Source organism: Oncorhynchus kisutch, linkage group LG30 (assembly GCF_002021735.2).
Source record: "Oncorhynchus kisutch isolate 150728-3 linkage group LG30, Okis_V2, whole genome shotgun sequence".
Taxonomy (NCBI): Eukaryota; Metazoa; Chordata; class Actinopteri; order Salmoniformes; family Salmonidae; genus Oncorhynchus; species Oncorhynchus kisutch.
The window spans coordinates 11,187,215-11,259,303 of NC_034203.2; the positions used below are offsets into that span (position 1 = coordinate 11,187,215).

The window sequence follows — 72,089 nt, forward strand, 5'->3', positions numbered from 1 at the left end:
CGTTTATATTTTTGTTCAGTATAGTAAACAATGCATACATATGCCTTTTATACACAACATATAAAACATTTGAATTTAGGTGAACACTAAATTATATTCATCAATGCTGGAAACCTGGGACATTAAATAACTATCTGAGAGTGCAAAGGTTCTTCTGCTTTTCCATTTGAGTAGTTAGACCAGCACAAATAGTACAACGTAAAACAGCACATTGTGTTTTTGGTGGGCGAGTTACAAATGGAAAACCTGGATGCGTACGGTCGGTTTTACATGAAATACTAGATCAACTCCAGCAGAATGAGAAACCCACTTACCAGACTCAAAACAGGAAGCCATGCCTAAACACAGCTATATATACCATTCCTGTCAATGTAAAAGGTCCATGTTGCTGCTGCAATTGTGAGCAGCACATTTACCACTGCATTCGGTCTGAACCCCAACAATAAGCAGGAGGGCAGCATTACACAGGTGAAAAAAGGTAGCAAAAACAGTACACTTTTAAACATGTTACTCAGTCTAGATGTTATCAAATCAGGAGAAGAAACAGTGTAGGAAGCAGCATAGAGAAAATGGGTGAAGGTAGGGTGGGTTTATAGAGTTAAGATGGATAGATCCAAAGTGTCCGAAGTTGAGGCAGAAAAGGCATAGATGTGGAATAAGGGGTAGCTAGAGGTTGGTTGGCCATGGAATAAACATAAAATGGTGTGCTGGTGTGCTTTTGCACCCCTTTTAGGTCGTTGTCACAAATGTCTGTCCAGTCATACTTGGGGTCTCAGCGTGTGTCCCTCAACGTCATTCCTTAGTGATCACAGCATTTCAAAAAACTGAGCCATAGACAATACAACTTAAGCATTGAGGACAACATTTTGTTGACCACGTTTACACCAGGTCTACTGTGTGTGAATGATGGAATAATCTCACCCCAGCTGTAGGTCCATTGTGTATGGTCACTTAGGCCTGTACATCAACTCTTACTGGGACAATTGGAGACTTGAATGTATTAAGTTAATCTGTGGCTTAGATTGAATTCAAAGTTGAAACAAATGATAAACTAAGCAATATGATGCAACAAACTACTACACACATGAAAGACTGTACCACACGGGCCAGTACAAAAACCTACAGATGGGTGGACTGCTCCAGATCTGATTGCCTGGACTGTGTATAAGCTTTTGTTCCAGCCCAGCTCATACACGATTATAAACCATAGCCTGAAAAAAAACTGTTGGTCGCTAAATCCAGCAAAATAAAAGACTGTGTAAAAACAGCTAGCTGGAGCCGTCTGAGCGGTTGGCTGTTGATGCCCTCACCCACTAGTGCCTTAAATGCTGACTCCACATTGGTCTGGCGGTCCGACAAGAACCAGGCAGATGTGTCCATTTCCAGAGTTTCATTCTCTAGTTAGCCACCCCCACATTAACACACAAAGAAGTGAACATTGTGGTTTCTAAAGGCAAGGAACATGTACACACATGTCAACAGTGGTAATGGGGCTATGCAATTGGATCTGTACATAGCATAGCATTACATGTACATCAAATCAAATTTATTTATATAGCCCTTCGTACATCAGCTAATATCTCAAAGTGCTGTACAGAAACCCAGCCTAAAACCCCAAACAGCAAGCAATGCAGGTGTAGAAGCACACATAACTACTACAAAGAAGATGTCAGGATCTTAACAGAGAGAGAGAGGCTAATTAGAGCTGCCAGTCCCGATTATCTTATCTCCATTATTTTACTCCATGTGTAACTCTGTGTCGTTTTATCTGTCGAACTGCTTTGCTTTATCTTGGCCAGGTCGCAATTGTAAATGAGAACTTGTTCTCAACTTGCCTACCTGGTTAAATAAAGGTAAAATAAATAAATAAATAAATAAATAAATATCTAATCGGCCACAAACCAAATGCACATGCGGGGGTGCGCCAGGCCTGAAAGAAAGGGCCTTTAAAAAACAAATATGTAAACATAGCCTATCGCCTTGATTCGGTATGTTGATTATTTAAGTCACACAGTGACTTCACACAGTCCTGCTCTTCAGGACTTCCTGCAATGACTTAATCAGACCAAAGCAGGAGAATAGTGTTCCAGGTTGAAACAGCTTACCTAATTGAGAGGTGATAAGCCTCAGGCACACCCACTGGTTCTGGAATAGGGAAAGTGTAAAACACAAAACAAGGCTTGCAATTTTAGCATCAATAACATGACAATAATTCTACCTCAAAAACAAACGTGTGAATACCAATTAATTTAAAACCCACCGTAACAGGTAGGACTAAATAAGGTGACATAACCTTGCCTACTAGGTTGGCAATACTAATGATCATCTGTCCAGAGGGTAACAGCAAACATTTCAATGGTTTCCAGCAGTAAAGTAACCACACTGTTGACTCAACAGATGATGCAAATCAGTCCATCTCTGAAACCTCTCAAAAAGCCAGACTAAAATAATACAGTTAGTTGGGGTAGCTACAAGTCATGTAGTACTTGAAGTAGGATACCCACCCCTTACCCACAGACAAACATTATCAAGTATGCCTAGCCCTAGCTTCACCATCTAAGTTAGCTAGCAAGCTAGATTGTTGGTTTATAAAAGCCAAAGAAAGTTAAACTTGTTTTTATGAATTTCTCATCTATTTAAATGGCTAGTCAAATAGATGGCTAATGTAGCCATTTAGCCAGGCTATCTAGTTGCTAACTATGAGCTAGCTAGATAGCAGGCATTTTTTCAATTTAAAACTTAACCAAGAAAGTTCACAGAATTGTCCATTTAAACAACTTTAGACAATTTATGAATGACTAAATGTTTATTAAAAGCCCGGGAGATTCTTACCTTAGCCTTGATTTGGCAGTCTCATCCAGATGACCATGACCCTTGGTGAGGGATGTGAAGCTTGAGACAGGCATTTGTAGTTCTCTATGATAGCAGTTAAATGTCATTTCATTTTGGGGGGTGAATACAGGCAAATATATTAATAAAAGTCACCTTGTCTGGGAGAGATTAACACGGTTATCAAAACGCCAGGCCAGGGTAAGCCTACACAAAACACAGCCTTTATTTGAATATTTTCTAAAACCCACAATGGACATGCAAATATTATCTTTGAATAATCTTAGGAACTCATGGCAGTGTGAATCATGTTATACAGGACATCACAGGCATTATTCAACCAGATCCATGTAATTTCCTCCTAGGTATTGTTCCTGTGGAGACACTCCAATCCTCTCCACTTAAATTGATAGATTATCTTTTAGCAGCAGCAAGGAAATGCCTCCTCCAGAAATAAAGCTTGTCCCAAGTGGGTGTGACACCTGCTCCCACTGCACTGCTGCTTGGATTCCACCTGGCGATCTGTTCACCGTCTGCCCTGGCTTATCTCCCCCTGTCTGGTACATGTACCCCTACCACACTCCCCCCTCCCTACCAAGCTTTCACTTGCCTTCAGCACACAGGTACTGTGTGTGTACATTTTGCCTCATGACTCCTGCATGCTTTGTTGACTATGAACATTCTTGTTTACTCTAAAGTGGGACAGTGACTGTTCCCACACTTGGGACTCTGACTCTATTAGTTACACTGACTTTTGGCCCCCCATCCTATTCTAACCACATCTCGCTGGCTTTGTATTCATGTTACCTGACGAAATTGCTGTACAATATGATCCTGTTGCCATCTAATGCACATTCAAATATCATAAATCAACACTGCAGAACTCTCCCTGTCCTCTGCCGTGCCTCGATTGTAATACTGTTGATGATATCTGGAAATGTGCATGTATACCCTGGCCCATCTACTGTCGCTAGCCCCAATTGACTTGTGCTCTGATATGTTTAATTGATTTCTGCTCTCGTAAAAGCCCGGGTTTTCTGCACATTAACACTGGAAATGTATTACCTAAAATGGATTAATTGAAAGTGTGGGTTCCCAGCTCCAATCCAGATGTGTTTGTCATTACTAAGATGTGGTTCAGAAAGACTTTTTCCGGCAAGACAGATCTTCCAAAGGTGGGGGAGTGGCAATCTTTACCAAGGATCACCTTCAGTGCTTGGTTGTCGCCACCAAGTCTGTCCCCAAACTATTTAAGCATTAAACTTTCAATTTGCTCCTCGTTGACTGTTGCGGGGTGTTATCGTCCTCCATCAGCACCGTCCTGTACCCTACCTGCCCTAAACGCTCTTCTGGACCCTTACAATAAGTCTGAATTTGTCTTGCTAGGTGACCTAAACTGGAACATGCTTAAACCACCTGACCAAGTCCTAAAGCAATGGGGCTCCCTAAATCTTTCTCAGATTATTACCAATTATATAAGGTATGACTCCAAACACCCAGAAAAGGCGACTCTTCTCGAAGTTATCCTCACCAGTCTATTGTTTTCTGTAATGCCCTTAGTGATCACTGTTTTACAGCCTGTGTTCGTAATGGCTGCTCAGTGAAACATCCTGTCCTGATTTGTCATAGATGCTTGCTAACAAACTTTAATGAGCAAGCCTTCCTTCATGACCTGGCCTCTGTAAATTGGTATAGAATCAGCTTGATCCCTTCTGTCGAAGAAGCTTGGACCTTCTTTTTTGATATCTTCAGTGATATTGTTAACAAACACTCCCCATAAAGAAAATGAGAATTAAAAACAGGTTCAGCTCCTGGTTCGACCATGATTTGCAGAGTTACTCCACCTCAATAATCCCTGCCCTGCTACAAAGTTTCTCCCTGCAGGCGGTCACTGAGTCCGAGGTGCTAAAGGAGCTCCTTAAACTTGACCCCAAGAAACCATCTCAGTCTGATGGTTTAGACCCATTCTTTAAGGTTGCTGCCCCTATAATCGCCAAGCCTTTCTCTCCTATGGGGATGTTCCCATTGCTTGGAAGGCAGCCACGGTTGGTTCTTTATTTAAAGGGGGAGATCAAGCTGATCCTAACTGTTATAGGCATATTTCTATTTTGCCATGTTTATCAAAAGTGTTGGAAAAACTGACTGGCTTTCTTGACGTCTATAGTATTCTCTCTGGTATGCAATCTGGTTTCCGCTCAGGTTGTGCATGTGTCACTGCAACCTTAAAGGTTCTCGAATGATGTCACCATTGCCCTTGATTCTAAGAAATGTAGTGCTGCTATTTTTATTGACTTGGCCAAAGCTTTTGATATAGTAGACCTTTCCATTCTTGTGGGCCGGCTAAGGAGTATTGGTGTCTCTGATGGGTCTTTGGCCTGGTTTGCTAACTACCTCTCTCAAAGAGTGTAGTGTATAAAGTCAGAACATCTGCTGTCTCAGCTACTGCCTGTCACCAAGGGTGTACCCCAAGGCTTGATCCTAGGCCCCATGCTCTTCTCAATTTACATCAACAACATAGCTCAGGCAGTAGGAAGCTCTCTCATCCATTTATATGCAGATGATACAGTCTTATACTCAACTGGCCCCTCCCCAGATTTTGTGTTAAACGTTCAAGAACAAAGCTTTCTTAGTGTCCAACAAGCTTTCTTTGAACACCTCCAAAACAAAGGTCATGTGGTTTGGTAAGAAGAATGCCCCTCTCCCCACAGGTGTGATTACTACCTCTGAGGGTTTAGAGTTTGAGGTACTCCCCTCCTACAAGTACTTGGGAGTATGGCTAGATGGTACACTGTCCTTCTCTCAGCACATATCAAAGCTGCAGGCTAAAGTTAAATCTAGACTTGTTTTCCTCTATTGTAATCACTCCTCTTTCACTCCAGCTGCCAAACTAACCCTGATTCAGATGACCATCCTACCCATGCTAGATTATGTAGACGTAATTTATAGATCAGCAGGTAAGGGTGCTCTCGAGTGGCTAGATGTTCTTTACCATTAGGCCATCAGATTTTCCATCAATGCTCCTTATAGGACACATCACTGCACTCTATACTCCTCTGTAAACTGGTCATCTCTGTATACTTGTCACAAGACCCACTGGTTGTTGCTTATTTATAAAACCCTCTTACTTACCCCCTCACTTCCCCCTATCTGAGATATCTATTGCAGCCCTCATCCTCCACATAACACCCGTTCTGCCAGTCACATCCTGTTAAAGGTCCCCAGAGCATATGTAGTAGAGTTAAAAGGGTTATTCCATCAAACTTCAAATTATTAGAATAGTACACAACGCAGAACAGAACAACCAGGTTGAGGGTCATTGGCCAAAGCCCGAGAACAGGAATATTCCAAGTTCAGACAGAAGGGGGGAGTCAGATCGCTATGATTGCCAGGAACTTCACTTTTGGTGTCTATTTTTAATTGTTGCGCTACTGGTGCTGCCTGTTGATGTTAGGTAGGCAGCTAGTAGCTGAATGATGTTAACATCTTCGGGTTTTGTTTCATTAAATATATTTTATTTCATCTGGGTGCTTGTGTCACCTACTAACACCCTGGTACTACCTGTAGCTCCCGTTCTCCTCAGTCGAGAAAACACAGAGAGAAAGGTATGTGTTGCAGATTACTCCTTTGTAGAAGTCCATAACGTGAAATAAATTAAACATCCCAAGGTTAATGCTGTAGATATTGTTATAAGGGAGTGTGATACTATTGAAACATGTAACTTTCAGAGTTTTGTTATTAATATAGTTTACAGAGTGCTAAATGTGCTGCTGTTGCTAGCTAGCATGCCTTTCTGTGATGTAGACGGTTAGCTGAGCTGCCGACCGGTGCTGGCGTTGCATTATGGGAGATGTAGTTTGGTCCTCTACGGTCTGAATGGAATATAGAGGCGATTTCACGTTGTAACTTGTTTGTTGCAGTGTTTTTGTACATGAGTTGTTGTATTTTGGTGCTGAAAGCACCTAGCAATGTATTGGGGATGTGAGACAGGATATGTGTTTTACCTTTCTTCATGCTCCTGTGTAGAACAACTTGTCAGATGGTGCATTGGAGACTGATGTGTTCCTGTCCTGTCTTTTCACAATACTATTGCAGATCAACATAAAATCCTAAAAGACAGCCGTGGTGTCGCTCTTCATTTCTTGGTTCTCCTGTGGTACATAAGAAACCCACTACACATACACATCACTGTGTCGCTCGTCTTTTCAGTTCAGTCTCTAAATTCAAAGACTCAATCATGGACACTCTTACTGACAGTTGTGGCTGCTTTGCGTGATGTATTGTTGTCTCTACCTTCTTGCCCTTTGTGCTGTTGTCTGTGCCCAACAACGTTTGTACCCTGTTTTGTGCTGCTACCATGCTGTGTTGTCATGTGCTGCTGACATATGTTGTCGTCTTAGGTCTTTCTTTATGTAGTGTCTCTTGTCGTGATGTGTGTTTTGTCCTATATATATTTTTTAAACATTTTTAATCCCATCCCACGCAGGAGTCCTTTTGCCTTTTGGTAGGCCGTCACTGTAAATAAGAATTTGTTCTTAACTGATTTAGTTAAATAAATAGAAATAATAATAATGTAACAAAATGCTGTAAAAATTAACATGCACTCTCAAAAGATATTTGGTTAGGTCTATGCAGTGAACTTGCTGACTTGGAGAGGATTGCATCAATTTTACAACATTGACAGCATAGGTACGAATGTTTGTTATTTCTCTTTGGCTATAACCAATTTTATTCTTATTCAGACTCTTTAAATATTTTCTCTATACAGGCAAAATGTACCCTTGAAATAAAACGAGCTCCGATTGGGAAAATTTGATTTCAACGGTCATCTAACTCTTTCTAGCGCTCCGACTTTATGACCTGAAGACCACTGACCGAATGATTCAACCTCGTTTCCCCCCTGAGTTCCCAGTTGCCTTCATGGTGCGTTCAAGACAACTGGGAATTCGGAAAAATACAAGGTAAAGTATTGACGTCAGTGATCTTCAGGTTGGAGCTCCAGAAAGGAGGCTGGAGTTGGATTCCCCCAAAATTATAATCCCCCCCCCCGTTGTCTTGAAAGCACTGAAGTTGTCAGTCTGAGTTTTGAAGCGCCATATAGCCCCAGCACAAATAGAAATATTGGTTGGCATCTCCAGTCACCACCAAATATGGTGATGAGGAAGCCCGGTGTCCAGCAGTGGGGGAAGCTGGAGAAAGAGGAATTTTGGTAGACATTCTGCAAATGTTCTCATCAATTAAACATTAGATCTCAATACAGTTCTGTTTTTAAAAAACTAGAACATGTTACAGAGTGGACTAATGTGTAGACTTTACACGTTTTTAAAAAAATACGTTGTTTAGGAGTGCATAGCCACAGGAAGTAGGGGTGCAGCACCCCCTTAAAAATCGACTCTTGTGGGAGGCCAGGCGCAATGCACAAGTTTCATAATGGGCTTGTTCAACATTGCAGGCGACTGCCGACTGACTGATCTACAAAGAACCTTGTATCATAAATAACTATTCATTAATTGTTTGTAGAGCAGTCAGTCACAATTTATCCATGATGCATTGCGGTTTTGAGACGGCCAGTACCTTAGCTAGACCAAAGATGATCTATTATATTGAGAAGATAGTCGAGTGACCGCTCTAACAATGGAAAGATCAGGCGGGACCATTCTAGCCAATGAGAGGGCAGATGCTTGCATGAACAACAGGCACAACAAAGTCGTTTTTCTCAAAGTCGCCGCAACATTTGTAACTAAATGTATATTCTATCAAATATGCTTCACGTAATTCAACTCGCTCTCATAGACCTCCATACAAAAAGAGGGCTTATCTCACACGGACAGACTTTGGGCGGAGTAAATCCTCTCGCTTCGCCTCTTCCTCTCTGGCTACACACACACCTGGGTGGAAGGCACCAACAATGTTTTCAATCAAATTGGCTTACAATAGCCTACAGACCCTGGTTCGATTCCAGGCTGTATCACAACAGATTGGGAGTCCAATAGAGTAGCGCACAATTGGCCCAGCATCGTTAGGGTTTGGCCGTCATTGTAAATAAGAGTTTGTTCTTAACGGACTTGCCTAATTAAATAAAAAAACAAAAATACCAGGAGAATAAGGTTCTTTCCAGTGACACCTGGGAAACTCCCAACACTGTAGATATGAGATAAATGACTAAATGCAGTCTTTCTACAAAAAGTTGATATAAGACCTGAATGTGACTTTCAGTAACAATTTCAATATATCTTACTGTGTGTGAACGTTTTACAGCTTCTATACATTATATTCTATATATGTCCAGCAGATGGAGACATTGTACAACAATGAAACAACATTCAATGGGTCAGTCACATTGATATGCTTTGATTTTTATTTAATGTCATTTCATTTACAAATAGTAATGCAAAGATACTAAGACAGAAGCCTTCACACAAGAAAAATACATTAGGTACGATTTGAGTAGAAGCTTAACATCCGTTATTTAGCACATAATATAGCCAACTTGGATTTTTTTTGGCCTGCTTTCTCCCTTTTATATAAAAGCACAATTTAGAGAACAAGAGTTGATCCATTCATTTTAAAAGGGCCAGCTCAACAAAAGTACAGGATTGCCAAACTGCTGCTGAATGCTAGGATTTGCATATTTGATGAGCATAACTGTGTCCTGTTGCTGCGAGTACAGAAGGTGTCGTATCCAGACATTGCAGTCAAATGCATGTGCAACGTTCAAGTAAATCGTACTCTAAAGGAAAATACATTATATTACAATTTAGCTGCCGTTGTATGAAGAAAGGACCACTCGAGTGGGTCATCACCCATTAAATGCACATGTCTTTTTGTGGGAACTATTGAATGATCAAACAATTATGGTCTGTCTGATTCGTTTACCCTTTCAACATGTATTGCCTCTAACCAATTAAACATTTATATTCTGATATTGAGATCTGCATTTCATCCTACTGGAGATGAAGGAGAAAGGAAACCACACACTGCTCTTGATAGTATCACTGATCTTTAATAAGCTTTAGGTATCAGCCTCACGGCCTTCGTCAGAGCTTACGGGAGATGCTTTGGGTGAGCAGGTCTTAGTCACATGGTTAAATTTATTTATATATATATATTACCATGGAGAAAGAGTTTAAGTGCTTCTGCGAGGATTATTTTCAGCAGCGGTGGCAACATTATCGGGGGAGGTGGGTGGGTATGTTTTTTAAGGCCCTCTACTTGGCCACAGAGTTAAAATTGCCACTTTAAAGCGAATTTCCTGCAATTCTACACATTTTGTCATGGTGCTGTGAGAAGAAAAATGCCGTTTTAAAAGCTAATTTACTGCAATTCTACACATTTTACCATGACTTATGCCATGTTCTTATAATGTTTGAGTCACTCAGATAGTATAACAAAATTAATGGGGGCCCCATGCCATTTTTGGAATTTTAGATTCTCCCTGACTGTCTAGTTTTTATTTTGGTGTTAGTTTTCAAAGATGATCTCATTTAAAAATATATAGCCTCATGACCTTTTCTATGTACTTTATATCTGGTTTTGGTCATTTAAGTTTACACTGAAAACATTACCATCCCGAAAAGCAAAAATGTTTGCCTTGGCGTCAACGATTTAGCAGCAGCGGCCCGCCACCGTTAAATGAATGTAGGTTAAACACTGAGAGTTACCTCAAGGTATCAAGCAGGAAAAGTCAGTCACATGTCAATCTTTACGCGGTAGGTTATGCAGCAAGAAACAAACTGTTAAGATAAAGCAGATTGTGGTTTCCTCATAAATATTCTCATTTTCTAAATGTAAACAATTCATAGACAAGTGCACTGTTATAAATGGATGTAATTCTCAAATCTAACAAAACTAAAACTTGGAGATAGTGGGAAAGTGGAGTATTTAACTCTAAACCTTTGACAGAAACACATTTTAGTAAATGACAGAAAAAGTGCTCTAAACAACTGCATTACTTGAACATTAAACGAGTTAAAGGGATGATTTATGAACTTCGGTTTCCTTAATGGTTCACCCGGTGCATGTAAAAAACCAACAATAGTATGATAATTCCCCTGTGTTGTCAGATGAGTTAAGGTAAAATAGCAACTCGCACATAGCCATCACTTACACACTCACTCTCTGTAAAAGGGAACATACAAATCACATTTCTAAATATTTATATTATTGGAAGTATATACAACTTTATATATCTTCTAAAAACTGGTAAATACAGTTGTTATTTTCCCTATCCTTTGCAACTATTTAGCCTGGATCTCTGTCAGTTTCAGAATTGGACAGCTCCATTGTCACAGCCATGACTTAAGGGAAGCTGTCAATTGCCAGGCAGTTAACTTTGAGATGGCCATGTTTGGCTATGTAATACCTGTCTGGTGTCAAAAGGGAAGCTAATGGGTTTACAGTAGGGTGGGTGGCAAGGGTCCAGTTTATATTCCCCAAATTCCTCCTTATTTATATCAATTACATGAACCTACACACACAAAAAACATCAAAACTTGCTCCATTCTTTGTAAACGGTTGCTTCTGTAAACGTTTGAGTGTAAACCATTAGAATAGCTGAATATTAGTGCAAAAATGGTGGCAGTAATAATAGACGTATCAAATCAGTCAGATTTACTACATAAACACAGAAAACATTGTTTTAAAGAAAAGACAACAACTGATTGTAAAAACACGGAGCAATTTGGAGTTTGGATCAGTCTGAAAAACTTTACATTAACCGATACTTCTAAGTCAGAAAGACAGAACAGAAGAACAGAGCCACAATGACATAGTGCAGCACATTACTCTCAGTGCATATAACAACAATTTTCACTTTTGACATATCAGAAAAACATACCGAAAAGCAATATAAACAGCCAGTCTACGCACTCAACAAAAATAATACACTTCAGTGGGCATCATCTCTAGCTCATAAGCACATATAAGATCAAGTACATACCAACAAATTGCATCTACATGTGCATAAAAGGCTGATAAAAATCTGTTGCTTTTGGATTGACAATCCAGTTTGTGTGTGAGGCCTTGCCACTGTTCGAATCAAAAACAAAGACAATTTACCAAACAAGGAAAACATAACATTAAACCACATTTAAACAAAGGTCTATTCCACGTTTCTTCCTTAGTCTACAGTTAATATTTTGATCAATCAAGCTAAACTAGAAAAGTATATTTCCTGAAGAAAATGTGTGCATTTTATTTGATGCAATTGTATATAGTTAGTTAAACTAAGTTCCTAAAGAATTGGAATATATACACATTTGCATAAAATAAATCACCAACAGTAACTCTTCAACCATAAATCACGTGAACATGTGAAAGTTATTTTAGTACCTCTAGCTTTAATGGTTTAAGAGTTACTGTTGGCAATTTATTTTATGAAAATGTGTGCAAATGTATTTAATTCAGGTATAAATAATATCACAAATATTTTCAAAAGCAATATAAGTTGGGGCAGTCTTCACATTTGGAAATTGGTTTCGCATTAATAGCTTAAGTTGTTTAAGTACTAGAGCGAGTGGAAGAAAACAAATAAGTATGTAAAAGTAAAGTGTCACAAAAACGGAACAAAACAAAAGTAAAAACCAAGTGCTAAACATCAGAAGACGACATTGAATTCAAAACAGTTCTCATTTTCAGATCTATAACCGATAATGTTTTGCATGCTTGACCAGCTGACACTGAACCAACAGATCATTTAAGGAACTCCCTTGTATCTATGGTAAATGGTGATGCTGCATGTATTAACTGTGAACATAGTGAATCCTCTTGTTCCATCATATTTCACTAACATATGAGACAAGCAATTAGTTAACTTTCAAATAACGAACTCCAACATAGCACAAAGGCACCATAATTTGTGTGCACTCACAATGCATTATGCTACTGTATGAGCTGCACATTAAAGATGCGTTATAAAAGTTTAGTATAATTTCAGCCAGTAGTTTAGAAAGTAGTGCTCACAAGCCAAAACGGGTCACTGAAAATTGTGCACAATGATATGCTACGTCCTGCAAAAATAAAATAAAACCAAAACCAGGCTTTGAAAGGATTCCCTCATTTCTCCACAGGTGACCCCATTTTGACATAATCGTACCACTAGTGGTATTTCTTTCAGGTGAATTTACACACCTGGTTCTGTGGCTAGCAAATTACACAGTTAAATAGTGTATATTCTATGATAATAATGGGGGTTGTTTGTATACTCTTTGCACAACAAGATGACTGTTCTTACTCCTGTCCATGACAAATTGTAATATTAAAGTGTGATTTACCACAGCACCCCTTGATGCATCAATGGTGGTACATCCAATGGCTTCCCTATTTCATGCTTACTTCTCCCTGCATGAATTATACTCAAAGCTATGTCCAAAAATACAAAGTTTATAAAAATCACCTCTTATATAGACAATACACATATGCTTTTCAAAAATACGTTTTTTTTTTTTTTAACAAGAAGGCAAGTTTGACCGAATACAGGGGAAAACAAGTCCAGTGCACATAACAGTCGCTCAGAGGGGGGTGAAACAAATACCAGGGTTCAATGCTCTAAAGTTGTAAGTAAAGTGCAAAAAAAACAAAAAACAATTCTGGATAATGTCATGGCTACCTACATCCAAGGGAATTACTCACAAGAAAAGCTCACTTGACATTGACTACTAACAGGTAAACTGTATAGCCGACATCTACAACATCACTGAAATTCTGACACTATACATCCAGAAAAGCTGGTGGGCAAACTGATGGACTTTTCCAATGACAATGAGTGGGAAACGATTGACAAGTACACACACACACACACACACACAAATATTCAATATGAGAGAGACATTAACAGTACTGAACCAAACTCCAAATCGCATGCCACGTCCCTTGGATTTTGAAGTGAAACACCTAGAGTATGATGTAAGGGTGTCATCAAAAACAATGTGGTCGATGCTGAGGGTCATATGAAGATGTTGAGATTATGATAGTATTCTATGGCGATGTGATGAAATACATTCTGGTGGCAGAAATGCTGTTCTAATAGAGGCAGTTGAATCATGAAATCATCAACTTTCAGCAGTAAAAATAAATCAACCTCAGACACATCCATGGGAGTCACATATAGGGGTTAATGTTCTTATATATGCAGCATAATCCTCAAGTTTCTCTTTTGTCATGCTTTTTTACCGTTTCTGCCAAAGCCAACGTGCAGAATATATAATTTGCATTCTCATCTGTGAAGTGGAAGACCCAAACTAAAATGTTCAACAAAAAGTAGCGAATGAAACGTCAAAATGCTTATTTTCTTTGCTGAAAAAGCTATAAAAATGGTACCGTACAAATAAGCATGGTAGGTACTTAGTTTAGGTACTTGCTTATGTCTATTAGATTGAAGACAGAGTTATTAGCAATCAATTAATTTGTTCTGCATAGATACCATAAGCAAAATCAAATTTTAAAAAAGACAACTAATTTAAACAAAACATCAATTACCAGGGAGCGAAATGTAAGGTTACTTAGCGTAATCACGGTTCTAGGATAATGATGAGTGAGGTCACTCCGTATGTATGGGTATGTCTCCATTGGTCGTAGTCAATAAGGAACTCCTATCACACAACATCTGTCGTAGACAAACAGGAGCGACAGCCAATAGACTCCACTCCATTATAAGGCGCTGACGCCCCCTCCTGCGTTACTTGTACAAGTATACGTTCTTCCATACGCAGATTGTGTGAAGGGCAACGAGCTAAGTGACCTCAGTCATTATCATAAAACCAGGGTTAAGTAACGTCACATTCTATTTCAAATAATCGTTTGATCACTCAGTATGGGATTTAGCCAACTCCTGTAGGGCTCGTACACTCTCCAGGTAGTCTAGACAGAATCAACTCTCAGATGTGCTGACTCGAAGCACACGTGCCGGTGAGATCGGTAAAATTTATGGAGGAATAATATCCCAGAAATATCTCTGAACAGAGATACCTTCTTAAACCATGCCCGTGACGCAGCCACACCTCTGGTGGAATGAGCTCTGATGCCCTCCAGAGGTAGTCACCCCTTGCTATTATATGCCTTATAATAGCCTCCACTTATCCAAAGGATAAATGCCTGGTCGAGAAATGGGTCTCCCTACATTAGGGAAGTCCTTTCAGGGCTCTCATCCTGTCCACGTAGAAGCACAAAATATGTGGAGCACAAGCAGTGGAAACAATATTCCTCCATGGAGAAATAAGTGGTGGGTGAAAAGCCAACGGCTCTAAAGAGAGGTGATAGAAGCCCTACTAATCTTTAAGCACAAAAAAATGATTTATGTTGAAATAACCGTGGATAACCCCAGGGCAAGGGACAAGCACTAGTGGTGAAACTGACAGTGTGTGCAGCTCACTCACCCGCTTTGTGGATACAAATGGCCAAGTAAAGCGGTATTAAATGAGAGAAACTAATTTCCACGCTTTCCAGCGGCTGTGAAAATTACTCTCAAGCACCCTAGATGTTCCAGGGTGGGACTATCTGCTTGGTCACTGGTCGTAGGCGAAGTCCGCCTGCCTGCGTCTGCTGTACTGGAACCCAAGTGAGAACGGCAGGGCCCAAAACAGGGCCATAGGGCTGGAGATGTTGGTGCGTGTATCACAATCCCTCCTTAGCGCGCACTGCTAGAGCTTCCCTCGTCATATTGCTCCAGCACCCAGCCAGGCCTACCAACAGTGTGGAGGCTAGACGTCTGAATCAGTCTCGGTTTTAAGAGTGCAATACAGAGGAACAGAGCAGGGCGATCTGCCACCGAGGCATAAGCTTAGGAAACACACACATGTTGTGTTCAAATGGTGCCTTGGTCACCATCCCATATCTAGCGCCAATGTAACGAACAGCAGGACATGGAGGCTAGCCCGGGTCCGTGGTGTAGGATGTGCATGATGCACAACGGTGCTATGGCTTTAGCTAGCAGCAATGGTGAAGCGTGCCTGCTGTCTAACAGTCTGGGAACCAGTCTGCCAGATGAAAATGGCAAACGTGCCCTAGCAGTTGCGAGTCGTCAATGCAGTAAAATCCTTCTATAGTAGGATAGGATAGAAATTACGTTGAAGGACAGTTAACTAAGTGGATGGAGAACTTTAGTGACCAGCCCAAGGGATTTGTACCTGCCTACTATAACCCGTCCCCTCTCTCTCCATCGCTCGCTAGCCCTCTATGAAAGGTGTTTGTGTTCTCGGAAGTACAGCAACTAATCAGTCTCAGTCTCCTCCTTTCCAGAAATTACTGAATCGAATCTCGACACTCAGAAATGGGAGTCGACACTCAAGGAGTCATAGAATCAACCATTCTAGAGTCGACTCTCCACCACTACATCATCGTCACCATCAACAGTTGGAAAAATGTCAGAGAAAGACAAGCGACAGCAACCAAGTCCTTTATGGCAATACCTTGAGAAGATAAATGAGAAGGAAATTCAAAATTTGGGAGGAGGAATTGAGGTACAGCAATGTATTGAGGTACAGCAATGTTAGTAGAGGTGCAATGCTTAACCATCTGAAAGGGACGCACCTTGAGACCCAAACCATTGCGCAGCTGCATTGTGAATACACATGGAATGTATGCATTTTTCTTAGTTTTTTAACAGACTATCACAAAAAAATTGGCATTTAAACTGTATGATTTTTTCCCCCCTCCAATTTGTCACATCCCTAATCTGAGCAGCCCCTCTGCTGCACCCTCCTTATTGCTTGTTTTCCTATGAAGGAGAACAAAGCAGGTAGTAGCCCAAATGCAAAGTACAAGGAAGAGGCAGAATAGCACTGCAGGCTTAAAGGATAGCTGTCCGGGGCCTAGCCCGACAACACCTGCTCCCCTCCTCCTTTTTCAAGAACCAAGAAGCAAATACACCATGTTCCCTGGCTCTAATAAAAGGATGTGGCAATAGAGACGAATTCCCGAAAGCCACCGAAAAGCGAAGACATCCGTTCCTAAGCAACTCTGTAATCACCCGGGGGAGACTGTGCATGTGCAACAATCTTTCCCAGCCAGTAGGGGTGCATGCTATAGGTGCCGAGACCCTCATTCGCCTGAGGCAAGGATGCCCTCTAGCAGCGCAAACGAGGTGTCAACTCTTTCATTGTAATAAATTAGCTCTGTGCTGTTAGCGAGGGGCCTGGATGTAACAGAAAAAGGTTATAAAAGAGGGATCGTGCACGGGGATGGCGCTTGATGGCCTACCGTCCTGCTCCTTTCTGACCTAAGCAGTATGGAGGGAGAGCGAACACATCGTCTTCTGGCCCTTGCTGGAACAACAGTCAGTGGGGAGAGCTATGAATGGGGCAGCACTCGGGGGGCGAGGTGCAGATCTCACTGTTAACGAGGCCAAAGATAAGTTCCTGTGTAGTAGATGGGTAGAACAAACGTAGTAGCATTTCTCTCATACCACAGGGTGGGGACATAAGTCTACACTGAACTGGAGAGAGGGTAGGGCAGGGAGCTTCTAGTGTGTCTACATGGGTTTGAACAAAATAGAGTCACTGGCCATCCTGGCCACCAGGGGGCTTTAGGAGGGTGGAATGTTGCTGTGACTGCATCGAAGGATTGTTAACCTCCAGGCTTGCTCTGGTTCTGGGGCTTCGCCTGTGTATGGACAGTTGGCTGCGTAGCCAGGGACCTGAGTTCCTTATGGCTTATCCGTTGTCCCCTTCTAAACATTCCCACGTGGCTTTTTGATGCAGGACCCAGCGGGCTGCCACGTGGGCCGAGTTGGCGGGGGTTACAGGAGTTCGGGGGCCCTCCTTCCTACGGGTACTGCATGTTGAGTAATGAGTGGGCCCCCTCCCTCCTCGTGGGTACGAAACGATGGGTTGCTGCATAGAGGATAGGGCACTAGAAAAGCAGAGGCACCCCTCCTTCGTTATGCAGGAAATCATCTTCTGCCAAATGGGGGCAGGGCCGGACATATGTGAGCTGTGCCGTTTTTCTCTGCTGCTGGCCTCTAGGCCGTCCCCACTGGCAGCGTTAAAGAGCGTCACTCTAAGGATCATAATCACCTTAGACCCACCACAATTTGCATACCACCCCAACAGATCCACGAACGACACAATCGCCATTGCACACCGCCCTATCCCACCTGAACAAGAGGAATACGCAGGTAAGAATGCTGGTCACTGACTACAGCTCAACCTTCCACAGCATAGTGCCCTCTATGCTCATCACTAGACAGCTGAGACAGCACGCCCCCATCCACATCAACGGGGTCGCAGTGGAGAGTGAATATGATTGAGTGTAGTCTGGCCCAGGAGTGGGAAGGTGAACGGAAAGGCTCTGGAGCAACGAACCGCCCTTGCTGTCTCTGCCTGGCCCGGTTCCCCTCTTTCCACTGTGATTCTCTGCCTCTAACCCTATTACAGGGGCTGAGTCACTGGCTTACTGGGGCTCTCTCATGCCGTCCCTGGAAGGGGTGCGTCACCTGAGTGGGTTGATTCACTGATGTGGTCATCCTGTCTGGGTTGGCGCCCCCCCTTGGGTTGTGCCATGGCGGAGATCTTTGTGGGCTATACTCGGCCCTGTCTCAGGATGGTAAGTTGGTGGTTGAAGATATCCCTCTAGTGGTGTGGGGGCTGTGCTTTGGCAAAGTGGGTGGGGTTATATCCTTCCTGTTTGGCCCTGTCCGGGGGTGTCCTCGGATGGGGCCACAGTGTCTCCTGACCCCTCCTGTCTCAGCCTCCAGTATTTATGCTGCAGTAGTTTGTGTCCTATTCGGTGTCCTGTGTGAGTTCTCTAATTCTCTCCTTCTCTTTTTCTTTCTCTCTCTCGGAGGACATGAGCCCTAGGACCATGCCCCAGGATTACCTGACATGACTCCTTGCTGTCCCCAGTCCACCTGGCCGTGCTGTTGCTCCAGTTTCAACTGACCTGAACCCTAGGACCATGCCCCAGGACTACCTGACATGATGACTCCTTGCTGTCCCCAGTCCACCTGGCCGTGCTGTTGCTCCAGTTTCAACTGACCTGAACCCTAGGACCATGCCCCAGGACTACCTGACATGATGACTCCTTGCTGTCCCCAGTCCATCTGACCGTGCTGCTGCTCCAGTTTCAACTGTTCTGCCTTATTATTATACGACCATGCTGGTCATTTATGAACATTTGAACATCTTGGCCATGTTCTGTTATAATCTCCACCCGGCACAGCCAGAAGAAGACTGGCCACCCCACATAGCCTGGTTCCTCTCTAGGTTTCTTCCTAGGTTTTGGCCTTTCTAGGGAGTTTTTCCTAGCCACCGTGCTTCTACACCTGCATTGCTTGCTGTTTGGGGTTTTAGGCTGGGTTTCTGTACAGCACTTTGAGATATCAGCTGATGTACGAAGGGCTATATAAATAAATACATTTGATTTGAGAGGGTCAAAAGCTTCAAGTTCCTCTGTGTGCACATCATTGAGGAACTAAAATGGTCCCTTAACACTGACAGCATGGTGAAGAAGACGCAACAGAGCCTCTCCAACCTCAGGAGGCGGAATAAATTTGGCTTGGCCCCTGATACCCTCAAACTTCTACAGATGCACCATTGAGCGCATTCTGTCGGGCTGTATCACCCCATGGTACAACTACACCACCCGCAGTTGAAGGACTCTCCAGAGGGTGGTACGGTCATCCCAACGCTTCACCAGGGGCACACTGCCTGCCCTCCAGGACATCTACAGCACACTGTCACAGGAAGGCCAAGATCATCAAGGACCTCAGCCACCATCATCAAGGACCTCAGCCACAGTCCCAGCATCAAAGCTGGGACAGGCCATCTGACTGTTAAAACAGTCATCACTAGCCGGCTACCACCCGCTACTCTACCCGGCACCTTAGAGACCGCTGCTCTATGTACATAGAGTTATTGAACACTATTTTACCACTGTATATGTATCTACTGTATTTGTTACGAATGACCTGCCGGTGACTTATCAGCACCACACAACCCTAAACTGCACACTCCAATCCCCCGACGACCGGAGCCTGAGAGTCTAGGGGTACCATAAACCTGCCTCTCTAACCTGTGTGACCTTTGCCCTCATAGGTTGCTAGGGAGGTTACTAGGGGGCCGGATATATGCCTATCCTCTTGACTGCAGGTCACACAATACTTGCAGTCTCCCTCAAGTGGCAGAGAGAAACAGTCTGTCTCTGCCCATCAACAACTGGACTCACTCATATCTCTGGACATGTGGGATTTTGTGCGTGCCCAAAGTGAGTTGTGTGACATCTATATATTGTTCTTAATAGTTAGTTGTTACTATTGTTGTATGCCGTCTTTGTGTATAACTGTATCGTCATATGTGCAGGTAGCATATACATTTTCATCCTTCCCTTTAATAGTCTTGTTGCTCTACTTGTGCTATCAGTTAAAGTATTGTGTACAGTGTATTCATTACCTCTGTCTCTCAACCACTACCATTCCACTACCTTTCATCCCCATGTCCATTCCTATCTTCCTGTGAATGATTATTTATATTCTGAACTTTGACATTGCTCGTTCTGATAATGCTGTTGTCTTAATTTCTTTTAACTTTTGGATTATGTGTGCATTGTTATTGTATTGCTAGATATTTCTGCATTGTTGGAGCTAGAAACATTAGCATTTCGCTGCACCTGCGATAGCATTGCAAAAGAGTGTGTGCGCGACCAACTTTGATTTGATTTTGATTTATAGAAAAAAAACAGGCTCTGTGGCACTTTGGCAAGTGGGACAAAGAGCAATATATTTCTGGAGGTGAGGTGCTGTAAGCGTCGGGTGGGGACAGTGCTTGTTGGTGACTGAATTCTACCCGCCCAGCCTCAGCTTGAACCTGAACCTGGGTGCTAGACTAACTATGTATGAGGGTTAGGCTAGTAATATCCAGGCGGTAGTTAGCTAGCTAGTTGGTGTTTGTCGGGATGGCTGGTAGGATAGCTTAAGCTAGCATTGACCGGTTCTCGGTTCATGCCATACAATACTTGCAGTAATCAGGGTGGTCGAGAGCTGCCTGGGCATGTTACCCGGGTTAATAGTTTGCTAGACGACGTTAAGCCATGAGGTTCTCATAATTGGTATTAGCTAGCCAGTGTTCACCCAGTGCCTTACTCTTCTGGCTATAGCTAGCACCATGCTAGCTGAGAAGAGCTGTGTTACTCAATAACTAGCAATAACTAGCTAGTAATTCCAGGAATTTGAGTGCATGGCTTAGTTCGCCCAGCACAAGAAAATACAGTAGCCATAACTCCAGAATAAATGGTTTTGTCAGCCGGGTTATACATGTTACTCAAAGCCTGCCTGACCATGGAGTACTTACAGTTCAGCTAGCTAGTAGTAGCCCGGTGGGCTAAATGCCTAGCTGTAGTTAGCACTCTGTTAGCTTGAGAGGTTGACTCTCTACAGGCTGAAAATATCCCACGACTGCAGTACCGAGAGGCAAGACCGGTCAGCGTATCCAGCGAGGGGAAATAATGCTACCCAGTGTAGGTAGCAAGAGCTTGCAGAGGGAGCTAGCTCTGAGCGTGTACTGGCCGACGTTAGCTATGGAGCTAGTCCTGGCTTTAGCTAGCTAGCGTTCGACAGGAAAACCCTGGGCTGTGTGTGTGCTGCTGATGCTTAGCTGTGCAGCTAGAAGTCCTGTCGGTAGCTAGCTGGAGTTCACCTTGTGGGTTAGTTGCCTAGCTATTGCCAGTGTTGGAGTGAGCTACAAGCCTAGGGTGGCACGCTGAGCGTTGCTCTATAGGCTAGAGAATCTCCCAAGACCGCAGTACCTATAGGCAAGATCGGTCAACCTGGTCAGCAAGGCTGCTGGAAAGTTAGGCAGGAGGAAGGGATGCTACCTACGCCAAGAGAGAGCTCTAGTCGTGTGCTCGCCGACGCTTAGCTGTGTAGCTAGCTAGTCCTGGCATAGGAATCTGGTTTTCACCCAAAGGGTTAGTAACCTAGCTGGTGCTAGCACACTGCTAGCTGAAGAGAAGGTGCATTCTTTGTGAGCTAGCTGTGTTAAAATTCACCTGAAGCAGGACCAAGCCAAGTTTCTTCCTTCCTCCACATCATTGGGAATAAGCAGCAGGAAGTGGTAGCTAGGTGCGCTGGTAGGGTAGAACTAGCTGTGTGACGCTAGCTAGCCAGAGACAGAGGAAATGTTACTTTCGGGTAAAAAGCTAAACACTCGACAAAAAGCTAGATTCCTACACTCAACAGTGAACCACACGGGTTCACCTATCAACAGTTCAGCAGGAAACAGTAGTCCAAGTCAATGCTGAGGAGAGTATATTAGCAGTATTACGACATCGTAAGGAAGAATGAAAAGTGAGGCAGGAGGGAGTGACAGCGCCTTATAAAGGAGAGGGGTTCCCCCGTATTGGCGGTCGCTGCAGTCTATGACAGACGTTGTGTGATAGGAGTTCCTTGTTGACTACACCCAACGGAGATGTACCCATACTGAGTGATCAAGCAATTATTTGAAATAAAACATCTAATGCACAAGTAGCAACTGCATCAGAAATGTGATACCTCGGCTCTTTCTGTCCATTTCTATTTGGCTGACAAGTGAAATACAGTACCACCTCAAATATGAAAAGCAAAATGGTAACAAGTGAAAAGCAGTGGATAACAACGTAAGTTGTGATAAACCTCCCCTAATTGTGCTCAACTTGGTCCTCTTCTCACACTAGTGCCAATTTGATTCAGGCCATCAGAAAAGAAACGGTGATGCTTGATAAAAGTTTACACTTCACTACTTAAGAGTCTAAACAAGTTGCACAACAACCTGCATTTTTTAAAAGGAGAGTTGAGATGATAGTCTTCCATATCATGTACTCTTATATCATGTACTCTTATAAGGCAGAATCTTATCACTCACAGTGATTCGTTCACTGAAAACCAGCTACCATTGGTGGCATATTACAGCTGAAATGTCATTTCATGGATAAATTGCCAAAGTGACGCTAGGCTGACATCCTTTTTTTTTTTATATCTACAAACAGGATTCTGAGCGATTTTTCAAGGTTTGTTAAACTGGAATTTAGGTTTTACTTCAGCTGCCCTGGAAAATCATACGCTAAAGGGGAGGGTTATAACTCCTAGTTGTTCAACTAAGTAAACCGCTTAGATGATGACCAGCACTAAAACATGTACAAAATTGATGGATTGAAATTAAAATGACAAGTTCGGAAGGGAACCTAAAGTAAAATACTGGTCAACTTCGGGGCAAAAATCAGAGCACCAATAAATACAACTAGTGTGAGTTAGACAGCGAGGTTAAGGGCATTGACGGAAATGTGACTGGCAAGATTTACCATGAGAGGGCGGTTCTGAAAAGCAGATGAGTGATTATATGAGCTAAGACATGCTAATGGCAGGTGAGAGAAAGATAAACAGTTTCCCCTGCAGACATGATTTGAATCAGTTAATGTCTTCAAATGGGAGGCAAGACCAATGTAGTGTTGTAGCCCCTACTGTTTTCCTTCTTTACAAAAACCAAAGCATCCAACAGAAAGGCCAGCAGGATGCATGTGTAAAAAAATGAAAAAGTTAAGGGATGAAGAATGGTAAGTACAAACTAGTCACAGCAGGACCATAAGCTCAATATCCACCAGACATGACAATGTTGCCATCAATCTTTCCCATTCTGAAGAGAGAAAGCAAACTGTGTCGACCATTTCTTGACAAACTAATTTCCCTACTACCACACTATCCCATAGCTCTTAGAAAGGGGCTGCTGGTGAAGTGAGGTGGGATGAACACACTTCACAGCTGGGGCCTCGCCTTGGGCTCCCACACCCCAAAAGTAGCCCTCTCCCCTCAGACACAAGCCCTCAACACCTCAGGCCGGGTTTCACCGACATGGTCGGTGACTTTGGCAGCAGCTCTACAGCCGGTCAATCCGAAAGGCGTCTTCAGTGGCAGGGTCAGTGAGGATCATGTCAGGGTCATTGAGCATGTGCAGCCCGTCCAGGGTCAGCGGGTCGATCTTCAGCTCGTCTAGGGGAAACTGAGAGTCCGCATCGAAGCTGATGTCAGCTGACAGAGAGCTAGAAGACAACCCCTTGGACAATCTGGGTGGAGACTCTCCTGTGGCTAAAACAGACATGGGTAGAGAGACGAGGAGAGGTCAGAGTCTTCCAGTTGCATTTACTCCACATAAAGAACATGATCTCATTAAATATTTCAAGGAATAGCCAATAACAACAGGTGAGTGACAAGCAAAATCAAATCCAAATAAATGCAGAAAACCTCTACTTTTAATGACCTTAGCAAAGTTAGGAATGAAGGTACAGTCATGACTGCAATTATTTGCCTCCTTGATAAAGATGAGCAAAAAAATTATACAAATACTGAGCTATATTCTATGCTCCGGATTTTTTTTTAGTTTAAAAATAAAAAAATTCTCAAAAAGATAGGGGTGATAATTATTGGCACCCCTGTTTTCAATACTCCGGCACCCTCCCCTTCAGAGGATAAGAGCACAGAGCCTTTTTCAAAAATGTTTTGTGAGATTGGAGAACACATTGGGAGGGATCTTAGACCATTCCTTCATACAGAATCTTTCTAGATTCTTGATATTATTTTTCTGTGATTATGGACTGCCCTCTTCAATTCAAACCACAGGTTTTCAATGTGGTTAAAGTCCAGAGAGAGATGTTGATTTTGTGGTCAATTAACCATTTCTTTGTTGATTTTGATGTGTGCTTGGGATTATTGTCTTGCTGGAAGATCCACATGCGGCTAAGTTTCAGCCTCATGGCAGAGGAAACCAGGTTTTCGTCTAAAATGTTGGTACTGAGGAATGTTCATGATGCCGTTGACCTTAAAGGCCCAAGGAAGCAAAATAGCCACATAAAAAAAATCTAAGATTCTGTATTTTCCAGTAGGTATGGGGTTCTTTCATCATTCTTTCGACGACTGGTGTACGTCACCAAAGAGCTCTATTTCCATGTCATCCAACAAATGTAAAAGCTTATAGTTTGCTAAACAGCATTGGCACTTGGATGGAACTGCTAACGGGTGAGTTCAACAAGGCTCCCGCTTGCGGCGAACATGTTACTTAGTAACAATTTCTGTTGAACAATTTAAATGAACAACAAATCTTACGGTGAAGCCACAAACGGCTACTTTTTGTGTGGATTACTGTGGCTTTTTAACACCAATATTCAAACGGCCAATTACTTTGCTATTCTTACTACATGTAATAGAAACCATACGTCAGAATTATTATTTGTAGAGGCAGTTTAGACTTGAAACAGACATGTTCTCCACACACTACCTTCTCATACTGTTAGCTAACGTTGCCAACAAACAGAAAACAAATGGAATGCATTAGCTAATGATTGCAAACGTTCGCAAACTATTTCACTTGTTGAATGCACCTCAGATTACAGGTTTTTCTGCGATTGAAATCCTCAGGCAGTATAAACAAACGGAAATACATTTTCTGGATGGAAAAACACTTCCATTGTAAACATAAACAACTAAAACCGGATCGTGCCTTCAACAAGTATTCAGACCCCTTGACCTCCACATTTTGTTACGTTACAGCCTTACCTCTAAAATGTATGAAATTTAAAAAAAAATCCTCAGCAATCTACACACAATACCCCATAATGACAAAGCAAAAACAGGTTTAGACTTTTTTGCAAATTCATTACAAATAAAAAACAGAAATACCTTATGTAGATAAATATTCAGACCCTTTGCTAGGAGACTCGAAATTGAGCTCAGGTGCATCCTCTTTCCATTGATCATCCTTGAAATGTTTCTACAACTTGATTGGAGTCCACCTGTGGTATTCAATTGATTGGACATGATTTGGAAAGGCACACACCTGTCTGTATAAAGGTCCCACAGTTGACAGTGCATCATAGCAAAAACCAAGCCATGAGGTCGGAGAAATTGTCCATAGAGCTCTGAGAAAGGATTGTGTCGAGGCACAGACCTGCGGAAATGTACCAAAACATGTCTGCAGCATTGAAGGTCCCCAAGAACACAGTGGCCTCCATTCTTAAATGGAAGAAGTTTGGAACCACCAAGACCCGTCTTAGAGCTGGCCGCCCGGCCAAACTGAGCAATCGGAGGAGAAGGGCCTTGGTCCGGGGTGTAACCAAGAACCCGATGACCACTCTGACAGAGCTCTAGAGTTCCTCTATGGTGACAGGAGAACCTTCTAGACGGACAACCATCTCTGCAGCACTCCACCAATCAGGCCTTTATGGTAGAGTGGCCAGACGGAAGCCACTCCTCAGTCGAAGGCACATGACATTGAGCTTGGAGTTTGCCAAAAGGCACCTAAAAACTCAGACAATGAGAAACAAGATTCTCTGGTCTGAGGAAACCAAGATTGAACTCTTTGGCCTGAATGGCAAGCGTCACATCTGGAGGAAACCTGGCACCATCCCTATGGTGAAACATGGTGGTGGCAGCATCATGCTGTGGGGATGTTTTTCAGCGGCAGGGACTGGGAGAGTAGTCAGGATAGAGGGAAAGATGAACGGAGCAAAGTACAGAGAAATCCTTGTTGAAAACTTGCTCCAGAGCATTCAGGACCTCAGACTGGGGCGAATGTTCCCCTTCCAACAGGACAACGACCCTAAGCGCACAGCCAAGATAACGCAGGAGTGGCTTCGGGACAAGCCCTACGATTGTCCTTGAGTGGCCCAGCCAGAGCCCGGACTTGAACCCGATCGAACATCTCTGGACAGACCTAAAAATAGCTGTGAAGCAACGCTCCCCATCCAACCTGACAGAGCTTGAGAGGATCTGCAGAGAAGAATGGGAGAAACTCCCCAAATACAGGTGTGCCAAGCTTGTAGAGCAATAACCAAGAAGACTCGATGCTGTAATTGCGGCCAAAGGTGCATCAACAAAGTACTGAGTAAAGGGTCTGAAAACTTGTGTAAAATATGATTTTTCCATTTTTATTTTTAATAAATGGCATATTGTGTGTAGATTGAGGGGGGAAAAAAACAATTTAATCCATTTTAGAATAAGGGTGTAACGTAACAAAATGTGGAAAATGTCAAGGGGTCTGAATACTTTCCGGAGGCACCGTATAAAGTATGAAGAAAAGATAATGAAACTATATATTTATTTTAAATTACAATCTTTGAGAACTAACAATCACCAAAATAAAAGCTAGACAGAAATGTAGAATTTAAAATTCCAAAAACAATTAATTTAGCAGTCTAGATTTTGTTATCATGTTTGAGCAAAATAACACAGCATTAGCCATGGCAAAATGCGTAGAAGCGCAGGAGATTAGCTTTAGAACTGCACAAATGTGTCTCAGAATTTTTTTAATTACAGGAAATTTGCTTAAAAATGCAAACATTTCTCTACCACACAAAGGTGGGGGTCTGAATTATTATTATTTTTATTCAGCCGGGTCGATGGGCCTACCACGCCCCCTGACATGCCCCATACTCAACCCACCACCTTATTTGCCCCAGAAAAAAATCCAACAAATGACCTGAAAGTACAGCTCTTTGGCACACAAATACGTGCAAGTGATCAGCAGGTGATCAGTGAGAAGAGAGTTGCCATGGATTGAGTAGCCTGGCGAGGTCATTTGTTTGATAATTTTTTGTTTAGGCGTGCCTTTTTATATTTGTCCCCACAAGAACAAATGGGTTGGGCTGGCCGACTTAAACAGAGCTCGCCCTGGTAAGTACTTTTTCTTCCTAGGTAGATACACTGACAACATCAGTCCGCTTAAACATTCAGACATGTTATGGAACAGTTAGGCATACCTTGGACCTGTAGACATAAGAGTTAGAGCCTTGTATGGAGAGAATGTTTACATTGACTGAACTCTATTCCACTACTGAGGCTTGAGTGAGCCACCCGGTGAGTCAGAGTAGTACCTGTGAGAATGATGTTGGGGATGTTGCCATGGCTACTGTAGCCCAGCTGCTGGGAGTCTTGCAGGTTGCCGTGGCTTCCTGTCAAACCCATCATCGCTGCTTGGGAGTAGCTGAGGGTTGAGCCCTGGCCGTACAGACTATTGCTGTCGATCATGTTGAACTGCTCCAGCTGTTTGAGTTACAGAGAAAACAGCAAATCAACATACCAGGAGGTTAGCCAACACTCAACAACAAGGGTTCATTTCTGTACACAAATGGTCAATATAAAGATATAGTACAATGGGGGAAAAACTGGAGGCATATTATTCTATTGCGCTTTGTTTCCCAATATTGTCAGAATGGATCAATAGATAGATCAAAAGTGTCTTATCCAATAATAAAGATCCAGTTCAAAGAAAAAACTGGAGACCTGTTATGTTGTGAGGCAAACATATTGGAAACTATTGCCATATAAACAAGTATCTAATATTAACTTGCATAATTAGTCCTGAGGCAGACTGTTAAACTTAACTTACCTGTTGGGAGAGAGCACTGGTCTGTCTGGATGCGAGTTGCTGGTCATAGAAGTCTGCAAATACACTGCCCAATATGGAGTTGTGCTAGAACACAAGTATATCCCCTCTTTTTGTTAAAAACATCACCAGGATATTAATTCACAAGTTAAAGAAATACGGGAGAAGAAGAGCAGACACAGAGAGCATTTGAATCACACCACAACTCTGTAAATTAATAATTTCACAATTCAAAAGACATTCATATCAAACGATTGGGTTTTGCTTTCCATTGAGCTCCAGGCAACACAGAAAAAACTGCACACATCTGCAATCCTGCAAACAAACCATAAAGTACTGTAGCCCGGTCTAGATTAAGCATGATACAGTACAAGCACAGCAGGATTCATGTTTCACAAGCCCATCAATTAATTCACTGTGCATTCAACCTCAATCTCCTCCATTAGTTGATTAAGTCATCACAGTAACCGGCTTCACATCTATGCCCATCTCATCTTTCAAGATGACTCTACAGATCAATTGCATCTACCTGTTGTTTTTCTGATGTTCATGTAAGTGCCCCAACCAGCCAATATGTCAACATGCACTGAATACTAGGACCTACTTGAAAGCACTTAATAAATGTTATCAACCCACAACCAATAATGTTGTAGGGAGTCTTTCAAAAGGGTTGCGGTTACCATGTAAGCATTAGTACTGAGAATTCTGATGAACTTTAAATAAATAAACACAATGATATGAAATCATATGGAAATCCCTTTTCTGAGTAAAGCTAGAATTGATAAAACATTCAATCGTCCAGTAATGCTCTTCAAGTTTTAATTGCATATCCTTATTAAACCCGAAAAGAGTATCGTCTTTCATCGTCCGCCTTAATGTATAAATAATAGGAGCATTTTCACAGGCAGACTCAGTAAGACAGACTTCGCCATGCCCCTTTAAGTTCAGAACCACATCTGTGCCCTGCCAAAAGAACAGCAGGGAAGAACATGATAATAGCACATGGACTGTCAGCTACACTGCAGGTTAGCCATCTAGATGAGAGAAAGAATTCATGGGCAAAGCCAACAGAAGCACAAACGAATGAACAAATACAACAAATGTAGCTACTCAATGAAAGATTTCCCCTAACAAGAGATGACTTAGTTATTCAATGCTGTAAGTTTAGGTCTATATAATACATTTACATTGAACTTACAATGTACATCTAGCCTACAGGCCCTCGTAGAGGGACACTGCTCCTTCTTGATTTTTCACAATAAACAAGTGATTCAACTCTAGCAAGGATAAAAGGTGGCTAAGTGTTAACTACTAAGTACATTTTCCTTACTCACTAAAGTGTATCAATTTAGTGACTACGCTACGAGGCCACTTAGGATGCAGACACAGAGAAGCAGCAAAGGGGACGGGGTCAGTGATATTGCGAGACACCACGATGGGGGTGGCAGGGGGTTGAAGACACAAGAGCAGCCAGTAGGGGCAGCCAAGAGGCCCAGCTGACGACGAAAACAGAACTACGATGGAGGAACAGTGTAAACAGTCAGCAGGTTTTGGTCACACGCCCTTACTTGAGGCGAGCCTCCAGGTGAGAAGCCTTGATTGGAGACTGGAGAGGTTGGAGACTGATTGGCTGAAGACCCAGCCCTACTGCGGTACTGTTGGGGGAAAGAACCCTAATACAGGACATTTTAGTTAGACTGACTGACTGACTGTCCCTTCTGAGAAGGTATGCTGTGTGTGTCCCAGCCTGCCTATGAGGACACATACACACAGAGGATGGGGCTCATGTCTTTCCTACATTTTTGCTAAACATGCCCTGTATTAGTTGACTTGTACCATCATCATGGCCTTGATTTAACCTAACTGTATAAAGAGACCAGAATTAGGCTAACAATCAAACGTTTTAATGGAATCCCTCAGACTCTGTGGCTTCAATGATCAAAAATAATGTTATGTAAGGGTTTGTTCCTCCTTTAGGGTGTGTACTGTGCAAATAGCTGACTCACTAGCTAGCCATTTGGGGTCATTCTTCAACAAGATAACCGAGTAATCAACTGGCATTTACAGTAGTAGCTCTATCCTCTCGGTTTGTCTTCTGCAATCGACTTCCACAGGATCCAGCACATCACCAGTACAATGGTCAAATTCCATGTTCACGCATTAGAAGGTTAGTTGACTGTTTATGTTTACTCAAACAAAAGCTGAGTTGACACATGATCACCCAATGTGAGGTGATGAATCACGTCAGTATTGACAGACACTCATATTTTATCTCCCAGTTCACTACTGAGGTATACAGTATGTGGGTCTTTCTATAAATAAATGGTGCCAATGTGTGACATTGGGATAAACAATTTAAAATGGTTTGAAACAAAAATATGCTATCCATTCATGTTTTTGTATTTTCTTATATCTGAGAATTAACCAATGATATCAGGCCACACCCGGCCATGGTTACAGACACCTGTGTGTTCTTTGACACGTTATGAACTAGTGACCCGCAGTGTTTGTCATTATACCCTGATGAAGACAGCTTGTCTGTCGAAACGTTGGTGATTAAATTATTGCATCTGAGCTCCTAGAGTGTGCGGCTCTCCTTTTCTTTTCCAAGTGTTCTACCCCGCTAGCCAGCACCTCACCTAAACAGGTGTGCGTTTCTTTCGCCACTAGATTGAAACAAAAATAAAACGGATTTTCATGCAGTTCCACATACTTCGAGGAATAATTCATCCATTACTCCACCTATACAACAGGCCTAGGACTATACATAATTTAAGCAGGGTTCATACAAACATTGGCAAGTCAAATTCAGGGACTTTTCCCAAGCACTTAAATGTAATTGTCAAGGACCTCAATGTTATACAATCGTATAATTTATATTATGAACTGGGTAGTTCGAGCCCTGAATACTGATTGGCTGCATGTTTTGTTTTACACAGGTATGACAAAACATTTATTTTCACTGTTCTAATTATGTTGGTAGAAAATTTATAATAGCAATAGCTCCGTATCGTGTCGTTACAAGAACAGCCCCCCGTTAGCAGTGGTATATTGACCACAGCCCCTCGTACCTTATTGCTTAATTATACCATGACATTGTTGAATACTCGTTTCTGATTGGCTTGAAGGGCATTCTAGAGTGTGCATTATGTAAGGGACAATCAACGAGGGGCTATGCTTTCTATGGAAAATGGTGAACGACGTGGAAGGTGTGTTCCACGACAAGCTAACGTTCAACAGAATTGCATTATTTTCCAGAGAACGCATAACGTTAGATCCCCGGGTTGATTATCCCTATTATACTGTAACGACCCTGGGTTTTCCCTCACTACCCGCTCTATGAAACAGCAGAGGGCAGGTGGATGTTGAACACATTTCTACCAGCAAATGAACACATTTCTTGCGGGCAAATGTGTTACTTACTCCTGAGGTGCTGACTTGCTGCACCCTCGACAACTATTGTGATTATTATTATTATTATTATTATTATTATTATTATTTGAACATGCTGGTCATTTATGAACATCTGAACATCTTGGCCATGTTCTGTTATAATCTCCACCCGGCACAGCCAGAAGAGGACTGGCCACCCCTCATAGCCTGGTTCCTCTAGGTTTCTTCCTCGGTTTTGGCCTTTCTAGGGAGTTTTTCCTAGCCACCGTGCTTCTACACCTGCATTGCTTGCTGTTTGGGGTTTTAGGCTGGGTTTCTGTACAGCACTTTGATATATCAGCTGATGTAAGAAGGGCAATATAAATACATTTGATTTGTTAAAATTATAGAAATGGTATAATAGGGATAAACAACTCGGGGCTCTATGCGTTCTGTGGAAGATTACTTTCACAACGCACTAACACCTCCCACATGGTTCATTATTTTCCTCGTTGATGATTGTACATATAGGGCTTAACAGATTTTCCTGTAGCCTACATTATGTGGCCGGCGCAGGCACACAAAATAAATCCATGAATAGCGGTAATCTCACCATAACTGTTTTTATAATGAGAAAGTACCCCAAAAAAATGGTTCATTTTTTTTATGGAAGGATTTGCATGGAAAGCCAAGTTGAAGCCAACAGATGTTGTCGTCCTCATAATAACCGCACATAGTTTTATCGCAACAGAGTAGCAAGACCCTTCAATTGACGCAGCGGGAAACAAATGAGTGGCCACATCTCTCACAAAAACTGACCAAAATGAAATCACAGACAATTATAAAGGAGTAGGAGAACTTTTTGGCTACAATAATGGACTTCAAGCCCAAATTGTGGAAATGTCTGATTTTCAAGGTAGGCCTATTCCAGTACTTGAATTTCTGGGCTCCAAATTCAAGTTCAAGTAGGCTTCTTCAAGCCCCTTGTATTGTTCAAAATTGCAAGTGTAACATGGAAAACAAAATGTATTTATGTTATTTCATTACCAGATCATGTAAAGACACCCACTAGGCTATGTAATTTGTTGTCATTATATCCAGAATATTTAATAGGATTAGCATAGACTGTGTCCAATTCGAGGCACAAAAACATGTGAAAACATTACCCTGATTCATTCTCTGTGAAATCTAACAAGACCCTGCTGTAAATCAAGCAGAAAACCAATGATTTTTCAATCGCATTTATTATTTTGGATTTGTGTGCCCATGAAAACTGTTTTCACCCCATAGCATAAGGAGACTAAATGTTACGTAGTTAAACTACATTTCTGAGATCTCTATACAAAAAACTGACCAACAGCTAGATCCAGTATTCTTACAGGGTTTAAGTTCAATGTCTATTTTAACTGTAATGCTTAATATAGATAACTTAAATTCATGTTTTATCTCTCACGATTTTGGACAAATTCGTCAAGACACCAACCACGATAAAGGGATGAAAATAGGTTTTAAATAAACTTGTGAATTGTACTGAATATAGCTATGATCCCCCTTATATCTTAATGTAATGACATGAAAATGACATGAAAAATTGGCAGATTATTATCAATGACTTATCAACAGCTGTAACAAGTTGTCCAGTGTTGGAAATCCTCACTGGTGTCCTAACTTATAGAAAGACCTACGTATGGGTTGCTCAATAAATTATGCAGTGAAATAAGAAATAAGTGATGCTATATAGCTGAAGCAGATGCCTCTAATACAGCCATAAAATAAAAGGGTTAGCAATAGCTTCAAGTTTACATAAAAATAGAATAACTTGTCACGATAGAAAACTGCCCTCTGCTAAGAGGTAGTATACAGTATTTGAACACACTTGCAACAGAAACTGATGCATTCGTATTGTAATACTATTCAATGAAGCATCTGCTTACACATGGGCACTAAAATCTCTAAGTTCAGCACGGTTGGGGCGATGCTAAAGAAATTTTGACACTTAAATTCCAGAGCATTTCTCTACCGAATGCTCCTAAAGCAGAAAAAAAAACGATTTTAAGAAGTAGGCTAGTTCCTCTGACCTCAAGATCAAACCAAAGATCAAATTGTGTTCCATAGTGTAGGAACACTAAGTGGGATTGAGTACTATATTGTCCTACGGACATAGTGTAGGATAGGGAAACGTTTGAAAAGGGAACGGTTTGATTAGGTAAGCTTACCGAGTTCATATCCATGGAGTTCTGTGTCTGGATGGAGGAGGTGTTCAGAGGGGAGGGGAGCTGAACCAGCCTGGTCAGTCCTTGAGTTGTCTGCTGCTGCTGAGAGGAGGCCTGGCTGAAGAACGCATACTGGGACAACTGCGCTTCCAGAGTCATGGCATCTATGGTCTCCGCCTGAGACAGATGGACATAGGGGGTTGAAATTAGTCAGTGGGGGGAAAAGGGAGATGAAGTCTACAAACTGTGATAGAAACATCTACTACAATCCTCCATTCTCTTACCTTTTAGTCATTTGGCAGGTGCTCTTATCCAGAGCAACTTTAAGTGCATTCAAATAGGGAGGATACAACTACAGAATATAATAATTGTCAATACACAAGGAAGGTTATTTAGAAATATGTAACAATCACAGTGCTAGAAGGGTAAAGTACGGTACGTGCTACCTGGGCGAGGGTGAGCGGAGGCGACAGGGTGGGGGAGAGCTGTAGGGAGTGGTGCTGGTGGGAGTCCTGGTTGACCATGTTGTCCTGCCTGCCTTGCTGGGAGGTGGTCTGTCCTGGTGGGACACAAAACAGCAAACATCCCCTTGAGAATTCCCACAGTTACATAGAAAGCTAGAGAAATAGAGTCATAGATAGATACATTTTGGCACCATACGTTGTCAACATCTCCTCACACTTTTGAAAAATCAGGATGCAAAATCCTGTATATCTATTGTTCTGGAAGGTGGAGGACAGAGGTCACCTTGGCTGGTGGAACTGAAATTGTGTGAGTGGCTGGGGGCCAGGTTTCCCGTGCTGTTGGAGGCGCTGAGGGTGGAGTCTTCGGGGTCCAGGGGGGTGGGCAGCGGAGGGGGGAACTGGATGTTGGTCAGATCAGGCAGGGAGCCACCGCCCGTGTCGTGGGCTGATGGCATCAGTGTCGCAGTCAGATCCTGATCCGGAGACGGGAATATACTGGAAATAGAAAAAGAGTTGATCGGTATCCCCATAATGATAGTTGAGGTAGTATCAATGATGTATATCAACCCTGGATTGCTGATGCTATGTTTTGGCCAATGAGAGGCTTTGACTCCACCGGTCAGCAATACTGGTACTCCTCAGAAGAAGCAGTCCCTCCATAGGAATGAATGGAATTCTACAGTATTTCAATTAAAAGGACACAATTGCATGTATTTACAGTGCCTTCAGAAAGTAGTCATAGCCCTTGACTTATTCCTCATTTTGTTGTGTTACTGACTTAATTCAAATTGATTTTCTCTCACCCGTCTACACACAATACCCCATAATTTATAAAAAATTAAATACAGAAATGTCTAATGTATTTAAGTATTCACAACCCTGTGTCAATACTCTGTAGAAACACTGTTGGCAGCGATTACACCTGTGAGTCTTTCTGGGTAAGTCTCAATGAGCTTTCCACACCTGGATTGTGCAGCAATCGGCCTTTATTCTTTTCAAAATTCTTCAAGCTCTGTGAAATTGGTTGTTGATCATTGCTAGACAACCATTTTCAGGTCTTCCCATAAATTGTCAAGTAGATTTAAGTCTAAACTGTAACTCTGCCACTCAGGAACATTCAAGGTCTTCTTGGTAAGCAAATCCAGTGTAGATTTGGCCTTATGTTGTAGGTTATTGTCCTGCTGAAAGGTGAATTAATCTCCCAGTGTCTGGTGGAAAGCAGACTGCAAATAATCTGGGTGGCCATTTGATTAGCTGTTCAGGAGTCTTATGGCTTGTTAGAAGCCTCATGGACCTAGACCTGGTGCTCCGGTACCGCTTGGAGTGCGGTAGCAGAGAGAACCGTCTATGACTAGGGTGACTGAAGTCTTTGACAATTTTTAGAGCCTTCCTTTGACACAGCCTGGTATAGAGTATAACATGACAAGCATACCCACAACATGATGCAGACACCACTATGCTTGAAAATATAGAGTGTTATTCAGTAATGTGTTGTATTTTCCCCAAACATAAGGCTTTGTATTGAGGACAAAAATGAATTGCTTTGCCAATTTAGTTTGCAGTATTACTTTAATGCCTTGTTGCAAACAGGATCATGTTTTAGAATATTTTTGTTCTGTACAGGCTTCCTTCTTTTCACTCTGTCAATTGGGTTAGTATTGTGGAGTAACTACAATATTGTGGATCTATCGTCAGTTTTTTCCTGTCACAGCTATTAAACTCTGTTTTAAAGTCACCATTGGTGACCGCTCAACCAATCATGGTGAAATCCCTGAGCGGTTTCCTTCCTTTTCGGCGACTCAGGAAGGGTGCCTATATCTTTGTAGAAACTGGGTGTATTGATACACCATCCAAAGTGTAATTAATAACTTCACCATGCTCAAAGGGATATTAAATGCCAGCTTTTTTTTTACCCATTTACCAATAGGTGCCCTTCTTTGCAAGGTATTGGAATACCTCCCTGGTCTTAGTGGTTTAATACAGTGCCTTGCGAAAGTATTCGGCCCCCTTGAACTTTGCGACCTTTTGCCACATTTCAGTCTTCAAACAAAGATATAAAACTGTATTTTTTTGTGAAGAATCAACAACAAGTGGGACACAATCATGAAGTGGAACGACATTTATTGGATATTTCAAAAAAAAAAAAAAAAAAAAAAACTAAAAAATTGGGCGTGCAAAATTATTCAGCCCCCTTAAGTTAATACTTTGTAGCGCCACCTTTTGCTGCGATTACAGCTGTAAGTCGCTTGGGGTATGTCTCTATCAGTTTTGCACATCGAGAGACTGACATTTTTTCCCATTCCTCCTTGCAAAACAGCTCGAGCTCAGTGAGGTTGGATGGAGAGCATTTGTGAACAGCAGTTTTCAGTTCTTTCCACAGATTCTCGATTGGATTCAGGTCTGGACTTTGACTTGGCCATTCTAACACCTGGATATGTTTATTTTTGAACCATTCCATTGTAGATTTTGCTTTATGTTTTGGATGATTGTCTTGTTGGAAGACAAATCTCCGTCCCAGTCTCAGGTCTTTTGCAGACTCCATCAGGTTTTCTTCCAGAATGGTCCTGTATTTGGCTCCATCCATCTTCCCATCAATTTTAACCATCTTCCCTGTCCCTGCTGAAGAAAAGCAGGCCCAAACCACCATGTTTGACAGTGGGGATGATAGGTTCAGGGTGATGAGCTGTGTTGCTTTTACGCCAAACATAACGTTTTGCATTGTTGCCAAAAAGTTCAATTTTGGTTTCATCTGACCAGAGCACCTTCTTCCACATGTTTGGTGTGTCTCCCAGGTGGATTGTGGCAAACTTTAAACTACACTTTTTATGGATATCTTTAAGAAATGGCCTTCTTCTTGCCACTCTTCCATAAAGGCCAGATTTGTGCAATATACAACTGATTGTTGTCCTATGGACAGAGTCTCCCACCTCAGCTGTAGATCTCTGCAGTTCATCCAGAGTGATCATGGGCCTCTTGGCTGCATCTCTGATCAGTCTTCTCCTTGTATGAGCTGAAAGTTTAGAGGGACGGCCAAGTCTTGGTAGATTTGCAGTGGTCTGATACTCCTTCCATTTCAATAGTATTGCTTGCACAGTGCTCCTTGGGATGTTTAAAGCTTGGGAAATCTTTTTGTATCCAAATCCGGCTTTAAACTTCTTCACAACAGTATCTCGGACCTGCCTGGTGTGTTCCTTGTTCTTCATGATGCTCTCTGCGCTTTTAACGGACCTCTGAGACTATCACAGTGCAGGTGCATTTATACGGAGACTTGATTACACACAGGTGGATTGTATTTATCATCATTAGTCATTTAGGTCAACATTGGATCATTCAGAGATCCTCACTGAACTTCTGGAGAGAGTTTGCTGCACTGAAAGTAAAGGGGCTGAATAATTTTGCATGCCCAATTTCAGTTTTTGATTTGTTAAAAAAGTTTGAAATATCCAATAAATGTCGTCCCACTTGTTGTTGATTCTTCACAAAAAAATACAGTTTTATATCTTTATGTTTGAAGCCTGAAATGTGGCAAAAGGTCGCAAAGTTCAAGGGGGCCGAATACTTTCGCAAGGCACTGTATGTGTTTGAAATTCACTGCATGACTGGGTGACCTTAGAGATATTTGTGTCGGGTTCAGAGATGAGGTAGTCATTCAACAATCATGTTAAACACTATTATTGCACACAGAGTGAGTCCAAGCAACTTATTATGTGACTTGTTAAGCACATTTTTACCCCTGAACTTATTTAGGTTTGCCATAACAAAAGGGGTTGAATACTTATTGAATCAAGACATTTCAGCTTTTCAATTTTTGTTTTAGTGGGGACTAACATTCAAGCTCTATAAAAATGATAATTGAAGGAAAATGTGTTTAGTTTAAACGTATTAAAAGGTGTCTAATAGAATAAACATGGCAAAAAAAATGTAGACATTAATAAATGCATTTCAATAGCTTGCAATGTTTTTTTACAATGGTGGGGGTGTGCTAAAACGGAGGCATGTTGGCTTCAACAAAAGCCTCCTGGACTTCAGAAATATTTTGTCCATTATGGATTTCCCTAGGAAATGTACACTACCGTTTAAAAGTTTGGGGTCACTTAGAAATGTCCTTGTTTTCCATGAAAACATACATGAAATGAATTGCAAAACGAATAGGAAATATGGTCAAGACGTTGACAAGGTTATAAATAATGATTTAATTGAAATAATAATTGTGTCCTTCAAACTTCGCTTTGTCAAAGAATCCTCCATTTGCAGCAATTACAGCTATGCAAACCTTTGGCATTCTAGTTGTCAATTTGTTGAGGTAATCTGAAGAGATTTCATCCCATGCTTCCTGAAGCACCTCCCACAAATTCGATTGGCTTGATGGGCACTTCTTACGTACCATACGGTCAAGCTGCTCCCACAACAGCTCAGTAGGGTTGAGATCCGGTGACTCTGCTGGCCACTCCATTATAGACAGAATACCAGCTGACTGCTTCTTCCCTAAACAGTTCTTGCAAAGTTTGGAGCTGTGCTTTGGGTCATTGTCCTGTTGTAGGAGGAAATTGGCTCCAATTAAGCGCTGTCCACAGGGTATGGCATGGCGTTGCAAAATGGAGTGATAGCCTTCCGTCTTCAAGATCCCTTTTACCCTGTACAAATCTCCCACTTCACCACCAAAGCACCCCCAGACCATCACATTGCCTCCCCCATGCTTGACAGATGGCGTCAAGCACTACTCCAGCATCATTTCATTTTTTTCTGTGTCTCACGAATGTTCTTTGTGATCCGAACACCTCAAATTTGGATTTGTCTGTCCATAACACTATTTTCCAATCTTCGTCTGTCCAGTGTCTTTGTTCTTTTGCCAATTTGAATCTTTACTTTTTATTGGCCAGTCTGAGGTATGGCTTTTTCTTTGCAACACTGCCTAGAAGGCCAGCATCCCGGAGTTGCCTCTTCACTGTTGACGTTGAGAGTGGTTGTTTTGCGGGTACTATTTAATGAAGCTACCAGTTGAGGACTTGTGTGGAGTCTGTTTCTCAAACTAGACACTAATGTACTTGTCTTCTTTCTCAGTTGTGCACCGGGGCCTACCACTCCTCTCTATTCTGGTTAGAGCCACTTTGCACTGTTTTGTGAAGGGAGTAGTACACAGCGTTGTATGAGATCTGCAGTTCCTTTGCAATTTCTCGCATGGAATAGCCTTAATTTCTCAGAACAAGAACAGACTGACGAATATCAGAAGAAAGTTCTTTGTTTCTGGCCATTTTGAGCCTGTAATAGAAACCTACAAATGCCGAAGCTCCAGATACTCAACTGGTCTAAAGAAGGCCAGTTTTATTGCTTCTTTAATTAGCACAACAGTTTTCAGCTGTGCTAACAATTGCAAAATGGTTTTCTAATGATCAATTAGCGTTTTAAAATGATAAACTTGGATTAGCTAACACAATGTACTATTGGAACACAGGAGTGATGGTTGCTGATAATGGGCCTCTGTACGTCAATGTAGATATTCAAATAAAAATCTGCCATTTCCAGCTACAATAGTCATTTACAACATTAACAATGTCTACACTGTAATTCTGATCAATTTGATGTTATATTAATGGACAAAAAAGTAGCTTTTCTTTCAAAATCAAGGAAATTTATTTTGAAAGGTAGTGTACATGGTCCTTCGAGCCGGATAGGAAGTTGAGCATCATGTTGTGCTGAGCGAATAGTGCTTTTTGAGGTCAGTTCGGTTAGAATATTAAAAAATAATTATGGTTTTCTATTTCGGTATGCATCTATTTTTTTACATTAAATGCACTATGCATTATGTGGGCTGAATGCTGTAACACAGAATAAAAATGTATAAAAAAGTTTTTTTTAACTATTAAATGGTAGTGACTACCCACTATTGCTTATTAACCATAATTTATTCACATTACTTTATTTTAATTAAACATTTGTTTTATTTTATTTTAGTAGTTCTTCAAAAAAAATAAGGTATACTTATATGACTGCTGAATAGCAACTATCAAATCACTTAAAAACATGTATTTTCTGGTAGCAATACCTTGTAAAGCAACTGCTTTTATCCCTCTCAATCATGCAGTTGGTCTTCCCTCAGTCTGTCTGTTCCACACCATTCTTATTGCAGCTCAGTGCTCCACACAGCCCGGGCAAGTTGGCGGGCGCGCAATAGATTATGGTCATTGTCGTTAATTACCACTAAACCATGTTGAATATTTTTCTCCCTACTACAATCGCACACTTCATGCTTGATCTGATTCATCTCTACAGCAACTACACATTCAGCTCACAGAAGAAAAAAACCCAAAATGGAACCAACATCGGTCAATTAGTTGTTTTAAAAAGCAAAAAATTTATTGCACACAAGACCAAGGACAGGCTAATTGTCTCCAATTGATTTCCCTCTTATAAGATCAGGACACATATCTGCTGATATCCCTCCCTGCAAGGGAATCTGTTCACATTCTGAAAATAACAATAACATAAAATCACACACAGCCAGAAATGGCTGGATCCACCACATTTCTCAAAGATCTCAAACTATTCCAAAATATCAGATGTCTACAGTTGAAAAAACATCAACTCATCACTAAGCCACCATAATCTGTCAGTTGTCGCAGGCTATCGTAATCAGCCATTCAAAGCTCACATGTAGTCAGGATTTTTTTTTTTAAATGTTACAGCCTGTGGGACTCATTGAAGTACTCACTTGATTCCTGGGACCTTGGACCTTGATGAAGCATTCTAAGGGAAAATAAAAAGTACAACTCAGAATACAATACAACTCAGTTAGGGCTGTATAACAAAACAGTAGAGATACAGTTGAAGTCAGAAGTTTACATAAACTAGTTTTAAATTACTCCAACCTAAGTGTTTCAACCACTCCACACATTTCTTGTTAACAAACTATAGTTTTGGCAAGTCGGTTAGGACATCTACTTTGTGCATGACACAAGTCATTTTTCCAACAATTGTTTACAGACAGATTATTTCACTGCATCACAATTCCAGTAGGTCAGAAGTTTACATACACTAAGTTGACTGTGCCTTTAAACAGCTTAGAAATTTACATAAAATGTCATGGCTTTAGAAGCTTCTGATAAATGATGTCAATTAGCCTGAGTCAATTGTGTACCTGTGGATGTATTTCAAGGTCTAACTTCAAACTCAGTGCCTCTTTGCTTGGCATCATGGGAAAATCCAAAGAAATCAGCCAAGACCTCAGCAAAAAAATTGTAGACCTCCACAAGTCTGGTTCATCCTTGGGAGCAATTTCCAAATGCCTGAAGGTACCACATTCATCTGTACAAACAATAGTATGCAAGTATAAACACCGTGGGACCACGCAGCAGTCATACCGCTCAGGAAGGAGACACATTCTGTCTCCTAGAGATGAACATACTTGTGTGCGAAAAGTGCAAATTAATCCCAGAACAGTAGAGGACCTTGTGAAGATGTTGGAGGAAACAAAAGTATCTATATCCATAGTAAAACGAGTCCTATATCGACATAACCTGAAAGGCTGCTCAGCAAGGAAGAAGCCACTGCTCCAAAACCACCATAAAAAACCCAGACTACGGTTTGCAACTGCACATGGGGACAAAGATGGTACTTTTTGGTCCTCTGGTCTGATGAAACAAAAATAGAACTGTTTGACCATAATGACCCTCGTTATGTTTGGAGGAAAAAGGGGGAGGATGGAAAATTGTGGATATATTGAAGCAACATCAGTCAGGAAGTTAAAGCTTGGTCGTAAATGGGTCTTCCAAATGGACACTGACCCCAAGCATACTTCCAAAGTTGTGGCAAAATGGCTTAAGGACAACAAAGTCAAGGTATTGGAGTGGCCATCACAAAGCCCTGACCTCAATCCCATAGAAAATGTGTGGGCAGAACTGAAAAAGCGAGTGCGAGCAAGGAAGCCTACAATCCTGACTCAGTTACATCAGCTCTGTCAGGAGGAATGGGCTAAAAATTCATCCAACTTATTGTGGGAAGCTTGTGGAAGGCTACCTGAAACATTTGGCCCAAGTTAAACAATTTAAAAGCAATACACTCAATTAGTATTTGGTAGCATGTAAACTTCTGACCCACTGGGAATGTGATGAAATAAATAAAAGCTGATGTATAAATAAACAACTCTATTATTCTGAAATTTCACATTCTTAAAATAAAGTGGTGATCCTAACTGACCTAAGACAGGGAATTCTTATTAGGATTAAATGTCAGGAATTGTGAAAAACTGAGTTTAAATGTATTTGGTATATGTAAAACTCCAACTTGATCTGTATATCACCAGATCTGGGTGCATTTCACCTTTTTACCATCCCAGTTCTGTTTCTGTTCGTCTTTGTCCATATCTGATTCTGTGTCTTCTGGCCTTGGTACATGAAGCATAAGCACTGGGGAGATTGAGAAGAAAGAGGGAGAGGGATTTATCTAATTGTCACTTACCTAGAATTGAAAAAAGCTACAAATATACAGTACCAGTCAAAAGTTTGGAAAACACACACTCATTCCAGGGTTTTTATTTATTTGGATTATTTTCTACATTGTAGAATAATAGTGAAGACATCAACACTATGAAATAACATATGGAATCATGTAGTAACCAGAAACAAATCCAAGTATATTTTATATTCTTCAAAGTAGCCACCCTTTGCCTTGACAGCTTTGCACACGCTTGGCATTCTCTCAACCAGCTTCATCAGGTAGTCACCTGGAATGCATTTCAATTAACAGATGTGCCTTATTAAAAGTTAGTTTGTGGAATGTATTTCCTTCTTAATGCTTTTGAGGCAATCAGTTGTTTTGTGACAAGGTAGGGGTGGAATTGTATTTGGTAAAAGACCAAGTCCATATTATGGCAAGAACAGCTCAAATAAGCAAAGTGAAACGACAGTCCATCATTACTTTAAGACATGAAGATCAGTCAATACGGAACATTTCAAGAACTTAGAAAGTTTCTTCAAGTGCAGTCGCAAAAACCGTCAAGCGCTATGATGAAACTGGCTCTCGAGGACCGCCACAGGAAAGGAATGATTTATTTCACCTTTATTTATTTAACCAGGTAGGCCAGTTGAGAACAAGTTCTCATTTACAACTGCGACCTGACCAAGATAAAGCAAAGCAGTGCGACACAAACAGAGTTACACATGGAATAAACGTAGAGTCAATAACACAATAGAAAATAATATATACAGTGTGTGCAAATTAAGTAAGATTAGGGAGCTAAGGCAATAAATAGGCCATAGTGGCGAAACAATTACAATTTAGCAATTAAAAACACTGGAGTGATAGATGAGCATTAGATGAATGTGCAAGTAGAGATACTGGGGTGCAAAGGAGCAAGACAATAAATAATATGGGGATGTGGTAGTTGGGTGTGCTATTTACAGATGGGCTATGTACAGGTGCAATGATCTGTAAGCTGCTCTGACAGCTGATGCTTAAAAGGTAGTGAGGGAGATATGAGTCTCCAGCTTCAGTGATTTTTGTAATTTGTTCCAGTCATTGGCAGCAGAGAACTGGAAGGAAAGGCGGACCAAAGTAGGAGTTGGCTTTGGGGGTGACCAGTGAAATATACCTGCAGGAGCGTGTGCGACGGGTGGGTGCTGCTCCGGTGACCAGTGAGCTGAGATAAGGCGGGCCTTTACCTAGCAAAGACTTATAGATGACCTGGAGCCAGTGGGTTTGGCGACGAATATGAAGTGAGGGCCAGCCAATGAGAGCATACAGGTCGCAGTTGTGGGTAGTATATGGGGCTTTGATGACAAAACTGATGGCACTCTGATAGACTACATCCAGTTTGCTGAGTAGAGTGTAGGAGTCTATTTTGAAAATGATATTGCCATAAGTCAAGGATCGGTAGGATAGTCAGTTTTACGAGGGTATGTTTGGCAGCCTGAGTGAAGGATGCTTTGTTGCGAAATAGGAAGCTGATTCTAGATTTAATTTTGGATTGGAGATGCTTAATGTGAATCAGGAAGGAGAGTTTAGGAAGGATAATTTAATTAGAGTTACAAGCCTCAGAAATTGCAGCCCAAATAAATGCTTCAGAGTTCAACAGACACATCTCAACATCAATTGTTCAGAGGAGACTGCGTGAATCAGGCCTTCATGGTCGAATTGCTGCAAAGAAACCATTACTAAAAAGGACACTGATAAGAAGAAGAGACTTGCTTGTGCCAAGAAACATGAGCAATCTGGTGGAAATCTGTCTGATGAGTCCAAATGTTTGATTTTTGGTTTGTCTTTGTGAGACGCAGAGTAGGTGAACGGATGATCTCCGCATGTGTGGTTCCCACCGTGAAGCATGGAGGAGGTGTGATTTATTTCAAACTTCAAAAAGCACACTTAACCAGCATGGCTACCACAGCAGCAATACGCAATCACATCAAGTTTGCACTTAGTGGGACTATCATTTGTTTTTCAACAGGACAATGACCCAACACACCTTCAGGCTGTGTAAGGGAAACTTGACCAAGAAGGAGAGTGATGTAGTGCTGCATCAGATAACCTGCCTACACCCAAATGAGATAGTTTGGGATGAGCTGGACCGCAGAGTGAAGGAAAAGCAGCCAACTAGTGCTCAGCAAATGTGGGAACGCCTTCAAGACTGTTGAAAAAGCATTCCAGGTGAAGCTGGTTGAGAGAATGCCAAGAGTGTGCAAAGCTGTCAACACAACTGATTGGCTCAAACGCATTAAGGAAAGAAATTCCACAAATGTACTTTTAACAAGGCACACCTGTTAATTGAAATGCATTCCAGGTGACTGGCTAATGAAGCTGTTTGAGAGAATACCAAGAGTGTGCAAACCTGTCATCAAGGCAAACGGTGCTTTGAAGAATCTGAAATATGTTTTCATTCGTTGAACACTTTTGGTTAATACATGATTCCATACGTGTTATTTCATAGTGAAGACCACAACTATTATTCTACAATGTAGAAAATAGTATAAATAAAGTAAAACCCTTGAATGAGGTGGTGTCCAAACTTTTGACTGGTACTGTATACAGTGGGGCAAAAAAGTATCAGTATTAGTCAGCCACCAATTGTGCAAGTTCTCCCACTTAAAAGGATGAGAGAGGCCTGTAATTTTCATCATATATACACTTCAACTATGACAGACAAAAAAGAGAGGCCTGTAATTTTCATCATATATACACTTCAACTATGACAGAAAAAAAGAGAATTTAAAAAAATCCAGAAAATCACATTGTAGGATTTCTTAATGAATTTATTTGCAAATTATGGTGGAAAAATAAGTATTTGGTCACCTACAAACAAGCAAGATTTCTGGCTCTCACAGACCTGCAACAATATCTTTAAGAGGCTCCTCTGTCCCCCACTCGTTACCTGTATTAATTGCACCTGTTTGACCTTGTTATCAGTATAAAAGACACCTGTCCACAACCTCAAACAGTCACACTCCACTATGGCCAAGACCAAAGCACTGTCAAGGGACACCAGAAAGAAAATTGTAGACCTGCACCAGGCTGGGAAGACTGAATCTGCAATAGGTAAGCAGCTTGGTTTGAAGAAAGCAACTGTGGGAGCAATTATTAGGAAATGGAAGACATACAAGACCACTGATAATCTCCCTCGATCTGGGGCTCCACGCAAGATCTCACCCCGTGGGGTCAAAATGATCACAACAACGGTGAGCAAAAATCCCAGAACCACTCGGGGGGACCTAGTGAATGACCTGCACAGAGCTGGGACCAAAGTAACAAAGCCTACCATCAGTAACACACTACGCCGCCAGGGACTCAAATCCTGCAGTGGCAGACGTGTCCCCCTGCTTAAGCCAGTACATGTCCAGGCCCGTCTGAAGTTTCCTAGAGAGCATTTGGATGATCCAGAAGAAGATTGGGAGAATGTCATATGGTCAGATGAAACCAAAATATAACTTTTTGGTAAAAACTCAACTCGTCGTGTTTGGAGGACAAAGAATGCTGAGTTGCATCCAAAGAACACCATAACTACTGTGAAGCATGGAGGTGGAAACATCATGCTTTGGAGCTGTTTTTCTGCAAAGGGACAAGGACGACTGATCCGTGTAAAGGAAAGAATGAATGGGGCCATGTATCGTGAGATTGAGTGAAAACCTCCTTCCATCAGCAAGGGCATTGAAGATGAAACGTCATGCTGAAAGACCCAGCCACAATGATCCCAAACACACCACCCAGGCAACGAAGGAGTGGCTTCGTAAGAAGCATTTCAAGGTCCTGGAGTGGCCTAGCCAGTCTCCAGATCTCAACCCCATAGAACATCTTTGGAGGGAGTTGAAAGTCCGTGTTGCCCAGCAACAGCCCCAAAACATCACTGCTCTAGAGGAGATCTGCATGGAGGAATGGGCCAAAATACCAGCAACAGTGTGTGAAAACCTTGTGAAGACTTACAGAAAACGTTTGACCTCTGTCATTGCCAACAAAGGGTATATAACAAAGTATTGAGAAACTTTTGTTATTGACCAAATACTTATTTTCCATCATAATTTGCAAATCAATTCATTAAAAATCCTACAATGTGATTTTCTGGATTTTTTTTCTCATTTTGTCTATCATAGTTGAAGTGTACCTATGATGGAAATGACAGGCCTCTCTCATCTTTTTAAGTGGGAGAACTTGCACAATTGGTGGCTGACTAAATACTTTTTTGCCCCACTGTATATTGAAACTCCAGCATAGCCCGAAAATATTTTTGGTATCTCAGATTGTTTTGGCAATTCTCACATAGCAAACTTCATTGGGATAAAGGATATTTGACATGCTTTTAACATTTGTATTAAACCATTTTTTAGAAATACATGATGAAAGTGGCCATTTTAGGCCCTTGTTAGGCAAATATGTGATTGGAACAGTAGCAATAGAACGTATGATGCAACAAAGTATCTAAAACAGCATTGTTGTCTAAAAAGCATGTAAACAATGTTTTGTTCTGATGGGAAATAAAAAGGTCTTCACAACTTTATTCCTCAATTTCACCTTGTATTGTAAAATCTAAAATGCGAACGTCATCATCCAAACAGCACACGGAACACATCCACAGCCAAACTCATTCCATAAACTAGTCTAAATCACAGGTGACCCCCCCCAAAAACACAATTTAGCGACCTAACAGCTAGATTGGTTTACAATGTACCACATCTCTGATGACCACAAGGAGAGATGTAATATTGTTTAGAAAAGAGATGCGTGTCAGTTAAGCAAACAGCAGCTAAATTCTTTATGATGGCAACCATGTTTGTTTATGTTTGAAAAGTAAAAACTCCTAATTCCTGAATGCCAATCACTATAAGATGCAAATAAACAAAGTAAAAAACGTTTTTTTAACTTACTTTGCCCACTTTTCAGCATATTACAAATCTTCGATGTACGTGTTACAGTGCATACAAGAACCGGAGCATATGACTTGTAACATGGAACCCAAACCGTCTGCACGCGTGCGCCATCGTGCATAAATGTATTTTGTCCCCCCATACCAAATGCAATCACGACACGCAGGTTAAAATATCAAAACAAAATCTGAACCAATTACATTAATTTGGGGACAGGTCGAAAAGCATTAAACATGTATGGCAATTTAGCTAGCTAGTTTGCACTTGCTAGCTAATTTGCTGTTGCTAGATAATTTGTCCTGGGATATAAACATTGAGTTGTTATTTTACCTGAAATGAACAAGGTCCTCTACTCCGATAATTAATCCACACATAAAACAGTCAACTAAATTGTTTCTAGTCATCTCTCCTCCTTTCCTGGACTTTTCTTCTCTGGACTTTATATTGCGACTTTCATAAATTAGGTGCATTACTGCCATTACTGCCATCGTGCGTCTTTCAGTCACCCACGTGGGTATAACCAATGAGGAGATGGCACGTGGGCACCTGCTTCTATAAACCAATGAGGAGATGGGAGAGGCAGGACTCTGCGTCACAAATAGAACTGACTTCTATTTTAGCCCTTGGGTAAAGGAGAAATTTATATGCCAAATAAAAATAAAACCACTGGAAAGCAGGTCTGAGCTGGCAACCCTGAAGTACCATAGTTACAATGTGATGCCGCGTTCAAGACAACACTGGGAACTCCAAAAAAGACAAGCTCCAACTGGGAAAAGTAGTTTTGAACGGTCATCCAACTCGGAATTCCAACTCGGGCATCTCTCTAGAGCTCCGACTTTCCAACCTGAAGATCACTGATGTCGTGATTTTACCTCATCTTTCAGAGCTCCCAGTTGTCTTGAAAGCACCATAAGTCAGTCGAGTGAACTATCCCTTATAACATCTTTGGTCTGACAGACGCTTACGTGACAACTAGAATGCATTGTATGACATCAACAAACATGATGTCACCCACAGCTGGCAAATAGCTTAGCATTAGCTCATCATAATCAGTACAACCCTCAAGAAACTGTGTTACACACATCATGTGTCCATTACAATCTATGCAAGAACCAGAATGCATGATTTGTCACCAGCACTTAAAAACGTGAATAAAACAGTAAATACATTATGATCCATACATACTCCCGAGGGGCTCCCGAGTGGCGCAGTGGTCTAATGCACTGCATATCAGTGCTAGAGGCATCACTACACTGCATCTTTAGTTTAACTTTTTGCAAATCCCCCCCAAAAACTGAACAAAATACCAACAATTCTCCAAAAATGTAATTTCAGCCTGTGGTGCATGGCCTTAAGACATTGTTTGTAACAATATACTCGTAATAGTGATTTTGGTCCACCAGCTTTAAACAGCTGTAAAAACTACATTTTTGTTTATTGAAAAGATATTTCACAACGATTTAGATGGTACAATGATTCCCTACACTATTCAGAGCTTGTTTTCTCACATAAACTGAAATGTTTAGCAACCAGGAAACGACAGAGCTGTTTACACTAGATAACCACAAAATCAGAACAACCTTCACATTTTTACAACATCTGCCTCTCCGGCGGGAGAAATCAATAGGTGAATACTGTGAAACACTATCATACCACTATTACTGCAGATATATAATGGACATTTTCTGAAATCACAATGCACATTTCTTTTGTGTAGCACAGGGGTCTTCAACCTTTTCTAGCATGAGAAACACTTTTCAAAAAGAAACATGTCGCAAGCATTTTATTGCTATCAAATAGGCACGTCTCTTCTCCTCCCCGGGGCCTTTGTCTTCAAGAGAAAGTAGTGCAGCATTCTCTATTAATTATATTACCAGGTATAATGACAAATAACTTTAAGGGGGCCCTATAAAATTGAGGTTTTTATATAAATATTTTCCCATTTTTAAAAAATATAATTTTCACTCTCAAAATGACAATTGTTCACCGAGAAACAACGAAATTGGATGTTCTGAGTCAATGTCAATGCTTTAGTCTGGAAGAAAATAACATCTATTTTAGTGTAATTCCTCTTTAATTGCGCATCTGGCCCTTTAAATTGCGCATCTAGTGTGCCGGTCTAGTGATGGTTCTGTACTGCTGCTGCTCATGTCATGGCAAAGTTGGCAAATGACAAGTAATAGATACAAATGATATACAGTTGAAGTTTACATACACCTTTATTTTAAGAATGTGAAATGTCAATAACATTAGCGAGAATGATTTTTCAGCTTTTATTTCTTTCATCACATTCCCAGTGGGTCAGAAGTTTACATACACTCAATTACTATTTGGTAGCATTGCCTTTAAATTGTTTAACTTAGGTCAAACATTTTGGGTAGCCTTCCACAAGCTTCCCACAATAAGTTGGGTGAATTTTGGCCCATTCCTCCTGACAGAGCTGGTGTAACTGAGTCAGGATTGTAGGCTTCCTTGCTCGCACTCGCTTTTTCAGTTCTGCCCCAAAAAATTCTATAGGATTGAGGTCAGGGCTTTGTGATGGCCGCTCCAATACCTTGACTTTGTTGTCCTTAAGCCATTTTGCCACAAACTTACTTTGGAAGTATGCTTGGGATTATTGTCCATTTGGAAGACCCATTTGCGACCAAGCCTTAACATCCTGACTGATGTCTTGAGATGTTGCTTCAATATGTCCACATATCCTCAACATGCTGCCACCCGCGTGCTTCACGGTCGGGATGGTGTTGTTTGGCTTGCAAGCCTCCCCCTTTTTCCTCCAAACATAACGGTGGTCATTATGGCCAAACAGTTCTATTTTTGTTTCATCCGACCAGAGGATATTTCTCCAAAAAGTCAGATCTTTGTCCCCATGTGCAGTCGCAACCCGTAATCTGGCTTTTTTATGGTGGTTTTGGAGAAGTGGCTTCTTCCTTGCTGAGTGGCCTATCAGGTTATGTCGATATATATAGGACTCGTTTTACTGTGGATACATATGCTTTTGTATCTGTTTCCTCCAGAATCTTCACAAGGGCCTTTGCTGTTGTTCTGGGATTGAATTGCACTTTTCGCACCAAAGTACATTCATCTCTAGGAGACAGAACATGTCTCTTTCCTGAACGGTATGACGGCTGGGTGGTCCCATGGTGTTTATACTTGCGTACTATTGTTTGTACAGATGAACGTGGTACCTTCAGGCATTTGGAAATTGCTCCCAAGGATGAACCAGACTTGTGGTCTACAAAAAAATCATTCTGAGGTCTTGGCTGATTTCTTTTTATTTTCCCATGATGTCAAGCAAAGAGGCACTGAGTTTGAAGGTAGGCCTTGAAATATATCCACAGGTACACCTCCAATTGACTAAAAGTATGTCAATTAGCCTATCAGAAGCTTCTAAAGCCATTACATCATTTTCTGGAATTTTCCAAAAATGTTTAAAGGAACAGTCAACTCAGTGTATGTAAACTTCTTTGTGATACAGTGAAATAATCTGTCCGTAAACAATTGTTGGAAAAATGACTTAAGTAAGATGTCCTAACCAACTTGCCAAAATTATAGTTTGTTAAGAAGAAATTTGTGGAGTGGTTGAAAAACGAGTTTTAATGACTCCAACCTACAGTGAGGGAAAAAAGTATTTGATCCCCTGCTGATTTTGTACGTTTGCCCACTGACAAAGAAATGATCAGTCTATAATTTTAAATGGTAGGTTTATTTGAACAGTGAGAGACAGAACAACAACAAAATCCAGAAAAGCACATGTCAAAATTGTTATAAATTGATTTGCATTTTAATGAGGGAAATAAGTATTTGACCCTTCTGCAAAACATGACTTAGTACTTGGTGGCAAAACCCTTGTTGGCAATCACAAAGGTCAGACATTTCTTGTAGTTGGCCACCAGGTTTGCATACATCTCAGGAGGGATTTTGTCCCACTCCTCTTTGCAGATCTTCTCCAAGTCACTGACGTTTGGCAACTCTAACCTTCAGCTCCCTCCACAAATTCTCTATGGGATTAAGGTCTGGAGACTGGCTAGGCCACTCCAGGACCTTAATGTGCTTCTTCTTTAGCCACTCCTTTGATGCCTTGGCTGTGTGTTTTGGGTTATTGTCATGCTGGAATACCCATCCACGACCCATTTTCAATGCCCTGGCTGGGGGAAGGAGGTTCTCACCGAAGATTTGACGGTACATGGCCCCGTCCATCGTCCCTTTGATGCGGTGAAGTCGTCCTGTCCCCTTGGCAGAAAAACACCCAAAGCATAATGTTTCCACCTCCATGTTTGACGGTGGGGATGGTGTTCTTGGGGTCATAGGCAGCATTCCTCCTCCTCCAAACACGGCGAGTTGAGTTGATGCCAAATAGCTCCATTTTGGTCTCATCTGACCACAACACTTTCACCCAGTTGTCCTCTGAATCATTCAAATGTTCATTGGCAAACTTCAGACGGGCATGTATGTGCTTTCTTGAGCAGGGGGACCTTGTGGGCGCTGCAGGATTTCAGTCCTTTACGGCGTAGTGTGTGTTACCAATTGTTTTCTTGGTGACTATGGTCCCAGCTGCCTTGAGATCATTGACAAAATCCTTCCGTGTAGTTCTGGGCTGATTCCTCACCGTTCTCATGATCATTGCAACTGCACAAGGTGAGATCTTGCATGGAGCCCCAGGCTGAGGGAGATTGACAGTTCTTTTGTGTTTCATCCATTTGCGAATAATCGCATCGACTGTTGTCACCTTCTCACCAAGCTGCTTGGCGATGGTCTTGTAGCCCATTCCAGCCTTGTGTAGGTCTACAATCTTGTCCCTGATTTCCTTGGAGAGCTCTTTGGTCTTGGCCATGGTGGAGAGTTTGGAATCTGATTGATTGATCGCTTCTGTGGACAGGTGTCTTCTATACAGGTAACAAACTGAGATTAGGAGCACACACTTAAAGGGAGTGCTCCCAATCTCAGCTCGTTACCTGTATAAAAGACACCCGGGAGCCAGAAATCTTTCTGATTGAGAGGGGGTCAAATACTTATTTCCCCTCATTAAAATGCAAATCTATTTATAACATGCATTTTTCTGGATTTTTGTTGTTGTTATTCTGTCACTCACTGTTCAAATAAACCTACCATTAAAATTATAGACTGATCATTTCTTTGTCAGTGGGCAAACGTACAAAATCCTCAGGGGATCAAATACACTTACAGTGAGGGGGAAAAAGCATGTAAACTTCCGACTTCAACTGTACTTACTTATCACATACTTCTGCCAGGTAAGCCTACTTGCAGTTAACATTTAATTGAGTATGTTTTGGGGAAAGTATTTCCGCCAACCCACAAGACTGTTATCACATCAACTGGCTACACATGGACTGATAGACAAACGCCCACCACAGACAGAAAGGGGCAATATTGCTGGAAATCAATTGGCAGCTTTATTGTATTAGGTTTGGCTTTTTAAGCCAATAGTGGCTAACCAGCGATGGGATAATGTCAATGCTGCATTGGTTAGATAATATCTGGGAGCTTGCGGTGTCTGATACTTCTGAGATTTATTCATGACAGTTTGCAGTAGAACACATTGGAGACCGCTGGTGTAGCACCTTTAACCAATCACAGAGCATTAGGATTGCACATTCGGCAAATCACCAGCATATTCCTTTTGAATCCATTTCCCCATTCACTGTTAGGAGAGAGCCCACTCTGGAAATGTGATGTACTTGTATAGTATATTGTTCCAAACAACATCTTAAAATAAACACGTTTTTTTTAAAAGCTACTTTTGACATTCATATTTGTTTATGTTGAATAAATTAAATGTCAAAAATGAATGTCAAGACATACTCCATATTTTTTCGCACACTACAAGGAGTACAATGACACCAATATGTTGTCTGTATCGTGTACGGTTCCCATGTCATGTCATATAACAATGGCCACTTTAATCATCATTTTCTCAAAAATGGTTTCTGATACAAATGAAAAAAAACATGTCAAACATCTTTCCTCCCAACAAAGTTTCTGTGAGAAATGCGAGAACAATCTGAGATACCTGAAATATTTTGGGCCAGTAACCGAAAGGTTGCTAGATCAAATCCCCGAGCTGACAAGGTAAAAATCTGTCATTCTGCCCCCGAACAAGGCAGTTAACCCACTGTTCCTAGGCCATCATTGTAAAGAAGAATTTGTTTTTATCTGACTTGCCTAGTTAAAAGGTTAAATACATTTTAAAAGACACCATTAGCATGTAACATTGAGAACCACTCAGATGTTCCTATTCGTCCCATGAGTAATGTCTATAGCCTTCGAAGACATAGTCTAAAACCTTTTATCAGGTACACTAGACACTATTCAACAGTTAAAAAGAGTTGTCAGCAAAGCCATTACAATACATTTCATTGTCAATACAATGAATACCACCTCCCTCATAACAACTTGGCTAATAATTCAGGGCTGGACTCAAATCATTATTAAGCCTACCAACTGGAAACAGAGCATTGTACCCTACAATGGCTATTCATTCCTCTCATGGGGTCATTGTAGGGCCAAGACATTTCTCTAACCGGTTCTGTCCAAAAATAATTCATGTGTAATGAAGAACTACTAATGTAAAGTTTATCAAACTTGAAGTACCAAGTTCAAATCCAACACACCTCGTTTCGGCTGCATGTCCTGTGAGCCTCCCGCGAAAATGTCCTGTGGGTTCAAAGTGCTCTGATGCAACGCAGAGTCCGAGTTAGTCCTATAGCAACAGGGAAAGAGACATACACCACTTAAGGGGGGGTGACCAACTATCAGTTGTGGAAAGTCAAGGGAGCGTTTCACAACGAAATCCCAACAGTTCGACGTCACATAGTCGGGTTATCTTACCTCCTCCAACTGGTGTCAGGTGGGGGTGACAGATACACTGAACCATATGGACAGCTATCAATGTGATACCCCTGGTTAAGGGCAACACAAATGTGTAGCATTTCACAACTGATGTTAATGGATGTAAAACACCATTATGCCATAAAGTACAGCATATGCTTTTGAAGTACAAATGGTTAAAGATGTTAAATAGTGGTGCTTGCTTTAACGAAAAGGCTAATTGTTACTATTACTATTACCATGTCATTCATAGTCAAATATCCGTTGCATAGCAGACCGTAAAATTTTTTAAGTTAACTATACAGTAGCATACACCGACAGTAAAAGATATTTGGCGTCCATGTTTGTCGAGGGGCCTTCCATGTGGGGACGTGATGCGGTTTCTGTCCCGGTAAACTCTGTCAACCAATCCATGATGCCGTGTTGTCCTGCTAGTGTCACCTGAACCTTGAAAGGGAGTCTGCAGACACCACAAAGAAAACCAGTTACAAGCTCCATAGATAAAAGACAGAAAAATACATGTCAACAAAAGAGTAAACAAATTTCCATTTCGGGTAAGACACATACAGCGACTTCAAAAAGTATTCACACCCCTTGACCGGATTGTCTTTTTTTGTCACTGGCCTACACACAATACCACATAATGTCAAAGTGGAATTGTTATTCGAAGTTAACAAATTAATAAAAAATGAAAAGCTGAAATGCCTTTCCAATATTCAAACACTTTATGGCAAGCCTAAATAAGTTAAGGAGTAAAAATGTACTTAACAAGTCACATAATAAGTTGCATGGACTCTTTGTGCAATAATAGTGTTTAACATGATTTTTGAATGACTACCTCAGCTCTGTAACCCACACATACAATTATCTGTAAGGTCAGACAGTCAAGCAGTGAATTTCAAAACAGATTCAACCACAAAGACCAGGGAGGTTTTCCAATGCCTCGCAAAGGGCACCTATTAGTAGATAAGTAAAAACATGTTTTTTTAAAGCAGACATTGAATATCCCTTTGAGCATGGTGAAGTTATTAATTACAATTTGGATGGTGTATCAATACACCCAGTCACTACAAAGATCCAGGCATCCTTCCCTACTCAGTTTCCAGAGAGGAAGGAAACCATGAGGAATTTCACCATGAGGCCAATGGTGACTTTAAAACAGTTACAGTTTAATAGCTGTGATAGGAGAACTGAGAATGGATCGACAACTATTTAGTTACTCCACAATAGTAACCTAATTGACAAATTGAAAAGAAGGAAGCATGTACAGAATATGTTTGCAAAGAGGCACTAAAGTAATACTGAAATAAAGTGTTGCAAAGCAATTCTCTTTTTGTCATGTATACAAAGTGTTATTTTTGGGACAAATCCAATATAACACATAACCGAGTACCACTCTCCATATTTTCAAGCATATTGGCTGCATCATGTTATGGGTATGCTTGTACTCGTTAAGGACTGGGGAGTTTTTCCAGGATAAAAAAATAAACGGAATGGAGCTAAGCACAGGCTAAATCCTTCAGGAAATTCTGGTTCAGTCTGTTTTCCACCAGACAATGGGAGACTAATTCACCTTTCAGCAGAACAATAACCTACAACACAAGGCCAACTCTACACTGGAGCTGCTTACCAAGAAGACAGTGAATGTTCTTGAGTGGCCAAGTTACAAATACTCACAGCTGTAATCACTGTCAAAGGTGCTTCTACAAAGTATTGACTTAGGGGTGTGAATACTTATGTAAATGACATATTTCTTTAATTCATTTTAAATACATTTGCTAACATTTATATGGGGTATTGTGTAGGTGAGAGAATAAAAATGTAATCCATTTTGAATTCAGGCTATAACACAACAAATTGTGGAATACGTCACGGGGTATGAATACTTTGAGTCCGACAAACACACATTACCTGAAAAGGCACGTCAATGGTGCCATTTCCAATCTGATTGACATTTGGCAATGATCCGCCATAGTACTGCCCACGGTTTTGTCCCAGCTGTAAATACTGGGTCTTCTGTAACTGTAACTGTATAAGGAGTGACAAAACAAAACAAAGAGCAAACATGGCATCAGATAATGTTCGGTATGAAATATTCAACAATAATTCAAAATCAAAATGAGGGTGAGAGAGCACAAAAATTCTGACTGATGAAAAACTTTCCTTGTTTAACATTGATTCTATAGATTACAAATGACTCCATCCATCTCAGTTAGAACCAAGGGGATAAGACTTGTCTGGCCTAAGCAATCACCTATTGTTGTGTGAAAATGACATTTACTCACCTTTAACCTCAATTTACCTAATAAACTTCATAGAGAAGTGATTAAACCCATGATTAAATGATGTTTTCTTTATTTACAATCTTGCCACACCGCCTCATCTTGACATTGAATGGCGCCACATATAGGCCTAGCTGGGATAACTATCACCTATATGAATGTCTTTCCAGCCTTACAAAAACTCAAGGTCACACCCTTATAGGTTCAACAGTTCACCTGCTATGAGTATGCAAATAGTTGATCTCAAATCAAATGACATTTTATTGGTACACATCACAGTTAGCAGACAATGCGAGTGTAGCGAAATGCAGTGCATCTCCTCCTCATGGACTGCACCAGATTTGCCCGTTCTTGCTGTGAGATGTTACCCTACGGACCATGACGGATGCTCCACCTCCAAATCGATCCCGCTCCAGAGTACAGACCTCGGTGTAACGCTCATTTCTTCGACGATAAACGCAAATCCGACCATCATCCCTGGTGAGACAAAACCGCAACTCGTCAGTGAAGAGCACTTTTTGCCAGTCCTGTCTGGTCCAGCGACGGTGGGTTTGTGCCCATAGGCGACATTGTTGCCAGTGATGTCTTGGGAGGACCTTCCTTAAAACAGGCCTACAGGCCCTCAGTCCTGCCTCTCTCAGCCTATTGCGGACGGTCTGAGCACTGATGGAGGGATTGTGCGTTCCTGGTGTAACTCGGGCAGTTGTTGTTGCCATCATGTACATGTCCTGCAGGTGTGATGTTCAGATGTACCGATCCTGTGCAGGTGTTGTTACATGTGGTCTGCCACTGCAAGGACGATCAGCTGTCCGTCCTGTCTCCCTGTAGCGCTGTCTTAGGCATCTCACAGTACAGACATTGCAATTTATTGCCCTGGCCACATCAGCAGTCCCCATGCCTCCTTGCAGCATGGCTAAGGCACGTTCACGCAGATGAGCAAGGACCATGAGCATCTTTCTTTTGGTGTTTTTCAGAGTCAGTAGAAAGGCCTCTTTAGTGACCTAAGGTTTCATAACTGTGACCTTAATTGCCTATCGTCTGTAAACTGTTAGTATCTTAATGACCGTTCCACAGGTGCATGTTCATTAATTGTTTATGGTTCATTGAACAAGCATGGGAAACAGTGTTAAAACCCTTTATAATGAAGATCTGTGACGTTATTTGGATTTTTAAGGATTTTCGTTGAAAAGACAGGGTCCTGAAAAAGGGACATTTCTTTTTTTTCGCTGAGTTTACATTTCAGAAATGTCTCTTATGATAGTGAGTAATATCACGAGACAGTCATTTTGATATTTTGTTTAGAAAAGCTGGTAATCAAAGTTGTTTAATCCTATACGCAGACAGTACCCAAACTGTTCATGTCTGTCACGAACACGCACTATTGATTAAAGCAGGGAAATCATATAATAACAATCTCTAAAGCCTATTTCTCCAGAGTGTTTTGAAAATACAGTAATCTCCCAATAGTGAGTCAAGTTTGTATACATCTTGTTATTTTGTTGACAGAAGATAACATGCATTTTGGGATCAGTGTTTCACAAATCCAACCACATATGAATCTAGTCAATAGGGTAAATGTGCCTACTTGAGTGAACATGTAGGCTCGCTGCCTACTGCACTGTCAACAGTTATTATCAAATACTGAGTATTAGACTTGCCCTTCCTATTAATGAATGCATACTATATGTTACAAAGTAAGTATTATGTTTATAGCCTCATACTATAACTAGGGCTGGGAATTGCCTGGGACCTCATGATACGATATTATCACGATACTTTAGGTGTCAATACGATATGTATTACGATTCTCACGATTGTATATTTATTGCGATTGGATACTGTTATTTTATTGCGATTCGATGTTCCAAACCTATATTGATCGCCATACGTATGCTGCAGAGTTTCAAGATAGTTTTTTTTATCAGTCATGGAAACAAAAATGTTGTAAAAAAGTGCAGGTATACAGGCCACTAACACAAAAATAATATTGCGTTATAGCCAAAATGATACAATACAATATATTGTCCAAAATAATATCCCGATATGTAGCTGTATCGACTTCGTCCCCCATCACTATACTATAGGGCCAAAAGCAATATTTTAAAAGAGATTCTCCAGTACTTTTGTATACTTTTTAGCTAGTAGCCCTCTCACTCGCTCTGTGCATCTTGCTAGCTGAGGGGCTAAAACTCATTGGCTAGAACTGGAATTGCTAGGGGGCTGTCCCATGTGAGGGAAAATGTAGGGGAAAAGGTGCACCGTTTCCAGAAAAACAATCGCTTTCATACTAGGGATTTCATGGCTGACTGCGGTAACAGTAATTCTGATAATAAATGCATGTCTGAACTACACATGGACTCATCCACCCCAAAGTTCCAGAGCATGTCCTCAAATAGTGAAACCTACTCTTCCCAAATGTGTTTGTTGAAATTGCACCCAGGTTTGACTTCCAAAGGTTCCAGCCTATAACACAATAAATCACCCACTTCAGGAAAAATAACAGATGTCACCTCAACACTGAATTAATCAATTGAAATCAATAGAAAATGTGTTATTTTCTGTGAATTAAAACCAAAAACTACACTGATGATTGTCCAATGTATTCAATGGATAGTACCATCCAAATAAGGATGCAGTAATTTAACCAGTCAGTGAGCGATGCCAATGTTGCTACAGTATCTCAGAACCCGCCCATTTGAAACTATTTCAAATGCGCTGGTTCTGCTGGCAACGTTTCTCAAATGCACCAATGTTATTTCGTATACATTTTGTAGAAAATTGTACTGCCAAAAGCACTGAAATGACATTGATCTAGAGCGCAATATGTTGCTGGCATTAGAGGCCTGCGGTTTTTGTCGTCAACATAATCTGTGCGGGTTTGTCCTCATCTTTGATATGCCACTGTCAATCATAGTACTGTACTTGTCTGCCCAGTTTCACAGCACGACTGATTTTCCCACCTGGTTATTAGCCTGTGTGTCTTTGGTGATCTTTAAACTGAACATACTGCTCTCCAAAATGCTTCTATACATAGAAATTGCTGTTCACCTGAAGCTTCTTCCTCGCCTAGAGTGCGATCAGAAAACCCAACGAACGTTCTATTTGATGTGGCTGTCAAACACGCATGCACGCCCCACATTAGTTGGCTATTGCCTTGCACTGGAGCTATATTGTGCAACTTTTGAAGACGGAGGGACTTGAGTCGGGATACTTCTCCATTTGAGAATAACTACACGAATACGATAATAAGACTGCTGGTTGCCATTCATGCCAAGAATATTAGCTGGCACGTAGGGGGCTGTTTGTTATTGTTTACCTCCCTGGCCAAGATACGTGCCCGCCGCGAATATTACTGAATTTGACAGCTCACCAGCAATAACAGCAAATGGGTAAAAAAAAAAAAAAAAACACCAGACAAGCTTACCCTCGCTGCTCGGGTAATACTCAAATCTTTCATCACTTCCTCGAATGCTGCGGTCTCCTCTGCCTGCTTCTGATTATGTAAAGCGATTTTCTCGCTAAATTTCCGCGGATTGTTTGATGTCGCCATGTTTCGCTCTTCTGCTCCGCTTTCCCTTCAATGACGTTGCATGCACACGTCCTTGCGCGTGGGCGTAGGTTACGCGCACATCTGGAACGCCTGCATTCCCCACCTTCTTCACCAGGGATGGGTGAAATACCAAAAAGTGATATTAAGTTAAACATTTGACCCTCATTGTTGCTTGTCTGAACATGTTACCAACGGTCCATTTGTCAGACGTATGCAGATAACAAAAATAAGATGCTCCAAAGAACGTGTTTGTCGGGTTCTTCTTGTTTGCTTGCCTTCTGTAGCCACTTAGCCTACAAGGCATAACAATACTCTATCCTGTTCCCCTTATTTTCCTCTGATGAAGGATAGAGCCTATGGAAGTGGTTGTGTGTGTCCGTTCCTTTCCAATTATTGTAGGCCTAGTGTCTTTAATAACTAGCCCCTGGCCAGATGACTCCACTCAAAGGAGAGCGCTTACTGGCAATATAAATCTCACTTGGAATTAAACGCATAAACCACTGTAAATCACACAATTAACTACTAATATGCTGAAAGTACTAACACTATCAAAAAGGTATTTTTTTTGACAGACACTAAGGCCAAAGATGAGGTTTTGAGCGACAGGCACAGTCCAAGCACAATGAAACAATATGCAGTTTCACCCACCATTCAGAGTAGTGGAAATAAATTGGCTGTAAAGTAACCAAGGAAACCATTGAAATTGTATTCCAGGGCACTGGGTGTGTGGGATTATGCTGTTATTGCAAACTAAACCCTGGAAAAAACCTTGGAGTTGAGCCTCAGTGAAAAGGCTAGCTAAAATGGAGAGAATGTCATGTCTTAGTAGATTCCTGTATTCTGCTCCTCAGATACATTTATCTGGTTACATAAACACAGAAATGGCAAGCATTTCCAAAGCATGAGACAGCATGCTTCCCTGTACATTCAGTGCCTTAGGAAAGTATTCGCACCCCTGGACTTTTTCCACAATTTGGTTACGTTACAGCCTTATTCTAAAATGGATTAATAAAAAAAACTCAAACTACACACAATACCCCATAATGATAAAGCGAAAACATATCAATATGTAAAGCTTATTAAAGAGTATTGTGCAGGTTTCTTTTTTTCCTCTTCTATTTCTCAGAACTCAGAATAAGACCCAGATGCAGACAGCTAGATTCACAGATGTTTTTTTACCCAAACAGGGGGCAGGCCAAAGTCAGGTCAAAGGCAGGCAGAGGTCCGTAATCCAGGGTAGAGTCAATAAGGTACAGAACAGCAGGCAGGCTCAGGACAGGCAGAGGATCGTAAACGGGTCAGAGTCAGGCAGGTACAGAACAGCAGGCATACTCTGGGTCAGGGCATGCAGCATGGTCAGAACCAGGGAAACCTAACTTGAGACCGCAGGGCGCCGCGCAAACACACTGGTAAGACCTGACGAGACAAACTGGCAACAGAAAAACAGAGAATGCAGGTATAAATACTGGGGATAATGAGGAAGGTGGGCAACACCTGGAGGGGGGTGGAGACAAGCACAAAGACAGTTGAAACAGATCAGGGTGTGATACTATTGTTAGAAATCTTGCGAGAGACCAATCTGGTCTTCTAGATTGATATTTCTGTCATTTCGGGTGTTGTATATGACAGACACCTGCTAAGATACTGTATTTGCATTTCACACAGCCTTACCAGAAATGTGCTTCTGAAAACTGCTGTGACAGTCTTTCCCTTGCAAGGCTTCTCCAGTACTATTTGACCATATCAGCAGGTAATGTGCATGTATATAAATACTAAAATGAAGATTTCACTTCACTTCCCTCAGAAATACGTTTTTTTCTGTTTGTGATAAACAACATTTTTCAAAATCCACTGTATATACTGTAATCTCTCTGCCAATACACTGTATACACTGAGTGTACAAAACATTAAGAACATCTTCCTAATATATATATATATTCTTTAACCTGTATCCTCCCCTTCATCTGCACTGATTGAAGTAGATAGATGAAGTGACATCAATAAGGGGTCATAGCTTTCACCTGGTTAGTGTATGTCATGGAAAGAGCAGCTGTTCCTAATTTGTACACTCATTTGAAGAACCTGCCAGACATTTCTTGAATCTATTAAAATGTGGTAGCCTTCCAAAAGAGAAATGAAGATGTGTCACATGAAATGGAAGTGGGCGTAACAGCTAGAATATCAGTTAGCAGAAATAATTTCCCGGTGGAAATGACATCTAATTGTGTAGGCTATGGACAATAAACTATTGTCAAATGTGTTCTGGGTTGTCACACTTCAATAAGCATTCCTGGATAGCAATGATTCATAAAACATAATTGCACACAATCTCACTGCTTATTAGTTCATATGAGTGAATTAAACTATACTTTAAAACAATTGTTGTTTGAATAGTGAACAATACAACAATAATGTAGAGTACACCCTTCAAGGTGAGGTACAGACTAATGGAGAAATCTACATAAAAAAATTAAGTCCCAAACTTATCTCTTCATTGCAGTGTGATATATTTTCTAGATTGACTGTAAATGCCTCATTGTCAATCTTCAAATACAATTCAATCAAATTGTATTTGTCACATGCGCCGAATACAACAGGTAACCTTACCATGAAACGCTTACTTACAAGCCCTTAACCAACAAGGCAGTTTTAAGAAAATACCTACAAAAAAGTAACAAATAATTAAAGAGCAGCAGTAAAATAACAATAGCGAGGCCATATACAGGGGGCACCGGTACAGAGTCAATGTGCGGGGGCGCCGGTGTCGAGGTTAAATGTACATGTAGGTAGCATTATTAAAGTGACTATGCATAGATAATAACAGAGAGTTGCAGCAGTATAGAAGAGGGGGAGGGGCAATGCAAATAGTTTGGGTAGCCATTTGATTAGATGTTCAGGAGTCTTATGGCTAGGGAGTAGAAGCTGTTTAGAAGTCTCTTGAACCTAGACTTGGCCCTCTGGTACCGCTTGCCGTGCGGTAGCAGAGAGAACAGTCTATGACTAGGGTGATTGGAATCTTTGAACATTTTTAGGGCCTTCATCTGACACAGCCTGGTGTAGAGGTCCTGGATGGCAGGAAGCTTGGCCCCGGTGATGTAATGGGCCATACTCACTACCCTCTGTAGTGCCTTGCCGTCAGAGGCCAAGCAGTTGCCATACTAGGCAGTGATGCAACCCGTCAGGATGCTCTTGATGGTGCAGCTGTAGAACCATTTGAGGATCTGAGGACCCATGCCAAATCTTTTTAGTCTCCTGAGGGGGAATAGGTTTTGCCGTGCACTCTTCACGACTGTCTTAAAATGACAATCTTAAAGCAGCAAACAGCAGTTGAAACAGCCCACTACCATTTTTGGATAACATGGGGGGATGGGGCTGGAAAAATGTAACCACTCAAATTCAAAGGCAGAGCTATGGATGCAAGGACCGACCATCCCATGATATCAAAATGACACTTTTAACTGTGTTTATTATGCTATACAATATGTGTCTACATTTACTTTGTTTACAAAAATTGGAGTAAAGCAAGCTTATTTTGGCTTCTGATATGGTACCACGTTTGGACTAAGCTCATGAGGAATTTATAAGTAATATTCTTCAAGAATCAATGGGTACATATAAGTCATTTATGGGGCGACAGGGTAGCTTAGTGGTTAGAGTGTTGGGCTAGTAACCAAAAGGTTGCAAGTTCAAATCCCCAAGGTACAAATCTGTCGTTCTGCCCCTGAACAAGGCAGTTAACCCAGGCCATCATTGAAAATAAGAATTTGTTCTTAACTGACTTGCCAAGTTAAATAAAATGTATATGTCCAAAAATGGATGTTGCAACTGCTGATTGCCCCTTTAAGCGATTACTTATTTGCCAAGTTCCACTATTTTCTATGGAAATAATGGAACTTTAAAGTTGCGCCAACATCTTCATTGTCTCTTACTCATAGACCAAGTTGACCACACTGCTGTTCTCTCCCTGGCCTGGTAAGACACATTTTTATTGGTTCTGACCTACTGATCTTTTGTATCTCATGGTTGCTCTCCTATTCAAACAAGCCTGGAAACTGGAAAATGTTATTAGGACATGCATTGTGTTCATTTATTTTTCATGAATTCATTTTTATTGATTTCAATTTAAAAAATCCTTTATTTAGCTCATATGTTATTGAGATTATTTTACAATGAGGACCTGGGTTTGGTTAGTTTGGTAATTATCATTAATATGACACAATTCATTGAATGCCTTAAATACCAGACTTTCTATGTATAGTAGCAGTGGTGGAAAAAGTACTCAGTTGTCAAAATTTAGTAAAAGTAAAGATACCTTAATAGAAAATTACCTAAGTAAAAGTGAAAGTCACCCAGTAAAATACTACTTGAGTAAAAGTCTAAAAGTATTTGGTTTTAAATATACTTAAGTATTAAAAGTAAATGGAATTGCTCAAATGTATTGAAAAAGTAGAAATAATTTTCAATTCCTTAAACTGGACACAATTTTCTTGCTTTTTTATTGACGGAGCCAGGGGCACACTCCAAAGCTCAGACATAATTTACAAACAAAACATTTGTGCTTAGTGATTCCGCCAGATCAGAGGCAGTAGGGATGAGCAGGGATGTTCTCTTGCGTGAAGTGTGTGAATTGGATAATTTTCCTGTCAAAATGTAACATGTGCTTTTGTGGGTTAGGGAAAATGCATGGAGTAAAAAGTACATTATTTTCTTTCGGAATGTAGTGAAGTAAAAGTATAGACACCCCCAAAAATGACTTAAGTGAAAATACTTTAAAGTACTACTTAATAAGTACTTTACACCACTGTATAGTAGGCTACCCTTCATTTCAACTCCCCAAACTGTCATCCAATCATCAATTTTGTAATTTACAGGTAATGATGTCTAATAGGACTTGTCTCCCTGGAAACTCTACCACAGAATGCTTAGACCCAATCTCTCTTAGTTCTTCTGTGGGTCTGCCTCTGTTCTTCATAGTGCTGGGAATAGTGATTGCACTGGTATTCACCCAGCACAGTAAATTGAGGAGCATGTCACAGTTAAATCAACTGAAGAGCACAGAGGTCAAAACACGTCAGTCTGAGGGTTCCCAATACACAGCCATGGTCAGACCACCACCTGCTGATCATAGCTATATCTATGAGAACATCACTGACTCCAACAAGACAGCCAGAAACATAAACAGGTCAGGTAGGCTACATGATGATTCGTTTGGGTTGATTTTGTATTGAAATGTTCAAACAAAATGGAGTGTAAATGGAAGTTGATTAGGTTTCATTTGCCTTTTGCAAACTCTTCATTTTCTATATTTCATGTATTAATCCTGCTGTGTATCAATGACTCAACACTGGACTTTTAACAAAATTGAGGAATGTTGACCACGTGAAAGTGAGCACACATATGCCATGTTTGTTGTGGTGCAACTGTGCAGGGAAAGCACATTCGGATGTTGGCTCACCTGTCTACCCATCTCTACAGGTCACCTATGGAACCCGAGGATGTATACCTGCAATGTGATTCATCCGATGACGCAATTTACAGCAACGACCCGCCGTGTAGCCTGGCCGCGCTGCCTGCTGACATTGAGGAGGACGACCTTTATATAATGCCAGATGCTTTATAGGTACAGCCACAAAGATGACCCTATCAGGTCCAGACTGAGTCATCTTTTCATAGGACAGGAAGGGGAATCAAAAGAAAAGACGCAATATGCTTGTCTTATATGTTTTAGCCACCTTTGAAGTCAAATTTGGCCACATGACAAAATAGGCAAATTTGTCTTAATTCGATTGTTTTGCTTTGTTTAAAGGCCAAGCACAGTAAAAATTATGTTTTGCCTGTGTTTCACATTATACTGTACAACAGCTGATAAAACTAACACTGTAAAAGTGTGAAAAAACTATTTTCCCTCATTTTAATTGCAATCTAATGGCAATCTACATTAAGATTCTTAATTGTTACCCAGAAATGATTTGATATTGATATAAAAAGAGAGCCCCATTCGGCCTTTAACAGACTGAAAAGTATGTTATTCTGTTATTGTACATTGTAAATATTTGAAGAGGCATCTGCTTTAAGAACAACACCTTTTTTGGGCAATTTGAATCATACGTAGCAGTGAAGCCCTAAATATATACAGTTGAAGTCAGAAGTTTACATACACCTTCGCCAAATACATTTAAACTCAGTTTTTCACAGTTCCTGACATTTAATCCCAGTAAAAATTCCCTGTCATAGGTCAGTTAGGATCATCACTGTATTTTAAGAATGGGAAATGTCAGAATAATAGTAAAGAGAATGATTTATTTCAGCTTTTATTTATTTTGTCACATTCCCAGTGGGTCAGAAGTTTACATACACTCAAATTAGTATTTGATAGCATTGCCTTTAAATGGTATAACTTGGATCAAACGTTTTGGGTAGCCTTCCATAAGCTTCCCACAATAAGTTGGGTGAATTTTGGCCCATTCCTCAAATAAAATAAAATAAAATGTTATTGGTCACATACACATGGTTAGCAGATGTTAATGCGAGTGTAGCGAAATGCTTGTGCTTCTTAGTTTCGACCGTGCAGTAATATCTAACAAGTAATCTAACAACTTCACAACAACTACATTATAAACACAAGTGTAAAGGAATGAATAAAAAATATGTACATATAAATATATGGATGAGCGATGGCCGAACGGCATAGGCAAGATACAGTAGATGGTATAGAGTACAGCATATACATATGAGATTAGTAATGTAGGGTATGTAAACATTATATAAAGTGGCATTGTTTAAAGTGACTAGTGATACATTTATTACATCTCATTTTTAATTATTAAAGTGGCTAGAGATTTTAGTCCGTATGTTGGCAGAAGCCACTCAATGTTAGTGAAGGCTGTTTATAACAGTGTGATGGCCTTGAAATAGGAGCTGTTTTTCAGTCTCTCGGTCCCAGCTTTGATGCACCTGTACTGACCTCATCTTCTGGATGATAGCGGGGTGAACAGGCAGTCACTCGGGTGGTTGTTGTCCTTGATTAACATTTTGGCCTTCCTGTGACATCGGGTTCTGTAGGTGTCCTGGAGGGCAGGTCGTTTGCTCCCGGTGATGCGTTGTGCAGACCTCACTACCCTCTGGAGAGCCTTGCGGTTGTGGGCGGAGCTGTTGCCGTACCAGGTGGTGATACAGCCAGACAGACAGGATGCTCTCAATTGTGCATCTGTAAAAGTTTGTGAGTGTTTTTGGTAACAAGCCAAATTTCTTCAGCCTCCTGAGGTTGAAGAGGCGCTGTTTCTCCTTCTTCACCACGCTATCTGTGTGGGTGGACCATTTCAGTTTGTCCGTGATGTGTACGCAGAGGAACTTTCCACCTTCTCCACTATTGTCCCGTAAATTGGATAGGGGGGTGCTCCCTCTGCTGTTTCCTGAAGTCCACGATCATCTCCTTTGTTTTGTTGACGTTGAGTGTGAGGTTATTTTCCTGACACCACACTCCGAGGGCCCTCACCTCCTCCCTGTAGGCCGTCTCGTCATTGTTGGTAACCAAGCTTACCACTGTAATGTCGTGTCATGACGTTGGCCTGGGGGGTAGGTTTATGACAGTCATAAATACCTCTTCCCCCCTTTTTCCTCTCTCTACCCTACTGAGGTTACATTTGCAAAACCCTTGGTTAACATAGAGATTCTGGAAACATCAGAAGGTGGGGGGGAATGAACTATATTCTGGTAATCCGAACAATTGAACATTTGCGGTGGTACTTAATGAATATGATTGTCAGTTCGGTTGTCATCTGAGACATTCTCATCAATGATCAGATTACATAAACTCTACAGTAGAAAGTCTAAACATCAGAGTTATCGGATTCACATGGAATTGTTGTTCAATTTAAATGTTTGAATATGAAATTATTTGTGATAGGATGAAATGTGATTTTAGCTTCTAAAATGTGAGATGTGGTTTTTCATAAGATAGGGCTGCTCAATCAGTGGCCCGCCTTGTGAAGGGACATGGGCTATAAAACTTTTCAAACACGCCCTCCTCTCCCTTCCTATATAAGCCCTTGACGACAATAGAACTTCCTGTTCCGGGGATGTAGGACGACGGTCCTATGTCAGAATGGTTCAGATAATAACTACAGAACGAAGCCAACATCAGCGTGCGCTTTGGTTGCGAATGCTATGAACTTTGAACTCTTATTCACTACAGAAGTGATACCTCCTAGCCGTTGAGTTAGCAACCGCAGCTGCAAACGCAGGTTAAGAAGGAACAGTCAGAGTATCCGGTCTACCACAAAACAACGTTACTACAACGTATCCATTTGACCACCAGAGACATTCTTCAAAGGACTCGGTTGGGCAACACGGCCTTCCATCTACCACCAACCAACCGAAGCGCAGCTCAGAGTAAATATTTATTGCATTTTCCTTTTCCAAATGGGAGGTAATTTAGAATGCATAAGATACTGTATTTACGATAGCCCAGCTTCTTCCCTTTGTTCCTCAGTCTTCCCGCTCCTTCACTAAACCCAGCCCCTTTTCTTTTGTGTAACAAGCTGTCATGTCTGTTCCGCCCGCTAGGGATGTTTTCCTTAATGATGTAATTTGTAATCAAGTTATGATTAATTGTGTGTATGTGTAATTCTCTGTGATTAGTTAGGCATTTAGTAAATAAATTATTAAACCCAATTTTGTATTGCTCATTCAAATTGTTAGCCAGGGTTCTTCCAGATAACCAAGAATTTACAACTTTCAGATGAGCCTGAAGTAAGGTGACGATTGATATTGATTGCTATTGATGTAAAATATTACTAGGTCTTTAAGAGTTTATTTGGAAGATAACAGCTCTATAAATATTATTTTGTGGTGCCCGACTCTCTAGTTAATTGCATTTACATGATTAGCTCAATCAGGTGATATTAATTACGGAGAAATTATTTTATAGAATAGCATGTCATATCACTTAATCCGGCATAGCACGACAGTCGTCAGCAAACTTGATGATTGAGTTGGAGGTGTGCATGGCCACGCAGTCATGGCTGAACGGGGAGTACAGGAGGGGGCTGAGCACTCACCCTTGTGGGGCCCCAGTGTTGAGGATCAGCGGGGTGGAGATATTGTTTCCTACCCTCACCACCTGGGGGCGGCCCAACAAAGTTCAGGACCCAGTTGCACAGGGTGTTGTCGAGACCCAGGGTTCTTTCAGGGCCTTTGAGGTGTCTGTTTGGGGGGGATATACATGGATGTGTTTATAATCTAAGATAATTCTCTTGGTAGAGAATGTGGTCGGCATTTGATTGTAAGGTATTCTAGGTCAGGTGAACAAAAGGACTTGAGTTCCTGTATGTTGTTATGATCACACCTCGACTCGTTAATCATAAGGCATACGCCCCCGCACTTCTTCTTTCCAGAGAGATGTTTGTTTCTGTCAGCGCGATGCATGAATAAACCAGGTGGCTGTACTGACTCTAATGTAATCCGAGTGAGCCATGTTTCCGTGAAACAGAGAATGTTACAATCTCTGATGTCTCTCTGGAAGGCTACCCTCGCTCGAATTTCGTCTACCTTGTTGTCAAGAGACTGGACATTGGTGAGTAGTATACTCGGGAGCGGTGAGTGATGTGCCCGTCTACGAAGCCTGACCAGAAGACCACTCCGTCTGCCCCTTCTGCGGCGCCGTTGTTTTGGGTCACCTACTGGGATCCGATCCATTGTCCTGGGTGGTGGTCCAAATGTTGGTAAATTGACATTGCTCTTATATCCAATAGTTCTTCCCAGTTGTATGTAATAAGACTTAAGTTTTCCTGGGGTAACAGTGTAAGAAATAATACATAAAAAAATGAAATGCTGCATAGTTTCCTAAGAACGTGAAGCGAGGTGACCATCTCTGTCAGGGCCATGTTGCTCTGGCCTCCTGACAGACCTGGTGTAACTGAGTCAGGTTTGTGGGCCTCAATGCTCAGAAGCGCTTCTTCAGTTCTGCCCACAAAATGTCTATAGGATTGAGGTCAGGGCTTTGTGATGGCCACTCCAATACCTTGACTTTGTTGTCCTTAAGCCATTTTGACACAACTTTGGAAGTATGCTTGGGGTCATTGTCCATTTGGAAGACCCATTTACGACCAAGATTTAACTTCCTGACTGATGTCTTGAGATTGCTTCAATATATCCACATAATTTTCTTTCCTCATGACGCCATCTATTTTGTGAAGTGAACCAGTCCCTCCTGCAGAAAATAACCCCCACAACATGATGCTGCCACCCCCGTGCTTCACGGTTGGGATGGTGTTCTTTGGCTTGCGAGCCTACCCCGTTTTCCTCCAAACGTAACGATGGTCATTATGGCCATCAGACCAGAGGACATTTCTCCAAAAATCTTTGTCCCCATGTGCAGTTGCAGACCGTAGTCTGGCTTGTTTATGGCAGTTTTAGAGCAGTAGCTACTTCCTTGCTGAGTGGCTTTTCAGGTTATGTTGATTTTGGACTCATTTTCCTGTGGATATGATACTTCTGTACCTGTTTCCTCCAGCATCTTCACAAGGTCCTTTGCTGTTGTTCTGGGATTGATTTGCACTTCTTGTACCAAAGTACGTTCATCTCTAGGAGACAGAACGTGTCTCCATCCTGAGCGGTATGACAGCTGGTTGGTCCCATGGGGTTTATACTTGCATACTATTGTTTGTACAGATGAGCGTGGTACCTTCAGGCATTTGGAAATTGCTCCCAAGGATGAACCAGACTTGTGGAGGTCTGGTTTGTTCTGAGGTTTGTTCTGAGGTCTTAGCTGATTTCTTCAGATTTTCCCATGATGTCAATCAAAGAGGCACTGAGTTTGAAGGTAAGCCTTGAAATACATCCACAGGTACACTTCTAATTGACATAATTTGAGTCAATTGGTCTATCAGAAGCTTCTAAAGCCATGACATCATTTTCTGGTATTTTCATAGCTGTTTAAAGGCACAGTCAACTTAGTGTATGTAAACTTCTGACCCATTGGAATTGTGAAATAATCAGTGAAATAATCTGTCTGTAAATAATTGTTGGAAAATTACTTGTGCCATGCACAAAGTAGATGTCCTAACCGAATTGTCAAAACTATAGATTGTGAACACAAAATTTGTGGAGTGGTTGAAAAATGAGTTTCAATGATTCCAACCTAAGTGTATGCCAACTTCCAACTTCAACTGTATATATATATATATATATATATATATATATATATATATATATATATATACACTGCTCAAAAAAATAAAGGGAACACTAAAATAACACATCCTAGATCTGAAGGACTTTTTTCTTTACATAGTTGAATGTGCTGACAACAAAATCTCACAAAAATTATCAATGGAAATCAAATTTATCAACCCATGGAGGTCTGGATTTGGAGTCACACTCAGAATTAAAGTGGAAAACCACACTACAGGCTGATCCAACTTTGATGTAATGTCCTTAAAACAAGCCTCCACATGCCTGTATGACCTCCCTACAACGCCTGGGCATGCTCCTGATGAGGTGGCGGATGGTCTCCTGAGGGATCTCCTCCCAGACCTGGACTAAAGCCTCCGCCAACTCCTGGACAGTCTGTGGTACAACGTGGCGTTGGTGGATGGAGCGAGACATGATGTCCCAGATGTGCTCAATTGGATTCAGGTCTGGGGAACGGGCGGGCCAGTCCATAGCATCAATGCCTTCCTCTTGCAGGAACTGCTGACACACTCCAGCCACATGGGGTCTAGCATTGTCTTGCATTAGGAGGAACCCAGGGCCAACCACACCAGCATATGGTCTCACAAGGGGTCTGAGGATCTCATCTCGGTACCTAATGGCAGTCAGGCTAACTCTGGCGAGCACATGGAGGGCTGTGCGGCC

General features: G+C 41.3%; 1 protein-coding gene across 4 annotated transcripts; it reads right to left on the reverse strand.

Moving 5' to 3' along the window:
- Nucleotides 1–22,043: 22,043 nt before the first annotated feature.
- Nucleotides 22,044–60,314, reverse strand: crtc1a (CREB regulated transcription coactivator 1a). 4 transcript variants are annotated; one of them, XM_031810502.1, is made up of 14 exons: nt 60,108–60,314; nt 56,313–56,429; nt 54,733–54,861; nt 54,402–54,463; nt 54,185–54,273; nt 42,526–42,611; nt 40,919–40,953; nt 34,493–34,704; nt 34,189–34,304; nt 33,749–33,922; nt 29,729–29,833; nt 28,164–28,247; nt 27,649–27,817; nt 22,044–23,869 (listed from the first exon to the last, which is right to left on the reverse strand). In XM_031810502.1, the coding sequence occupies exons 1-14, from the start codon at nt 60,231–60,233 to the stop codon at nt 23,661–23,663; spliced, it is 1,713 nt and encodes a 570-aa protein (XP_031666362.1). In that variant the 5' UTR covers nt 60,234–60,314; the 3' UTR covers nt 22,044–23,660. The 4 variants fall into 4 exon arrangements, with proteins under 4 accessions (XP_031666362.1, XP_031666363.1, XP_020323212.1 ...); XM_020467623.2 differs by having other exon boundaries at nt 23,231–23,869; nt 34,192–34,304; XM_031810503.1 differs by lacking the exon at nt 29,729–29,833 and having other exon boundaries at nt 22,309–23,869; nt 60,108–60,312.
- Between the last annotated feature and the right edge of the window lie 11,775 nt (nt 60,315–72,089).

What these genes read in the sequence shown, in the direction of transcription:
- crtc1a (XM_031810502.1), bottom strand. Translation starts at nt 60,233, where the DNA reads ATGGCGACATCAAACAATCCGCGGAAATTTAGCGAGAAAATCGCTTTA. An exon ending in CCTGACACCAGTTGGAGGAG is followed by an intron (nt 54,274 to 54,401) that starts GTAAGATAACCC and finishes CTGTTGCTATAG; the next exon opens with GACTAACTCGGACTCTGCGT. An exon ending in TCCAAGGTCCCAGGAATCAA is followed by an intron (nt 34,705 to 40,918) that starts GTGAGTACTTCA and finishes TTCTATTTCCAG; the next exon opens with TATATTCCCGTCTCCGGATC.